Source organism: Triticum dicoccoides, chromosome 4A, assembly GCF_002162155.2.
Source record: "Triticum dicoccoides isolate Atlit2015 ecotype Zavitan chromosome 4A, WEW_v2.0, whole genome shotgun sequence".
NCBI lineage: Eukaryota > Viridiplantae > Streptophyta > Magnoliopsida > Poales > Poaceae > Triticum > Triticum dicoccoides.
Window position 1 is genome coordinate 107,315,979 of NC_041386.1, and position 71,877 is coordinate 107,387,855.

Consider the following 71,877-nt stretch of genomic DNA (forward strand, 5'->3'; position numbering starts at 1 on the left):
CTTGGGCAGGAGCACTTTTGCCCTCCAGCGGAGCGATTCCGCCGGGGGAACTTCCCTCCCTGAGGGGGAAAGCATCGTCATCATCATCACCAACAACTCTCCCATCTTGGGGAGGGTAATCTCCATCAACATCTTCAACAACACCATCTCATCTCAAACCCTAGTCCGTCTCTTGTGTTCAATCTTGTTACCGAAACTATAGATTGGTGCTTGTGGGTGACTAGTAGTGTTGATTACATCTTGTAGTTGATTACTATATGATTTATTTGGTGGAAGATTATATGTTCAGATCCAATATGCTATTTAATACCCCTATGATCTTGAGCATGTTTTATCATTTGTGAGTAGTTACTTTTATTCTTGAGGTCACGGGAGAAATCATGTTGCAAGTAATCATGCGAACTTGATATGTGTTCGATATTTTGATAGTATGTATGTTGTTATTCCCTTAGTGGTGTCATGTGAACGTCGACTACATGAAACTTCACCATATTTGGGCCTAAGGTAATGCATTGTGGAGTAGCAATTAGATGATGGGTTGCAAGAGTGACAGAAGCTTCAACCCCAGTTTATGCGCTATTCCGTAAGGGGCCGATTGGATCCAAAAGTTTAATGCTATGGTTAGAATTTATTCTTAATACTTTTCTCATAGTTGTGGATGCTTGCGGGAGGGTTAATCATAAGTAGGAGGTTTGTTCAAGTAAGAACAACACCTAAGCACCGGTCCACCCACATATCAAATTATCAAAGTAGTGAACACAAATCGAACCAACATGATGAAAGTGACTAGATAAAATTCCCGTGTACCCTCAAGAACGCTTTGCTTATCATAAGAGACCATTTTGGCCTGTCATTTGCCACAAAACGATTGGGCTACCTTGCTACACTTTTGTTACTACTACCGTTACTTGCTCGCTACAAATTATTTTGCTATCAAACTACTCCGCTACTTACAATCTCAGCACTTGCAGACATTACCTTGCTGAAAACCACTTGTCATTTCCTTCTGCTCCTCATTGGGTTAGCCACTCTTACTTATTGAAAAGAGCTACAAGTGATCCCCTATACTTGTGGGTCATCAGCCCCCAAGTAGGATTCCTCCTACTTGGGGCGCCCCCCTGGCTGTTCCCTCTCCCTCGCACCTATATATATGAGGGGGAGGTGCCTAGAGGACACACCAACGGCTATTAGCCGTGTGCGGAGCCTCCCTCCATAGATTACACCCATGGTCATATTCTCGTAGTGCTTAGGCGAAGCCCTGCGCGGATCACAACACCATCACTGTCACCACGCCGTCCTGCTGACGGAACTCATCTACTTCCTCGACATTTTGCCGAATCAAGGTTCGAGGGACATCATCGAGCTGAACGTGTACAGAACTCGGAGGTGTCATACGTTCGTTGCTTGATTGGTCGGAACAATAAGAAGTTCGACTACATCAACCGCATTGTCAAACGCTTCCGCTTTCGGTCCATGAGGGTACGTAAACACGCTCTCCCCCTCTCGTTGCTATGCATCTCCTAGATAGATCTTGTGTGAGCGTAGGAATTTTTTTGAAGTTTCATGCTACGTTCCCCAACATGAAGGACATCTTCTTCTCCTTCAATGAGCAAATTAACTTCCTCCAAAGCGAGATCTACGACCTTCAAAACCAAGTCTATGAATATGAGGCAAGGTTTAAAAGTATGAGTTTGGCTGCCAGTTGCAGGACCCACGAGACTCACTCCTATTCTTATGATGGTGAGCCTCTACCATGGAAACCCGAGGACAAGATCGCTACCACTTCATCACCACCACCTCCTTCTTCATCACCAAAAGAAAATTGAGTATCGGGTATGGGCACTCCCCTTGGCTTGCGCCAAGCTTGGGGGAGGTGCCTCGGTATTGTATCACCTCCACTATCTTTTGCCTTTATTTACCTTAGTTTGATCCATAGTTATCTTTTGCTTTAGATGAATAAAAGTTTAGTTCGATCCTTTCTTTTCGAGAGTTTGCTTAGTGATCTATCTTTGTAATTGTATGAGATATATATAATAAAGTTTAGTTTGAAGTTTTGTTCTCTTTACTTTCATGTTCAATAAAAAAGGAAAGGAAATAAATGAGAAAAGATCATATGCTAATCTTATGGTAAGTAATGATACCACATAAGGAAAAGTATTAGTAGAAAATTTTATTGGAGATTGACAAACATAGCATTGTTCAATGATGCAATTCATGAAGGAATTAATAAGGGAAGAGAAGATTCACATGCAAATACACTATCTTGGAAATCTTTTGTGATTGTGAGCCCCCATAAAAATATTATATGCCAAAATTGTTGACGTTGGACAAGGAAGACAACATAAGGATTTATGTTTGTTCATAGTTACATAGAATTTATATTGTCATAGATCCTTCAACATGTGGTGCTTGCCCCCCATATTTGCTAGCCAAAAAATTCCGCACCAAGTAGAGATACTACTTGTGCATCCAAAAACCCTTAAACCCAAATCTTATTTTCAAGAGTCCACCATACCTACATAAGGATTGAGTAAGATCCTTCAAGTAAGTTGTCATCGGTACAATAAGGCAATAAAAATTGCTTCTAAAAGTGTTAGATCATTTAGTGTATGAGAAAATTGAGCGTTGTATGAACTTGTGATGGCAAAGAATAAAAGTGACAGACTGCATAATAAAGGTTGCTATCATAAGGGGCAATATAACGTGACGTTCTTTTGCACTAAGGGATTGAGCATACAAACAAAAAGCGCATGGCAACCTCTGCTTCCCTCTGTGAAGGGCCTATCTTTTACTTTTATGTATTCACTTTCATGCAAAGAGTCAAAGTTTTTCTCTATATTCCTTTTAATTTTTCTCTTTTGGCAAGCATCATGTGGTGAGGAAAGATCTAGGCACATATATCTAGTTGGATATGGGTAGCATGAGTTATTATTGTTGGCATCACCCTTGAGGTGAATACGTTGGGAGGCGAAATTATATGCCCCTATCTTTCTATGTGTCCGGTTGAAACGTTTTGCTCATGTGTATGCGATGAGTGTTAGAAATCATAGAAGACTATATGATGGTTGAGTATGTGGACTTGCCTAAAGGCTCCAATACGTGACCCTTCTCGAAAACATGATGAATTGTAGTTGCAAAGTTGACTGAGAACATAGTTTGTTGGTTTCCAATAGAGTTTATGCTTTATACTTCAATGTTGTGATGAATTGTTACTTATTCATGAGAAGTCTATGATAAAAGTTCTATGATAAAAAATTTATGTTAAAGTTTGTTTATGTTATAATAATTTACATGATGCTTCTATGTTCGTATTTCATTTTTATCAACACCTCTCTCTCTCTCTCTCTAAGCATGTGGACATGTTTTCGATTTCGGTTTTCGCTTGAGGACAAGTGAGGTCTAAGCTTGGGGGAGTTGATACGTCCATTTTGCATCATGTTTACCTACTATTATTTATAATGTTTTTATGCATAATAATGCTTTTTGGAGTACTTCTAATTCCTTTTCTCTCATAATATGCAAGGTTCACACACAGAGGGAGAATTCCGGCAGCTGGAAATCTAGACCTGAAAAAGCTACGTCAGGCTACCTATTATAAACAACTCCAAATGAGTTGAAATTTCATGAGGATTTTTTATGGAATATATGAAAAATACTGGAGTAAATAACAACCGGAGGGGGGCCACCTGGTGAGCACAAGACACCAGGGCGTGCCAGGCCTCCCAGGCGCGCCTTGGTGGGTTGTGCTCAGCCCGGCCCACCTCCAGTGCCCATCTTCTGGTATATAAGTCATTTTGACCTAGAAAAAATAAGAGAGGACTTTCGGGACGAAGCGTCTCCGTCTTGACGCAGAACTTGGGTAGGAGCACTTTTGCCCTCCGGCGGAGCGATTCTGTCGGGGGAACTTCCCTCCCGGAGTGGGAAATCATCGTCATCATCATCACCAACAACTCTTCCATCTTGGGGAGGGTAATCTCCATCAACATCTTCAACAACACCATCTCCTCTCAAACCCTAGTTCATCTCTTGTGTTCAATCTTTGTACCGGAACAATAGATTGGTACTTGTGGGTGACTAGTAGTGTTGATTACATCTTATAGTTGATTACTATATGGTTTATTTGGTGGAATATTATATGTTCAGATCCAATATGCTATTTAATACTCCTCTAATCTTGAGCATGATTATCATTTGTGAGTAGTTACTTTTGTTCATGAGGTTATGGGAGAAATCATGTTCCAAGTAATCATGCGAACAAAAATCAAACCAACATGATGAAAGTGACTAGATGAAATTCCTGTGTACCCTCAAGAACGCTTTTCTTATCATAAGAGACCGTTTTGGTCTGTCCTTTGCCTGAAAAGGATTGGGCTACCTTGTTGCACCTTTGTTACTACTATCGTTACTTGCTCGTTACAAATTATCTTGCTATCAAACTACTTGCTACTTATAATTTCAGTGCTTGCAGACAATACCTTCCTAAAAACCACTTATCATTTCCTTCTGCTCCTCATTGGGTTTGACACTCTTACTTATCGAAAGGACTACGATTGATACCCTATACTTGTGGGTCATCATACAACAACTCGCAACCAAGATCAACATCAACAAGCAACCCGTGATATTCAACATTGGAGATCTTGTTGGGTTACACCTTCGCAAGGAACGCTTCCCCAACGAGCACGAGTCCAAGCTACTACCCCGCACCGAGGGACCCTTCAAGGTGCTTGCATGCTACAACAACAACACCTACAAGATCTACATTCCACGCGACAAGGACAACATGAATGATCTATCCCCCTTCCATGGTGATGAGGTTTTCGATCCGAGGTCAGATCTTTCCCAAGGGGGGAGATGACACGGAGCATCCTATGGTCATTCCCATGGACCCACCTACGTCCCCCCAGGTGCCAAGTGGACCAATGACTCTCCTTAGTGATATTCCGTATGACCCACATCAGACATGGTTACTACCTAAAGCCAGAATGCTATGTGTTCTTAGGTACCAATAACACCCTCCCGGAGATGCTCGTGATGATGGACAAGTCCTCAAGTACACGGACAAAGGAGCACGACAAGAGGAACCGGAGAAAGGCTATAGGACCCGGACATCCGGCCCCTAGCCTAGACATACGGCCCCTGGAGATGTCAAACCCATCAACCAGCCAGACGCCAAGCACCTACAGGCACCGGACACCCGTCCCAGCCCGGACATCCGGCCAGACCCCCGGAAATCCGGCTACACCCTATCTAGAGAGCAACTGAAATCGGCTGAAACCGGCCCGGACATCCAGCCTGATGCGAAGGCCCAGACATACGGCCCTTGTCTGCACACTGTGAATGGGCCACCGACCCATGTACCCCTCCAACTCGTCCCAACTTGTACCAACACTTATATAGACCTCTCCCCTCTCCATCTAGGGTTAGCAAAGGATTAGCTCATTGAGATAGAGCTTTGCTCATCCACTTACCCCTACTCCCATGGAAATCAAGGCCCCCATGTGAGAAGATCCCCCAAGTGGATTCAAGACCCCTTCAAGGGAAGATTCTCCTAGGATTCAAGACCCGTTCATGGGATGAACTAGCTACCATTTGTATCTTCCCTTGTTGACTTTGGATCGTGTATCTCTCCGTGTGTATGTGGATTTAGCACATGTGTGATTGTGTCTTATCCATTTGAGTGATTTCCCTCTTGTGTTCTTCGTGTTTTCCCCGTTTCCCCTCGAAATCATGAAAGATTGACACCATTAGGGTTCCACCCTACATCAACAATGCTAACGAACGCGAAAAGCTGGCCGGGGACGAAGATGTCACCACAGTCGGTGTCGCAGTTGATCTGTAGAGGAGCCATCGATCCTTCTTCGATCACACAACAGAACTCTGAATGAAAGCACGGTACTAAAACCGGAAGACCTCAAGGAGGGGGTCCCGAGCTGTGGATCTCGGATCTATGGGTAACAGGAGACGAAGGGGACAATATTTACCCACGTCTGGGCCCTCTCAAAGAGGTAATACCCTACGTACTGCTTTGATTGTATTGATGATGATGTATTGAGTACAAGCTTGATCTACCTCGCTATCATAAGTTGTGTTCTAACCCTAAGGCTATATATGGTTGTAATTGTGCACATGTTCTCTATGGACTAAACCCCTAAGTTTATATAGACACTGGGGTACCTAGGGTTACACATGTTGGTTGCCAATCTAGGGATTCACATGCCCGTGGCCGATGCAGTCTTGGGAGTACACGTCAAGTCTTCGTCAGAGTCCACCTTGATCACGCTGAAGTGCGAGGCTTTCGGAGTCCTTCCTTGTGAAGTACGATGGGCCGTAAGCTCTGCCCATGGACTATGGACCAACTAGGTTGGTACCCCCTAGTCCAGGACACCGTTGATAACCCACAAGTATATGGGATCAGTTTTAGCCTCTATCAATAAGTAAGAGTGTCGAACCCAACGAGGAGCTAAAGGTAGAACAAATATTCCCTCAAGTTCTATCGACCACCGATACAACTCTATGCACGCTTAACGTTCGCTTTACCTAGAAAAGGTATGAAAGTAGAAGTACTTTGTAGGTGCGATAGGATAGGTTTGCAAGATAATAAAGAGTGCGTAAATAAAATATAGGGGCTGTTTAGATAAAGACACAACTAAGTTAGTTTTAGTAGAGAGCTTTTTGTCACAAGAAAGTTATTTGTCCCCAGGCAATCGATAACTAGATCGCTAATCATTATTGCAATTTTATATGAGGGAGAGGCATAAGCTAACATACTTTCTCTCCTTGGATCGTATGCACTTATGATTGGAACTCTAGCAAACATTCGTAACTACTAAAGATCATTAAGGTAAAAGCCAACCATAGCATTGAAGTATCAAGTCCTCTTTATTCCCATACTCAAACAACCTACTTACTCAGGTCTGTGCTTCTGTCACTCACGCCACCCTCCATAAGCAAATCATGAACATATTGCAAACCCTACAGCGGGGATCCCTCATGCTTGTGCGACACGGAGAGCACCATAGGACAGCACCGATAATAAAACATGCAACTCAAACCAATCACGATCATCAATCAACCCATATGACAAAACGGATCTACTCAAACGTCGTAGGATAGCCATACATCATTGGGAAATAATATATAGTGTTGAGCACCATGTTTAAGTAGAGATTGCAGCAGGGAGAAGAGGTGTTACATCTCTACATAAAGGGGGAGAGAGTTGGTGATGACGACGGTGAAGTTGTTGGTGTAGATCACCGGCACGATGGTGGCCCTGGCGGTGTTCTGGCGCCACCAGGAGAGAGCCACACTCCTTCTTCTTCTTCCTTGGCCTCCCCCTAGATGGGAGGAGGGTTTCCCCTATGGTCCTTGGCATCCATGGCCACGGAGGGGCGGGAGCCCCTCCGATATTTGATCTCTCTCTTTGTTTTCTTTTGTTTTTGCGCTCCCTGTTTCTGGCCTTTCACCGTTTCTTAAATTCCCGGAAATCTATAACTCCGATTGGGCTGAAATTTTAACACCATTTTTATCCAGATATTAGATTTCTTGCACCAGAAGAAGGGCACCAACCATCTTACGGGGTGGCCACAAGGACCCAGGGCGCGCCCCTCACCCTTGTGGGCCCCTCGGGCATTGTCTCGCGTTGATTCCACTTCCCAAAATTCACATATATTCCAAAAAATCTCCGTAAGTTTTTATCCCGTTTAGACTCTGTTTGATATGGATTTTCTGCGAAACAAAAAATATGCAACAAACAGGAACTGGCACTGGGAACTGGATCAATATGTTAGTCCAATAAAATCATATAAATTGTTGCCCAAAGTATGTAAAGTTGTAAAATATTGGCATGGAACAATAAAAAATTATAGATACAACAGAGACGTATCAGCATTCCCAAGCTTAAATCTTGCTCATCCTCGAGTAGGTAAATGATAAAAAGGATAATTTTTGATGTGGAATGTTGCCTAGCATAATCTTGATCTTATAATCTAATCATGGCATGAATATTAAGACACAAGTGATTCAAAGCAATAGTCTATCATTTGACATAAAGACAACAATACTTCAAGCATACTAATAAAGCAATCATGTCTTTCTCAAAATAACATGGCCAAATAAAGTTATCCCTACAAAATCGTGTAGTCTGGCTATGCTCCATCTTCATCACACAAAGTATTTCATCATGCACAACCCCGGTGACAAGCCAAGCAATTGTTTCATACTTTTAATGTTCTCAAGCCTTTTCAACTTTCACCAAATACATGAGCGTGAGCCATGGATATAGCACTATAGGTAGAATATAATATGATGGTGGAGGTTGTGTGGAGAAGACAAAAAGGAAGAAAGTCTCACATTGACGCGGTTAATCAACAAGCTATGGAGATGCCCATCAATTGATGTCAATGTGAGGAGTAGGGATTGCCATGCAACGGATGCACTAGAACTATAAGTGTATGAAAGCTAACAAATGAAACTAAGTGGGTGTGCATCCAACTTGCTTGCTCATGAAGACCTTGGGCATTTGAGGAATCCCATCATCAGAATATACAAGCCAAGTTCTATAATGAAGATTCCCACTAGTATATGAAAGTGGTAACTCAAGAGACTCTCTATATGAAGAACATGGTGCTACTCTGAAGCACAAGTGTTGTAAAAGGATAGTAGCATTGCCCCTTCTCTCTTTTCTCTCATTTTTTGGTAGGCTTCTTTGGCCTTTTTTGTGGGCTTCTTTGGCCTCTTTTAGTTTTTTTAAAGTCCGGAGACTCATCCCAACTTGTGAGGGAATCATAGCTTCCATCATCCTTTCTCACATGGAACAATGCTCTAATAATGATGATCATCACACTCTTATTTACTTACAAATCAATATTACAACTCGATATCTAGAACAACATGACTCTACATGAATGCCTCTGGCAGTGTACAAGGATGTGCAATGATCTAGCATAGCAAATATATCAAAAAAATGGGCAAGCCATGAAAATACCATGCTAGCTATCTTATGATCATACAAAGCAATATGACAATGAATGCTCAAGTCATGTATATGATGATGATGGAAGTTGCATGGCAATATAACTCGGAATGGCTATGGAAATGCCATGATAGGTAGGTATGGTGGTTGTTCTGAAGAAGATATAAGGATGCTTATGTGTGATAGAGCGTATCATATCATGGGGTTTGGATGCACCGGCGAACTTTGCACCGACTCTCGAGGTGAGAAAGGGCAATGCATAGTACTGAAGAGGCTAGCAATGGTGGAAGGGTGAGAGTGCGTATAATCCATGGACTCAACATTATTCATAAAGAACTCACATACTTATTGCAAAAATTTATTAGCTATCAAAACAAAGTACTACACGCATGCCCCTATGGGGATAGATTGGTAGGAAAAGACCATCACTCATCCCCGACCGCCACTCATAAGGAAGACAATCAAAAACAAATCATGCTCCGACTTCGTCACATAACGGTTCGCCATACGTGCATGCTTCGGGAATCACAAACCTTAACACAAGTATTTCTACCAGTCCACAATTACTCACAAGCATGACTCTAATATCACCATCTTTATATCGCAAAACTATTGCAAGGAATCAAACATATCATATCCAGTGATCTACAAGTTTTATGTAGGACTTTATGACTAACCATGTGAATGATCAATTCCTGATGACTCTCTAAATAGATATAAGTGAAGCAAGAGATTTTAATTCTTTCTACAAAAGATATGCCCACGCTCTAACAAATATAAGGGAAGCAAAAGAGCATTCTACAAATGGTGGTTTCCTATGCATAGAGAAACAGACAATCCAAACTTCAAATGATATAAGCAAAGCACATGAAGCATTCTATAAAGCTATATTCAAACGATATAAGTGAAGTGCATGAAGCACTCTATAAATCAACCAAGGACTATCTCATACCAGCATGGTGCATTATTAAAAATAAAAATAAAAAGTACACGATGCTCCAAGATTTACGCATGTCATGTGATGAATAAAAATATAGCTCCAAGTAAAATTACCGATGATCGTTGGAAGAAAGAGGGGATGCCTTCCAGACAAGTTTCTGTTTTTTCCACTGCACATACCAAACAAGCAATCTAATCATCTTAAAGGCAAATATTGGCACATTATTTTTATAATACAATGGATTTCTACAAGGGGATAAATATTTGTGTTGAAAAGTTTCTATAATCAAGGTTCACAAAGTTTCCATGGGCATGAACAAAGTTCAAGGACGTCCCCCACTTCAATGATGTTCGTCTTTCTCACTTTCACTTTTCTTTTTGAAAAGTTTTAGGTTCCCCTCTATATATATTTTTTAAACTTTATAAAAGCACACAACAGAAATAAATGAATCTCTAAAACTTCTGGGTTGTCTCCTTGGCAGCGCTTTCTTTAAAGCCATTAAGCTAGGCATATAGTGCTCAAGTAATGGATCCACCCGGATCCCAAGGTATATCAAAGCCAATTTTAATTAACAACAATTTGTAATTTAGTAGTGAGCACAAAGTAATATATACCATGCAACAATGAAGTCTAACTCTCTTCCTATGCATCGACATGTCATAAAAGAACAATTCTTGCACATGAAGTAAAGGCCAATGCATAGTATAAACAATTTCTTGCAATTTTATCGTATTGGAAACATAGAGTGGCGGAGATGTAGTTCCTCTCTCATAATAATTGCAAGTAGGAGAAGCAAGCACATGCATATTATATTTATCAAATCGTCATGTGCAATAGTAGAACGCAACCCATCAATATAGTCCTTAATAAGTGCAAACTTCTCCGATATAGTGTAGTTGGGAGAATTCAAAAAGATAATAGGACTATCATGTGTAGGTGCAATAGAAACAATTTCATTCTTAACATAAGGAACTATAGAAAGTTCATCTCCATAAGCATAATTCAAATTGGCATCATGGCCACTAGCATAGCAAGCATCAAGTTCATCAAAAAGGGATATTTCAAACGAATCAAAGGGATCATAGCAATCATCGTTCGGTAAGCATGAAGGGAAATTAAACAATGTATGAGTCCAAGAGTTACTCTCATTAGAAGGTGGGCATGGGTAGCTAATCCGCTCTTCCTCCTTTTGTTCTTCTCTCTCCTCGTCATCTTTTTCATCTCATGAGCTCACAATGTCATCAATTTCTTCTTCCATAGATTCCTGCAAAATATTAGTATCTTTTTGGACATCGGAGACTTTCTCAATAAACACATCAATATCGGAATTATATTCATAATCCTCATACCAATATTTAAGTATAGCAAAATTTCCAGGCCTATAAACATCATCATCAAAAGCTTCATACTTTTAAAACAAAGATTCAATTTCATAAGCACCCTTAAAAGCAACAAATTCTTCTATTCGTTCCACATCATAGTAATCGTATATACCATTAGCATAAGAAGCCAAGGTTTTATTCTAATTAAATTTACATGAAAAGGGAAGGTGTGGAACCTTCAACTTAGAGCAACAAGTATAATCATATATCAAGCATAAATTCTGAGCATACCAATGCAATATATGAGTTTGATCCCATAATAGTAACCCTTTTTGAGTCAAGCGATAATCCCTAAAGTATTCACATTGATCCAACGTGTCTCCCATTATATAATTGAGTGGGGTTTTCTCAGGATTATTAAAGTAGTGCACAATATCTTTCACATAATGAGCATCAAGGGTTTTAGGAGGTTCCCCATCTCCATGGGTAGCCAGTAAACCTATTTTTTGGTATTTTGTGGTTCCATATCCATAAAATATAGAGAACAACTTAGAACATCAAATAAATTCTACTTAGTGATAAAGCAAAGAAGCACAGACGAGAATATTCACCCCACACTATTGCTCCCCGGCAACGGCACTAGAAAAAGGTCTTGATAACCCAAAAGTATAGGGGATCAGTTGTAGCCTCTTTCGATAAGTAAGAGTGTCAAACCCAACGAGGAGATAAAGGTAGAACAAATATTCCCTCAAGTTCTATCGACCACCGATACAACTCTACGCACGCTTAACGTTCGCTTTACCTAGAACAAGTATGAAACTAGAAGTACTTTGTAGGTGTGATAGGATAGGTTTGCAAGATAATAAAGAGCGCGTAAATAAAATCTAGGGGATGTTTAGATAAAGACACAACTAAGTTAGTTTTAATATAGAGCTTTTTGTCACAATAAAATTATTTGTCCCTAGGCAATCGATAACTAGAGTGGTAATCATTATTGCAATTTTATATGAGGGAGAGGCATAAGCTAACATACTTTCTCTCCTTGGATCATATGCACTTATGATTGGAACTCTAGCAAACATCCGTAACTACTAAAGATCATTAAGGTAAAACCAAACCATAGCATTAAAGTATCAAGTCCTCTTTATTCCCATACGCAAACAACCAACTTACTCGGGTTTGTGCTTCTGTCACTCACGCCACCCACCATAAGCAAATCATGAACATATTGCAAAACCTACAGTGGGGATCCCTCACGCTTGGGCGACACGGAGAGCACCATAGGGAAGCACCAATAATAAAACATGCAACTAAAACCAATCACGATCATCAATCAACCCATAGGACAAAATAGATCTACTCAAATGTCATAGGATAGCCATACATCATTGGGAAATAATATATAGCGTTGAGCACCATGTTTAAGTAGAGATCACAGCAGGGAGAAGAGGTGAGGGAGTCCTGGATTAGGGGATGTTCGGGTAGCCGGACTATACCTTCAGCCGGACTCCTGGACTATGAAGATACAAGATTGAAGACTTCGTCCCGTGTCCGGATGGGACTTTCCTTGGCGTGGAAGTCAAGCTTGGTGATGCGGATATTCAAGATCTCCTACCATTGTAACCGACTCTATGTAACCCTAACCCTATCCGGTGTCTATATAAACCGGAGGGTTGTAGTCCGTAGGCAATCAACTCCATACACAACAATCATACCATAGGCTAGCTTCTAGGGTTTAGCCTCCTTGATCTTGTGGTAGATCTACTCTTGTACTACCCATATCATCAATATTAATCAAGCAGGATGTAGGGTTTTACCTCCATCAAGAGGGCCCGAACCTGGGTAAAACATCGTGTTCCCTGCCTCCTGTTACCATCCGGCCTAGACGCACAGTTCGGGACCCACTACCCGAGATCCGCCGGTTTTGACACCGACATTGGTGCTTTCATTGAGAGTTCCTCTGTGTCGTCGCCTTTAGGCCCGATGGCTCCTTTGATCATCAACAACGATGCAGTCCAGGGTGAGACTTTGCTACCCGGAAGATCTTCGTCTTCGGCGGCTTCGCTCTGCGGGCCAATTCGCTCGGCCACCTGGAGCAGATCGAAAGCTACGCCCCTGGCCACCAGGTCAGGTTTGGAAGCCTAAACTACACGGCTGACATCCACGGGGACTTGATCTTCGACGGATTCGAGCCACAGCCAAGCGCGCCGCACTGTCTCGATGGGCATGATATAGCTCTGCCGCCGAACAGCGCCTTGGAGGCCGCATACGCATCGGTTTCGACCATTGATTCGAAGCCTACTGCTCCAATCGAGGATCAGTGGTTGGACGCTGCCTCAGGGGCTGCGATCTCAGAGGCGATCGAGCCGAACGCTAGCCCTGCACTCTGCACTACCCGTGACTCCGAGGATCCGGACTCTTCCCCGGACTCTGAACCCCCCGCGCCCCTGCCAATCGAATCCGATTGGGCGCCGATAATGGAGTTCACCGCCGCAGACATCTTTCAGCATTCGCCATTTGGTGACATCCTGAATTCTCTTAAGTCTCTCTCTTTATCAGGAGAGCCCTGGCCGGACTACGGTCAGCGAGGGTGGAATACGGACGATGAGGAAATTCAAAGCCCACCCACCACCCACTTTGTAGCCACTGTCGACGATCTAACCGACATGCTTGACTTCAGCTCCGAAGGCATCGACGGCATGGACGACGATGTAGGAGACGAACAGGAACCAGCACCTGTAGGGCGCTGGAAGGCCACCTCGTCGTATGACATATATATGGTGGACACTCCAAAAGATGGAGATGGCGATGGAATAGTGGGGGATGACGCCCCCAAGAAACAGCCAAAGCGTCGGCGTCAGCGGCGCCGCTCTAAATCCCACCAAAACAAAAACGGTGATTCCGGCACGGGAGATAATACTACCCCGGATAGTGCCGAAGAACACCCACCTCAGCAAGATTCGGCACAGGAAGATGGAGAAGCCAGCCCTCATGAGAGAGCGGCAGACCGAGAGGCAAGCCTCCCTCCAAAGACGAGGCAAGCCTCGATGACGACGAATTCGTCATACCATCAGACCCCACCGAACAAGAGCGTTTTAAACGCAGGCTTTTAGCCACGGCAAGCAGCCTCAAGAAAAAGCAGCAACAACTTAGAGCTGCCCAAGATTTGCTAGCTGATAGATGGACTGAAGTCCTTGCGGCCGAAGAGTATAAACTCGAACGCCCCTCCAAGAGTTACCCGAAGCGCAGGCCGCTACCCCGATCAGAGGAGGAAGCACCTACATCACCAGTGCATGACATGGCAGACCGGCCACCTCGCGGCCGCGACAGAGAGGCCTCTCGGCCCTCCACCCAAGCCATGCCCCGAAGCCGCTCAACTAAGGCACGGGAAAATGCGCCCGACCTGCGAGACATACTGGAGGATAAGGCAAGACAAACAAGATCGATCTACGGATCGTGCAGGCGCCCTAGGCATGTGACAATGATCTTCACTCCGGATACAACAAATCCGGCCGGGCCGAACACAACAGACATAGCTCTTCCGAGCTGCATCGTGATATAGCCCAGTACAGAGGCGCCGCACAGCTGCTATGCTTCACGAATGAAGTAATGGATCATAAAATCCCAGAGGGTTTCAAACCCGTAAACATCGAATCATACGATGGCACAACAGACCCGGCGGTATGGATCGAGGATTATCTCCTTCACATCCACATGGCACGCGGCGATGATCTACACGCCATCAAATACCTCCCGCTCAAACTTAAAGGACGGGCCCGGCATTGGCTTAACAGCTTGCCAGCAGACTCAATCGGTTCTTGGGAGGACCTGGAAGCCGCATTCCTCGACAACTTCCAGGGCACTTACGTGCGACCGCCAGATGCCGACGACTTAAGCCACATAATTCAGCAGCCAGGGGAATCGGCCAGACAATTCTGGACACGGTTCCTAACAAAGAAAAACCAGATAGTCGACTGTCCGGACGCAGAGGCCCTAGCAGCCTTCAAGCATAACATCCGCGACGAGTGGCTTGCCCGGCACCTGGGACAGGAAAAGCCGAAATCCATGGCAGCCCTCACGACACTCATGACCTGCTTTTGCACGGGAGAAGACAGCTGGCTAGCTCGCAGTAACAACTTATCAAAGAACCCTGGTAATTCGGATACCAAGGACAAAAGTGGCAGGACACGTCGGAATAAGCAAAAATGCCACATTAACAACGACAGCAATGAAGACACGGCAGTCAATGCCGGATTCAAAGGCTATAAATCCGGTCAGCGGAAAAATCCATTCAAAAAGAATACTCAGGGCCCGTCCAGTTTGGACCGAATACTCGATCGCTTGTGCCAGATACATGGCACCCCCGAAAGGCCAGCCAATCACACTAACAGGGATTGTTGGGTGTTCAAGCAGGCAGGCAAGTTAAGGGCCGAAAACAGAGACAAGGGGCTGCACAGCGACGACGAGGAGCCCAAGCCGCCGAACAACAATGGACAGAAGGGCTTTCCCCCACAAGTGCGGACGGTGAACATGATATACGCAACCCACATTCCCAAGCGGGAGCGGAAGCGTGCTCTACGGGACGTATACGCGATGGAGCCAGTCGCCCCAAAGTTCAACCCATGGTCCTCCTGCCCGATCACTTTTGATCGAAGGGACCATCCCACTAGCATCCGTCATGGCGGCTTCGCCGCATTGGTTCTCGACCCAATCATCGACGGATTTCATCTCACAAGAGTCCTCATGGACGGCGGCAGTAGCCTGAACCTACTTTATCAGGATACAGTGCGGAAAATGGGCATACATCCCTCAAGGATTAAGCCCACAAGAACGACCTTTAAAGGCGTTATACCAGGTGTAGAAGCCAACTGTACAGGCTCAGTAACACTTGACGTGGTCTTCGGATCCCCGGACAATTTCCGAAGCAAAGAGTTAATCTTCGATATAGTCCCGTTTCGCAGTGGCCATCACGCCCTGCTCGGACGAACCGCATTTGCAAAATTCAATGCGGTGCCGCACTACGCATATCTCAAGCTCAAGATGTCAGGCCCTCGAGGAGTAATTACGGTCAACGGAAACACCGAATGCTCCCTCCGTACGGAGGAGCATACGGCGGCTCTCGCAGCGGAGGTACAAAGTAGCCTTCTCGGGCAATTCTCCAGTCTAGCCATTAAAAAGCCAGACACTGCCAAGCGCGCCCGGAGTAACCCACAGCAGGACCGCCTGGCACACTCTGAGCAAGCGTAGCAATGCGGCCCCAACCCCAGCTTTCGCGACATAGCGAAACCAGTACCTCGCGTACATAACTACGCCCTTGAAATACCATGGGCACAGGGGAAGGGGCACAATAACGGCACGCCCAAAATACGGCTTAAAACGTACTAGGGGCTGCCGGATTCTTTTTTTAATTTTTTCTTACTTTCAGGACTCCATACTTCGGACGACCTGTTCGGCAATTCGACTGCCGCACAAACGATGCAAGATCCAGGGAGGCAGACAAGCCATGCCGCATTATGGAACTCCCAGGTGGTCTCTATTACGAGTGGTATACCTGTTTTAAATACAATTCCGCAGCCTGCCCCTGGTCAGGACATACTGAATAGTCCAATATCTTTTGTTTACCGCACTATTTGTATCGTTCGGCTCTGATAAATAGCCTCTCTATAAACAATGCATAGCTTTTGTCTATTTTCTGCATTACTCTCTTTTATATATGTTCATTAATGACATGTTGCACCCGTACACCGTGGTACGGCAAGTACTCCAGGGGCTTCAGTACCCTTTAAATATGGTGTGAGAAGTCCGTACACTTTCACAAGTGCGGCACCCCAAACTTATAGCACTATATGCATTGGCTCCGAATCATGATTTGGGTCAATAGTTGGGTTTGCCCGGCTCCTATGTTTTGGTGCCTTACGTTCCGCTATATCGACTAAGGTAGCACTAGGAGAACCACTGCGATTGTGCCCCGGTTGAGTTGGGTTAAGCACCTTAGTGGAGAAAGCTAAAACTGACTGTCATGATGAGGCGAGAGACCGGTCGTTGTTCGAGAGGTTTTTCGAGTCCCTAAAGACTTATGCCGCTTCGAGCGAGGAGCCAGATTTGTCCGGCCAAGGCGTGGATAGCGCCCCGAACTCGGTCTTCCGAACTAGGGGCTTCGCCGAAATTTAAAATTATAAAGTTCTATGGCTAAGTGAGAGTGTTCAAGCATTATAGTTCGATTGCCTGGTTCGTTGTGCTGAGCGCCTCCCTCGAAGGACCCAACTATGGGAAAAAGAGCGCTCAGGTTTATCACGAACACCCCAGCACTAGTGGCATGGGGGCAGAAGCCGACGACTGGCCATCTCTCAATTTTTTGATAAACAGTCGCACAGAAAATAATATTTTAAATTCAACAAGCATTGCTTAAGCGCACATGAACAAGTTTTCAGTGCACAGGATAAAAACGAGCGAGTTTATTCAAAAATTACATCCTTGGTACATTCATCCGCCACAAGGCGGGCACCCGCAAGAACATCCTTGTAATAGTTCTCGGGCTTGCGATGCTCCTTCCCCGGCGGTGGCCCGTCCTTCACAAGCTTCTCACCGTCCAGCTTACCCCAGTGCACCTTTGCACGGGCAAGGGCCCGACGGGCACCTTCGATACAGACGGAGCACTTGATGACCTCGAGCCTCAGACAAGCCTCCACCAGCTGCCGCACCAGCCCGAAGTAGCTCCCAGGCAGGGCCTCTCCAGGCCACAGCCGAACTATGAAGCCCTTCATGGCCTGTTCGGCTGCCTTGTGGAGCTCGACCAGCTGTTTTAGCTGGTCGCTCAAGGGCACAGGGTGTCCGGCCTCAGCATACTGAGACCAGAACACCTTCTCCGTCGAGCTGCCCTCTTCAGCTCGGTAGAATGCAGCAGCGGCGAATACGCTGTGGGGAAGATCTGCGAATGCCCCTGGAGAACTCCGTATTCGGGTAAGTAACAAATAGTTTACTTTTATATTTCTGCTTTGCATAAAGAATGCCTTACCCGCTGCTATCTTCTTCATCTCCTCCAACTCTTGGAGGGCCTTTTGGGCTTCGGCCTTGGCAGACTTGGCAGTCTCAAGGGCCGTCGCGAGCTCGGACGCTTGGGTCTTTGACTCAAGCTCCAAACTCTTATGTTTTTTCATGAGAGCCTGAAGCTCTTGCTACACCTTGCTGACCTGAGCCCCAAGTTTCTCTCGCTCGGTGCGCTCCACGGCCATTTTCTTTTCGGCCTCGGACAGCGCTTGCTTGAGGGTCGCCACCTCAGTCGTGGCCCCTATAATAAGCAGTGCAATCCTGTTATTTTTTGCAATCACGCCTCTCTATAGGCACTTTTTCTGTAAGGTATTTCCTACCTTCTTTTTCCTCGAGCTGCCGCTTGGCAAGGCCGAGCTCTTGCTCGGTCCGCTTGAGGTCCTGTTTCAGGACACCCACCTCCACAGTCAGTGTGGCAGTGGATAGCAGTGAAGCCTGCACACGCATATTGACTCTTTATTGTTAGACTCCTGCGAAATTTACTAGATCCTCTATTCGGCTTTTATTTCCGAACGCCAAACAGAGCATCAGGGGCTACTGCCTATGCGGTACTATTTTTATATATTTTTACTTACCTCGAAGCCTGTTAGAAGGCTAGCGCAAGCTTCAGTCAGTCCGCTCTTGGCAGACTGAACCTTCTGGATCACCGTACTCATAATAGTACGGTGCTCCTCGTCGATGGAGGCGCCGTCAAGCACCTCAAGCAGATTGTCCGGCACCTCCGGTTGGACGGAGGCCGCCGGCTCAGAAGGCTTGCTCCTCTTGGAAGGAGTTCGCCTACCGCGGTCCGGAACTGTTGAAGATTCCGGCGCGGTGTCCGGCACAAAGCCGGACTTGGAGCCCTGGGGGGTCTTGTCCCCTTTACTCCTGGGGTCCGGGAGGTCGCCTTGCGGCTCCTCCAAGACCACCTCCTCCTGCCCCGGAGCTCGTTGCGACGCCACTTCGGCGTCGTCCGCAGTGCGGGGGGAGACAGCGGGCGGAACTGAGTTCACGTCCGATGAAGCCAGGGAGCCGCTCGACGACTTGTTGAGTTCGGCCCGGGGCGAGCTGCATAATTATGTTCGACATTAGGGAAAGCTGTGCGACAAAGGAACGTCATGAGTTACTCTGATATCCGAATACTTACGATTTCGCCGGACGCTTGGCCCTATCTGGCCACTCCTCTTCGTCCTCTTCGGCGTCGGGGGAGTAGTTCGGCGGAGGGGTCTTCCTCTTCCTGGACCCTTCGGCCTCCCCCGTTGGGGCGGCCTTCCTTTTCTTTCCTCCCCCTGCTGGAGGGGGAGAGTTTTCTTCTTCCTCCTCCTCGTTCTCATGGGAGGAGAGCGTCTCGGGCTCGTCGGATGACGAGTCCGACACCACCACATTACGGGCACTCTTTCGAGTCCCCGTGGCCTTCTTCTTCTTGGCCTTCTTCTCCGGCACCACATAAGGCGCCCGAACCAGCAGCTTCACTAGGAGAGCAGGGGATGGGTCTTCGGGCAAGGGAGCCAGACAGGTAATCGATCCGGACTGCGCCTGCCAAGCCTGTCAAAGGTGAGGGAGTTTAGATCCCGCATAAAGTCAGACTATGAAAAAACTTAACATCCTGTAAAAGGTGAAAATAGCTTACCTCGCTAGCGTGACGCCGCGAGCTGTATCCGCGGTCCTCGGAAGCGGATGTGGGAGCCTCGGCGCCTTTGGTTAGCACCTTCTAGACGTCTTCATACGTCGTGTCGAAGAGCCTGTTAAGGGTTTGGTGCTGCGCCGGGTCAAACTCCCACAGATTAAAGTCCCGTTGTTGACACGGGAGGATCCGGCGGACGAGCATAACCTGGACTACATTGACGAGCTTGATCGGCTTGCTCACCAGGGACTGGATGCATGTCTGCAGTCCGGTCACCTCTTTTTCGTCGCCCCATGACAGGCCCGTCTCTTTCCAGGACATAAGCCGCGTGGGGGGTCCGGATCGGAACTCGGGGGCTGCGATCCATTTCGGATCGCGCGGCTCGGTGATGTAAAACCACCACGATTGCCACCCCTTCAGGGTCTCCACGAAGGAGCCCTCGAGCCATAGGACATTGGCCATCTTGCCCGCCATGGCGCCTCCGCACTCCGCCTGGCTGCCGCGCACCACCTTGGGCTTGACGTTGAAGGTCTTGAGCCAGAGGCCGAAATGGGGGCGGATGCGGAGGAAAGCCTCGCACACGACGATAAACGCCGAGATGTTGAGGATGAAGTTCGGGGCCAGATCGTGGAAATCCAGGCCATAGTAAAACATGAGCCCCTGGACAAATGGGTGGAGTGGAAAACCCAGTCCACGGAGGAAGTGGGGAAGGAATACTACCCTCTCATGGGGCCTTGGGGTGGGGAGAAGCTGCCCCTCCTCGGGAAGTCGGTGCGCGATGTCTTTGGACAAGTATCCAGCCTTCCTTAGATTTTTGACATGGCCCTCCGTGACGGAGGAGACCATCCACTTGCCTCCCGCTCCGGACATTGCTGGAGAAGGTTGAGGTGGGAAGTGCGGGCTTGGGCGCTGGAGCTCGAGTGCGCAGGAGATGGATAGGCAAAGGAGGAAGAAGGCATAGGTAAAAAGGTGGATCCTTATCCCCTTATATGGGCGGATGCGGTTGTGCGTCCCCACCTGCCTGGTAAAACTCGCTTGCCTCCCAAGCGCCGTGATAAGTGGCACGATTGGATTACCCACATCCGTATTGATGAGAATCCCATAAAGGGGGTACACGATCTCTGCTTTGACAAGGCGTGCCAAGGAAACCGCCTTGCAAAACATGCTGAGGTGGAAAAGTAAAAACAATTCGAGTAAAGGACTTGGCTGTAGTGTGACGACGCACTGCGGAATACGTCAGCAGATTTGATTTGTGTTAATATTATTCTCTCTATGGCAATATGTGGAAGCTTATTTTGCAAAGCCGGACACTACTCTTGGTGTTTACAATCTTCTATGAAGGACTTGGAGGAGGAACCCGCCTTGCAATGCCGAAGACAATTTGCGCGCCGGACTCGTCGTCATTGAAGCTTGGTTCAGGGGCTACTGAGGGAGTCCTGGATTAGGGGGTGTTCGGGTAGCCGGACTATACCTTCAGCCGGACTCCTGGACTATGAAGATACAAGATTGAAGACTTCGTCCCGTGTCCGGATGGGACTTTCCTTGGCGTGGAAGGCAAGCTTGGCGATGCGGATATTCAAGATCTCCTACCATTGTAACCGACTCTATGTAACCCTAACCATATCCAGTGTCTATATAAACCGGAGGGTTGTAGTCCGTAGGCAATCAACTCCATACACAACAATCATACCATAGGCTAGCTTCTAGGGTTTAGCCTCCTTGATCTCGTGGTAGATCTACTCTTGTACTACCCATATCATCAATATTAATCAAGCAGGACGTAGGGTTTTACCTCCATCAAGAGGGCCCGAACCTGGGTAAAACATCGTGTTCCCTGCCTCCTGTTACCATCCGGCCTAGACGCACAGTTCGGGACCCACTACCCAAGATCCGCCGGTTTTGACACCGACAAGAGGTGTTACACCACTGCATAGATTGGGAGAGAGTTGGTGATGATGGCAGTGAAGTTGTTGGTGTAGATCACCGGCACGATGATGGCCCCGTCGGCGTTCCAGCGCCATCGGGAGAGAGGGGGAGAGAGCCTCCCTCCTTCTTCTTCTTCTTCCTTGGCCTCCCCCTAGATGGGAGGAGGGTTTCCCCTCGGGTCCTTGTGTTGGGGAACGTAGTAATTTCAAAAATTTCCTACGCACACGCAAGATCATGGTGATGCATAGCAATGAGAGGGGAGAGTGTTGTCAATGTACCCTCGTAGACCGAAAGCGGAAGCGTTATGACAACGCGGTTGATGTAGTTGTACGTCTTCACGATCCAACTGGTCCAAGTACCGAACATACGGCACCTCAGAGTTCTGCACACGTTCAGCCTGATGACGTCCCTCGAACTCCGATCCAGCCGAGTGTTGAGGGAGAGTTTCGTCAGCACGACGGCGTGGTGACGATGATGATGTTCTATCGATGCAGGGCTTCGCCTAAGCACCGCTACGATATTATCGAGGTGGATTATGGTGGAGGGGGACACCGCACATGGCTAAGAGATCCAAGGGATCAATTGTTGTGTCTTTGGGGTGCCCCCTGCCCCCGTATATAAAGGAGTGGAGGAGGGGGAGGGCCGGCCCTCTCTATGGCGCGCCCTAGGGGAGTCCTCCCACCGGGAGTAGGATTCCCCCTTTCCTAGTAGAACTAGGAGCCCTTCCAAGTAGTAGGTGTTGGGGAACGTAGCAATTTCAAAAAATTCCTACGCACATGCAAGATCATGGTGATGCATAGCAATGAGAGGGGAGAGTGTTGTCCACGTACCCTCGTAGACCGAAAGCGGAAGCGTTAGCACAACGCGGTTGATGTAGTCATACGTCTTCACGATCCGACCGATCAAGTACCGAACGCACGGCACCTCCGAGTTCAGCACACGTTCAGCCCGATGACGTCCCTCTAACTCTGATCTAGCCGAGTGTTGAGGGAGAGTTTTGTCAGCACGACGGCGTGGTGACGATGTTGATGTTCTACCGATGCAGGGCTTCGCCTAAGCACCGCTACAGTATTATCGAGGTGGACTATGGTGGAGGGGGGCACCGCACACGGCTAAGAGACGATCAACTTGATCAACTTGTGTGTCTAGAGGTGCCCCCTGCCCCTGTATATAAAGGAGCAAGGGGGGAGGCGGCCGGCCTTGGAGGAGGGCGCGCCAAGGGGGGAGTCCTACTCCCACCGGGAGTAGGACTCCTCCTTTCCTTGTTGGAGTAGGAGTGAAGGAAAGAGGAGAGAGGGAGAAGGAAAAGGGGGCTGCACCCCTTGTCCAATTTGGACCAGAGGGGGGGGGGCCCAGGCCTCCTTCCTTTTGGCCTATCTCCTCTATTCTCGTATGGCCCAATAAGGCCCATATACTCCCCGGCGAATTCCTGTAACTCTCCGGTACTCCGAAAAATACACGAATCACTCGGAACCTTTCCGAAGTCCGAATATAGTCGTGCAATATATCGATCTTTACGTCTCGACCATTTCGAGACTCCTCGTCATGTCCCAGATCTCATCCGGGACTCCGAACTCCTTCGGTACATCAAAACATATGAACTCATAATATAACTGTCATCGTAGCGTTAAGCGTGCGGACCCTACGGGTTCGAGAACTATGTAGACATGACCGAGACACGTCTCCGGTCAATAACGAATAGCGGAACCTGGATGCTCATATTGGCTCCTACATATTCTACGAAGATCTTTATCGGTCAGACCGCATAACAATATACGTTGTTCCCTTTGTCATCGGTATGTTACTTGCCCGAGATTCGATCGCCGGCATCTCAATACCTAGTTCAATCTCATTAGCGGCAAGTCTCTTTACTCGTTTTGTAATACATCGTCTCGTAACTAACTCATTAGTTGCAATGCTTGCAAGGCTTAGGTGATGTGCATTACCGAGAGGGCCCAAAGATACCTCTCCGACAATCGGAGTGATAAATCATAATCTCAAAATACGCCAACCCAACAAGTACCTTCGGAGACACCCGTAGAGCACCTTTATAATCACCCAGTTATGTTGTGACGTTTGGTAGCACACAAAGTGTTCCTTCGGTAAACGGGAGTTGCATAATCTCATAGTCATAGGAACATGTATAAGTCATGAAGAAAGCAATAGCAACAAACTAAATGATCAAGTGCTAAGCTAACGGAATGGGTCAAGTTAATCACATCATTCTCCTAATGATGTGATCCCGTTAATCAAATGACAACTCATGTCTATGCTTAGGAAACATAACCATCTTTGATCAACAAGCTAGTCAAGTAGAGGCATACTAGTGACACTCTGTTTGTCTATGTATTCACACATGTATTATGTTTCCGGTTAATACAATTCTAGCATGAATAATAAACATTTATCATGATATAAGGAAGTAAATAATAACTTTATTATTGCCTCTAGGGCATATTTCCTTCAGTAGGAGTAGGAGGGAAGGAAAGGGAAGGGAAAAGGAGAAGGAAGGAAGGGGGTGCCCCCCTCCCTAGTCCAATTCGGACCAGCCCATGGGGAGGGGTGCGGCCACCCTTTAAGGCCTTTCTCTCCTTTCTCGTATGGGCCATTAAGGCCCAATACGAATTCCCGTAACTCCCCGGTACTCCCGAGAATACCCGAATCACTCAGAACCTTTCCGATGTCCGAATATAGTCGTCCAATATATCGATCTTTACGTCTCGGCCATTTCTAGACTCCTCGTCATGTCCCCGGTCTCATCCGGGACTCCGCTCTCCTTCGGTACATCAAAACACATAAACTCATAATATAACCGTCATCAAACTTTAAGCGTGCGGACCCTACGGGTTCGAGAACTATGTAGACATGACCGAGACACGTCTCCGGTCAATAACCAATACCGGAACCTGGATGCTCATATTGGCTCCTACATATTCTACGAATATCTTTATTGGTCAAACCGCATAACAACATACGTTGTTCCCTTTGTCATTGGTATGTTACTTGCCCGAGATTCGATCGTCGGTATCTCAATACCTAGTTCAATCTCGTTATCGGCAAGTCTCTTTAATCATTCCGTAATACATCATCCCGCAACTAACTCATTAGTTGCAATGCTTGCAAGGCTTATAGTGATGTGCATTACCGAGTGGGCCCAGAGATACCTCTCCGACAATCGGAGTGACAGATCCTAATCTCGAAATACGCCAACCCAACAAGTACCTTTGGAGACACCTGTAGAGCACCTTTATAATCACCCAGTTACATTGTGACATTTGGTGGCACACAAAGTGTTCCTCCGGTAAACGGGAGTTGCATAATCTTATAGTCATAGGAACATGTATAAGTCATGAAGAAAGCAATAGCAACAAACTAAACGATCGTGTGCTAAGCTAACGGAATGGGTCAAGTCAATCACATCATTCTCCTAATGATGTGATCCCGTTAATCAAATGACAACTCATGTCTATGCTTAGGAAACATAACCATCTTTGATCAACGAGCTAATCAAGTAGAGGTATACTAGTGACACTCTGTTTGTCTATGTATTCACACATGTATTATGTTTCCGGTTAATACAATTCTAGCATGAATAATAAACATTTATCATGATATAAGGAAATAAATAATAACTTTATTATTGCCTCTAGGGCATATTTCCTTCACCTTGGCCTCCATGATGGCGGAGGGGCGGGAGACGTATCAAGAAAATATGTAAAAGTTGTAAAATATTGGCATGGAACAATAGAAAATTATAGATACGACGGAGATGTGTCAACCGTCACCGTGCATCTCGCGGAAGCAAACCCGTGCCTCTCATAGAAGGAAAAAAATAAAACATGTTTTTTCCTTTCCAAGAGGCATGGTCGTGCCTCTCGTGGAAGCAAATATGTGTTTCTCGTGAAAGCAATCCCGTGCCTCTCGTGGAAGGAAAAAAACGCATTTTTTCTATTTTCTGAGAGGCACGACCGTGCCACTCACGAAAGCAAATCCGTGTCTCTCGTGGAAGTAACACAACGTCTTTTTTCCGTTTCCAAGAGGCACGGTCGTGCCTCTCACGGGAGCAAATCCGTGCCTCTCGAGAAAGCAAATCCATGGCTCTCGCGGAAGCAAAAAAAAGGAAAAATGTTCTAATTCAACCAAATGATTAATCGTTTCTGCAAGTCACCTCGAGAGATCAACACACATCCGGTGGGACTGATGCACCGCCCTGCAACCTTATCCTTTTCCTGGACCAAGTTGTCCTCTTCCTCTGGATCGCGGCATCGATCCCCTCTCTCTCCCCATTCCCCATGCAGCCTTGCTCTCTTCTCTCCCTGAGCACCCCCACTGTCCCTGACCTCTCCCACCCCTGGTTGGCGAGCTACTGCTGCTACAAGGGGCGTCGTTGCGCTATGATGGCTGCCACTCAACGAGGAGCCATAGCTGTGAGGGAAGCGATGGTGCGTATGGTGTGGGCGGCAGTGCGAGATCTTGCGGGTCTGCGTGGTAGTGGCCACCAAAGCTGCAGATGATGACGATGTCGGAGGTGGGTCGCCACTAGCCACACATGCTGCAATTGGGAGGCTGGGGAGAGGAGCAACATATCATCGGGCTGTCGGCGTCGTCGCGACAAAGGGACACTGGCACTCTGCTGCGTGTCAAGCGTGTGGTGGGGTGTCGTGGTCGGTGGCTCGTCGGTCTTTCAATGAGGCATTGCGAAGCCACCGGAGTTGCAACGTAGCATCACAAGGGAGCGCCGAGTTGCAATGTAGCATCACAGGGGACCGCCGTGCTGTATTTAACATCGCCAGGACTGGGCGGAGTTGCAATGAAGCATCGTCAGACCGCCGGTGTTGTGATGCAATATCGCCGGGGGCCGTCGGAGTTGCAATGAAGCCTCGTCGAGGTTGTAATGGAGCTTCGCCGAACATGTCTGTGCTGCGTTGAAGCCCCGCTGGAGTTGCAATGGAGCTTCGCCGGAGCCATCAGTGCTGCGTTGGAGCTCCGGCGGGGCTGCAATGGAGCTCGCCCGGGGTTACAATGGAGTTTCGCCGGAGCGTCAGCGTCAGTGCTGCGTTGGAGCTTTGCTGGGGCTGCAATGGAGCTCGCTGGACGCATCAATGCTGCATTGGAGCACCGCACGGGGCTGCAGTGGCACTATGTTGAAAGCTGTCATGCTACGCTGCTGGCGTAGCGTTGCTGTCATCAAACGGCACCAGGATGCAGATCAGATGGCTGAACGGGTGGATGACAGCTAATTTGTAGCAGCGGCAAAAAGAAAACCACATCTTTTCACGTAATTATTTTTGAATTTTTCCCCAAGAGCTAAGAAAGACCGTGGAAAAGCAAAAAAGCCAAAAAAACCGGAAACCCATCTAAAAAGCCGAAAACACGTGCGAAAAAATAAAAATAAAATCGGAAGGGAGCGCCCAGAGCATGACACATGACGGCGGCTAAGAGTACCCAAAGTTGATCCCAAAGTTGCAAAATATTACCCACCAATGCTACCTATAATTTCTTTTTGAGAAAATGCAGGGAGCCACTAGTTAACGAGTGCTCCTTTGGGAGCCTCGTAATGATCAGCGCCACTTGGCGCGCTCTCAGCCATTTGCCACGTGTCGTGTTCTGGTGCTCCCTTCGGATTTTTTATTTTTTGCACGTGTTTTCGGCTATTTAAACGGTTTTTTGGTTTTTTTCGATGTTTTGGTTTTCCACGGGTCTTCCTTAGCTTTTCGATAAAAAATCATTTTTTTTGCACGAAAAAACGTGTTTTTTTCCTTTCGCGAGAGTCACTGTTTTGCTTCCGCGAGAGGCATGGTTTTTCTTTCGCGAGAGTCACGGCCGTGCCTCTCGGAAACAAAAAAAAACGTGTTTTCTGTTTTTTCCCTTTCACGAGAGTCACGGTTTTGCTTCCATGAGAGGCACGGTTGTGCTTTCGCGTGAGTCACGGCCGTGTCTCTAGAAAACAGAAAAAAGCATTTTCTATTTTTTCCTTTTGCGAGAGACACGGTTTTGCTTCTGCGAGAGGCATGGTTGTGCTTTTGCGAGAGTCACGGCCGTCCCTCTCAGAAAAAAATATGTTTTCTGTTTTTTTTCCTTTCGTGAGTCATGGTTTTGCTTCCGCGAGAGATACAGGTGTGTTTTCGCGGGAGTCACAGTCGTGCCTCCCGGGGAACGAAAAAGTCACGGTTTTGCTTCCGTGAGAGGCACGGTTGTGATTTTGTGAGAGGCACGGGCATGCCTCTTTCGGGAAGGAAAAAAAATCCGTGCTCCCGGTTTGGTTTTTTTGTCTATTTTTTTCGTGAATTTTTTTTATTAAAACCTATCAACATGGGATCTAGTTTTAAAGATCTCGACACGAGGAATCCAATGATGAAAGCGGTTCGAGATTTGGATGCATAGTTTGAGAGATAAAACATTTTTAATAAACGGATCTTTGAAAAAAAAGAAAACTCTCAGGTTGCAACAAGTGGCGCACTGTGCACCACTTGTCGCAACCTGAGGAGTTGGAGTGATCTTTGTAACGAGTACTCCTCAACTAGTGATTTCGGAAAATGCCACCTATAAATGATAAAGAACGTTTCACAAAGGGGGAATCCCCCACCTGGGCCAGCCCATGCAGTAGGGACTTCCCCTACTGCTGCGCTCTGTGCGCTGGGAGAAGATGCAACGCCTCTGTTTGGGTCAGCCCATGTCAGGGCGGCCTTATTTCTAAATTTCGTTTTTTCTTTTTTTTGGTTTCTGTTTTCTACTTTAAATAATTGGGGACTTCAAAAAAGTTTTGAAAAAATAAAAAAAATGAGAATTTTAATTTTTTTAATAAATCATAAAATGTTTGTGAGTTTAAAAAATGTTCGCAATTTTATAAAAAATATTTGCTTATTCAAAAAATGTTTGGAAATACAAAAAATCATAATTGTTTCTAAAAATTTCGTGTATTAAATTTTTTAATGAAATTGAACAATATTTCGCCAATTCTAAAAATGTTTTTGAACGGAAAAATAACCTGAAAATTCAAAAACTATTTGTGACAAAATAGTTTATTCATTCATAAAATGCTCGCTGATTCCAAAAATGATCACGCATTTCAAAAATTGTTTGTTAAATAAAAAACAATATTATTAAATTTTAAAAATTGTTACACCAATTTTCAAAACAATGTTCGTCCATTCTAGAAATGTTCGCCGATTCAAAAAAATCGTTAAAAAATGTCCACAGTTTTTAAAAAATATTTGCAGATAGTGTAAAATGTTCATGAATTCAGAAACTGTTATTTTTTGGAAATGTTTGAAAATTTGTAAACGTGTTCATAAATTTGAAAAATGTTCATGATTTCAAATGTTCATGAGTTTAAAAAAACTGCTCATGATTTCAGAAAATTGAGAGTGGTACTGAGTATCGGTGATGCAGCAAAATGTGAACATGGCCATATTTGTTTTGAGACAATGAACATAGCCACTAAAGATTATGATTTTTTTTTTCTTCTGTTATAACGCACGGGCCCTTTTGCTAGCGTTATATTACAGGTTCACACTTCACAGGCTACGGCCTAGACATATTGAGGATTGGGCCGCCGCAGCGTGCGCTTGCCTGGCTCCCGGCTCGGCTCCCAGTCCCTCCCCACCGTCCCCCACCCCACCCACTATCTTCCACGCCGCCGTGAGCGCCACCGCCACCGCCTTCGTGGCTTCCTCTATCGCCGCTGCCGCTGCCGAGGTAAGCCGCAAGGCGGGCTCTTGGTTATGCCGGCTTTCTTAGGTCTCCTTTCTCTTTCTTTTTATCCGCCTACCCTAGCAGACGGGGGAAATCAGGCGACCTGCGGTGCTGCGCCTGCGCGTGTATCTGATCGCTGCGAAATTAGGGTTTCTCGACCTAGCGTGGCTGCTAACATGAATTTCTTTTCTTCCCGCAAAAAAAAAACATGAATTTCTTTTCGGTGGCGCGGGACTGAGACTGGACCGTTTGTAATCATGTCCCCGTTCTCAACTGCTAGCAGCGGTCTGTTGCTTCGGTGCTCTCGAGTGAAAGCTGGGGACAGCGCCGAGATCTGTGGCACCGAGAAGCTTTTTACACTCGAAATTTGCGCCCTGTGTTGCCGGTTTGATGGTGTTTGTTCATGACGACAATGTTAATATAGGTTTAAGCCTTATTGTGGTAGTATTTGCTGATTTTGTTGGCGTTATAAAGTTGCATACCTATGTGTAAACGTTGTTACGGAATCATAATATGGTAGTTTGGCATGGTAAAACCTTACCTGATGATGCATTCATTTTGCCTAGATTGATAATTTGGCTGTTCAATCTTAGAATAATTTTCACAATTTGTTACCAACGTTGTTGCTTTTGTATCTTGCACATTCAGGTTAGAATGAGGCGGCAGGGACAGGGACAGGGACAGGGACAGGGGCAATACGGGGATCCTAACATCAATTCCATGGTGTCTTCCCAGTTGCATCACTACCAGGCTCAGCAAAGGGTTCAACAACTACCTGATAATAGTTACCCTGGAAGAGATCCTGGGCAAGCTGCTGGGGAGAACCAGTATACCACCCAGAAGGTGAGACAGAGCCAATGGGACAGAGGTGGGCCGAACATCCAGAATCAGATTTCACCATATGCATATAATGATGGTATGTAGTATGTACCCACACGCCTGTTTCAATTTGTTGAAAAATCTAAGATGTCAACTTTTTTGGTGGCATAACTAGTTTATATGTGCACCCTACACTTTGGACAGATTAGCATTTTTCCAAGAAATTTTGGACATATTAGTGGTTGTGTAGCTAGCATGGTAAACTGGTAGTATGTGTGAGAATGTGCTAGAAAATGTTATGTTTTGCATCTTGGTTACACTTCTGTGCTTTTGCACTGACGGATCCTGATGTAGGTCAAAGTGCTGAGGGTAAACGATCCTTTTATGATGGACAACAATCTGATCTGAAGGTTGGTCTAGAAAAGCAACCAAGAAAGGAATTGAGGGACCAGCCTCGTACCGATAAGATTGAAGCAAGGCGCGATGACTATAATCTTCCTCGTACATTTGAAAGTCTAGAGCAGAGTTTTCGTGAAGACATCGTGGTCCTATCCAAGGAACTAAATGATGCAGAGGATGCTGAAAATACTAGGCACAGGGAGGTATGTTCAAATATATTGCATGATTCTGCCTTGTCCTTCCTACCTGCCAAAAGTAGATTAACTGGACTTGCAGATCGTTTTTTACCTTCCTGATATCAGTCATTGATATGTCCTACTATTGACAGGAAGTACTTATCCATTTTATGTCATTGATATGTCCTATTATTGACAGGAAGTACTTATCCATTTTATGAAAGGATTTAATATCATATGCCTTTTGCTTATTGAGTTTCTGTTTGGTCCTGTTAGTCAATTGTGGTATGATTAGCCTTTTGAGTAACAATCCCACAGGTAGATGTTGGGAAACATCTAGTTTTGTGTTGCTACTTAAAAACTATAGATGTCTTCTCCCCTTGTTCTCAGTTATGTGCATAGACTTGTCAATTTCTATGTACATTCTCATTTTGCATGCCAATACCAGTAGTCTAGTACACACCCACATTAATCCATATTAGTCATCGGACGTGAACAACCCACATCTTGCAATGTAACTGCAGAGAACATGCAAGCTCGAGCAACCAATATAGGATTTAATACCAAGAAAAACTTGCAATACTTAGATATTGAAATGGGGTTCTCCCCCCTTGCGCATCTATAGCTTATCATGTTTCCATTGGTTTACTCTATTAGGGCATCTCCAACGCTCTGCCCTTAAACGCCCGCAAACGTCCGGGAAGCCTACTCTGGCCGCTGCGCTGCATTGAAGCGGCGTCGCTCTGCCTGCCCAGCCTATTTAAGTAGTGTTCCAGCGCCTCCTCGCCGCAAACCCTCTCCGCAAACCCTCTCCACTCCTCCACAGCAGCAGCGACGGAGCGGACGACGACGGCTGCCCAGCCGGCTAGGACGGCCATGCGTATGAGGTCACCTTCCGGTACCTCCCGTAGGTTAGTTTAGGTTTAAAAAAAAATAGTTAAACGGACAAAATATCGTCCGGTTTATGTAAATCATATTCAACTTTTATCCGGTTCCATGAAATTTGTCCGTTTGGTTCAATTTTCGTTTAAAATGCGTGCGGACGTTTAGGGCACATGGTTGGATGTCTGCTTCCGTGTCTGCGGACGGATAGCGAGGCCGATTTGGGGGACGGCGTTGGAGATGCCCTTAGTAAGCTTAGATTTATCTTAGTGCTTGGTGTTGATTAAGGAATTGAGTCACTCTGAAGATTTTTGTGCCTGTGTTAAAATTGCACACCCCACAGCATATGGTGGATCCTTGTATATATGCCTTTCCTATGACAACTTTTAAATCATCTTTTATATGCCTTTTCTATGGCAACTTTTAAAGATCTAAACAATGGAACTTGTTGCAGTAATGTTGCCTCAACTACAATCATACTTGTCAATGTTGCCCCAATTACAGCATGACATCATACTGTTGATAATGTTGCAGCACTGTCTCTGAATCATAGAGTTTTCTTTTTAAACTAGCATCATACACTATTAATATCTATCAAAGACAACTGCTGTTTTACATGGTTCTCATGTCTGTGTGCAGAGATTGAACGAAATAAATGCACAGTATCATGAGAAACTATTGGCACTTCGAGCTCGGCAGACAGCCTATCGAGAAGAATTCCTGCGCAAAGAGTCTCTGGAACGCCAACAGCAATACCAAAAGGCCAGCATAAGCAATTATGCAAATAATGTTGTGCCTAGGGAACCACGTGGCTATCCTCCAACAGCTGCAGCCACGCCTCCTCCTGCTGCTGCTCCCTCTGGAAGTTCTTATGGAGAGGCTCATCGTTATGCATCTGGTCAGTATGAATCCTTTGGGGAGCGGCCAGATTACCCAGAGTTCCATGGTGGGGGCCAAGGTCGCGATCATGGTTTTGAGCACCGTGGTCATCAATACCCTGGCGGTTGTGCTTATAACTCTGGCGGGCGCAGATTCTAAAGATGGCTTGGTTGAACAGTCAGCCATTTTGGCCTCACTTCACCTGGTCTTATCTTTCCGTGGAAAGCTTAAAGTAAATTTCTGTAGAAGCTTAGTTCCAGCCTCCTCTGAATGTAAACACTTGTAAAACCTGTTTTTCGATTCTGTGCCGCTATTTATTCAAGCGATGATCATTTTCTTCAGTAGCCTGCCTAAAATTCTCCAATTCTCAACTCTTGCACATGTAGCTGTTTGTGCTTTGCAACCTCACCAGTGTTGCTTTGGATTCGTAATTTTATAGAGGAGAAAGGGAACACTATATGGGTGTTGTTTGGCTAGGCTTTGGGTTTCTATTGCTTATATCATATGGCTTATCTGCTGTTAACTCATGTCTTGCAATGAAATATTATCATCAAAGCAATGTGAATACTCCTTTTTTATATATAAAGGACTCTTTTTATTCACTCATAATGATCTTTGTTTCTGGTTCTGGTATTCTTTATGGTTTCGAATGACAGAAACTGGAGGTGCGTCTACGCACTAAGGCGACAAACTAACAACTTAATTTGTTTCATTTCTCGTGCAGAGTAAGAGTTTCTCTGACATGGCTCTCAGCATAAACACGCACTGAGTGAGAATGCTTCAAGACCAAGACACAACTGTTTCCCAACTTGTTTTACAAAGCCGGTGTACTGCAAATATATAAAACAGGCGTCAGGCTGACAGCAAAGTAACAACAGTCTAACAGCTAGCTGTACACATGACGATATATATTCTACATTCTCTTGACAGATTCAAAGGCTAGTCTTCCCCTCAAGTCCGGCTTCTCTTCACTGTTTCTACTCCCTGAAGTGTTGCTTACAAGGAGTAGGCGATGCTCCAGAGAGGTAAAGGAGTACACATGGAACCCAGCAACCCTCCCTACTTGTATGTTTTCTTCACCTCCGGAAGCTTTTCCAGCGCGGTCACGACCTGATCCATGTCCGGCCTGCACCGGGCGTCCATTGACAGGCACTGCATCGCAAGCGCCGCTGCCTTCTGCGCCGCAGGGAGCGAATATTGCGACCCCAATCGTGGGTCCAGGACATGGATGACCCTCCTCTTGCTGTTGATGTAAGGTCTTGCCCACTCCACCAGGTTATGCTGTCCAGGCGGGCGGTTCTTGTCCAGAGCTCGTTGCCCGGTCAGCAACTCTAGAAGAACAACACCATAGGTGTAGACATCGCTCTTCGTGGTCAAGTGGCCTGCATATAATATGGAGAAAAATCATGTAAGTTTGTACCAGTCAGGTGCATGCAAACCATCATTGACTTTCACCATTACAACATGTGCACAAATTTAGAGTAAAGAACATGATGAAGCAATTTAATTATAGCGACCAGAAGAATTTGTGTGCTTACATGAGTGCATCGAAGCTGTAACTATTAACTAGCCAAAATCAGTCATACACATGCAAATCATCATTGAGAACTACTCCCTCCGTTCCTAAATATTTGTCTTTTTAGAGGTTTTAAATGATGACTACATACGGAGCGAAATGAGTGAATCTATACTTCAAAATATGTCTATATACATCCGTATGTGGTGACCATTTGAAATCTCTAGAAAGACAAATATTTAGGAACGGAGGGAGTATTAACTAGCCACAATCAGTCATACAAATCGTCATTGACTTTTTACTATTACAGCATGTGCATATCGGATTAGAGAACAAGATGGTGCAATTTATAGTGATCAGAGGAATTTGTGTGCTAACTTGAATGTGGAACCAAGACGTAGTGTTAAGTGTTTAACTAAGACGAGGCAATTTAATTATAGGAACAAGAAAGAATTCGTGTGCTGACATTAGTGCATTGAAGATGTAACTATTAACTACCCAAGATGAGTCATACACATGCAAATCATCATTGATACTATCTCTGTCCCGAATCATCATTGATACTCCTCTTAGCGACAAGTAATTACGGACGGAGGGAGTATTAACTAGCCACAGTCAGTTGTACGCGAGTAAATCATCATTGACTTTTTACCATCACAGCATGTGCATATTGGATTAGAGAACAAGATGGGGCAATTTATAGTGATCAGAGGAATTAGTGTGCTAACTTGAACGTGGAACCAAGACGTAGTGTTAAGTGTTTAACTAACCAGCTGAGTATCTAGTCATCCTTCTTCCACTAACCAAAGGTGTGGAAAGCATAAAGTACCGGTTCAAGTTTTCAACTAGCATGATGGCTTGCCTCAATGGTTTGCCTTTTACAGGGTGTCATACATCATCCCCCACAAATCTTTTAAGATTTAAAAAAATTGGTAATCATAGGCATCACATGACTGGAACAACAATCGTCAATCTAAAATGGATTGTTCAGACATGCTCTGCTTCCTGGCTCTTGCCTGGTGAGTCACTTTGCTGCTAAATGATTATCTTATGCACCCTCACTGATGTAGGAGAATCACACCCCTTTAAATAAAAGGCGCATCTAAGCACAACGAAGAACCATGACATATAAAACCAAGTGAATCCGACAGATACACTAGTGTTAGTTGGTTATGTCTCTTAAAAAGGATATGGCATGCACGCCATGAAGCATCAATGTCTTGCTACAAAGATTATTTTCCTTCAATCCTGTTAGGAGTGCATTGCATCAATAGAAACTACGGTAACTGCAACTTGCCAGCAATGCTGTCTTGAACATTGAACCACAACCATCTTAAGAAGATATAATGCTAGAAAAGAATAGAACTTCATTTGCCCTTTTCATGAACAGTCAATGAAGGTCCCCTTTGATCCATGTCACTAAGATGCATGAAAATAGTAGAGGAACAATATGGTTGTAACAGATAGCTGGTAAGGCATGTTAGAAAGATTACCTGTTGCGAGATATTCAGGGGCAGCATATCCTTGAGTCCCCATGACCCTAGTAGAAACATGACTTTTATCGCCACTCGGGCCATCTTTTGCCAAGCCAAAATCAGAGAGTTTTGCATTATATTCCTGTATGCAGTCAAAGAAGGACAAGAAAAGCAAATCTTTAGACCAGAGCTCATTGTACTTTCACTTAGTGTATACATAAGAGACTGAATTTGCATGCGCCCACCGAGTCAAGAAGAACATTGGAGGTCTTGAAATCACGGTATATAACTTTAGCTTCATCGCTATGCAGGAAAGCAAGTCCCCTGGCAGCCTCAAGAGCAACCTTCATCCGTAAACTCCATGAGAGGGGCTGGAAATGTGGAGCTCCTGCAGTACCATTGCACTGTCACTCACCCATTTGGCCATTTCCAACAGCACGAATGGAACATTTCTTGCACAATGAGTATAGCACACAAGATAATATTTGAGAAACTCACTCCTGAAAAGATGGTGCTCCAAGCTACCCTTCGGCATGAATTCGTAGACGAGAAGCCGCTGCTCGTCCTCCAAGCAATACCCGATGAGCTTCACAAGATTGGGGTGTGATAGCTGCCCCAGGTAATTGACCTCAGCCTGCAAGGTATTTTTTTGCAGAAACAGATTCAAACCACAAAACCTTCAGCTCAAACAGGCACAAGAAGAAGTGCGACAAGGCCAGGGACCAACCAGCCATTCTTTGTGCCCCTGGAAACTGTCCAGCTTGAGCTTCTTCACGGCGACGATCATCCCGGTGCCGGGCTTGACCGGCGTAAACGTGCGCTCGTCGATCCACCCCTTGAAGACGGAGCCAAAGCCCCCCTCCCCGAGCAGGCTGTCAGTCCGGAAGTTCCTTGTGGAGCTTCTCAGTTCACTGAAGGTGAACTTGCGGAGGTTGGACGACTGCAAGATCTCCTTCTCGGTCCGAGGAGTCGGCGGCACCGACGACGAAGAACTCTTGCCAAAAGTGCTTGTATCAGTCGCATTGCTGCTGTTGCTGCTCTTGGAATTGTTACCTGGATTGCAAAGCAAGCGGCCGCGGTTACTCACGCTATCTTGAAGATATCAATCCCGCTGCCATTCTGGGAGCAAAATTCGCCCTACTTGTTTTGTTTGGGCAAAACCATATGCGCCTCACGCTTGGTAAAATCGTGCAATTTTGCCCACTGCTGGCCCTGGCCATCTATGAAGCCCAAAGCGGAAAACTAGACCGTGCAAAATCAACCAGCCCAAGTTGGACTCTTGTTCCAAACAGTGCAGCAGAAGAAGAATCAAGAAAGGCTCATTCCTACTCCGAATAACTAACAGGACCAAATCACTAGAGAAGAAGTCGAGAAGCAGAGCACACAAAGCTATCTACTCGCTCAGACCGGAACGCGGCCTGGAAAGCTGATGCAACCAGCCAAAAGCGAGGCGAGGCGAGGCGGAGTAGAGTGGTGGCGCACCTGAGGTGTTGGGAGCACTGAAGGTCGGGTTGATCTCGGCGTTCCCCTGCACGCCGGCGCAGTTCCCCATCAGGAGCGTCCGGCAACGGTACTGGCCAGTCCAACCGGAGCCACGAGGCTGGCTGGGTCTGAGTTCGTTCGTTGTGGCTAGTGGCTAGGACTGGGGTTGGCTTTGGCTTGGCTGGCTGCTTTGGGTAGCGGTGTCATTCTTTCCCTTCTTCTCTGCCTGCCTGCCTGGTTGGAGGATCTATCATTGCTGCCTCCGGGCGAGGGTGGTGGGAGCAGCCGTGGCGTGGGGCCAGGCCAGGCCAGTCGCCTCATTAATGAACGACAAGGCTTTTCTCCTCCCCTCCGCTCCGCCTGCGCCCATGTGATTCATTTGGTTTCTTGGAAAAATTTAGACCGGACCAGACTTCCATGTCACAGAGAAGGAGAATGATACTCAAGTTCGTTCGACCTTGCAAGTCCACTCACTCATAGTGATTGCACCGGTGTGGCCTATTCAGCACAGCATTTTTTTGTTGCGGGAAATAGAAATTCTCATTACTCAAGGTGGCAATTCAGCCATCACCAAGTTTACAACGGCATTCGTTCCTGAATGAAACCATATAGCAGTACGGAGGGTGCGACGACCATAAGACGCAAGTTCATGACTCACTTTATTCTGAAAACGACTACAATGAGAAAAATGGACCTTCCGTCCCTTCGTCGTCGCCAGTCTTTTGATATCCTGCACGAGGTTGTGATGGACAGAGCGATCAATTGAAACGGCCGTGCACATGGCCACCGCCTCCAAAGAGTCCATCTCGACGACAATCGGCCGATCGGTCCTGTGCAGCGCCAAGTCCAGCCCCTCCTTACACGCCTCAAGTTCAGCTACAAGGGCGTTATCACATGCTCGGAGCTCCCTGCATGTCATGAAGATGATCTGCCCAAGATCATCACGGAGGATCATCCCTCCACCTGCTGCGCCTGTCGCCGGGACATAGCTCCCGTCGGTGTTCAGTTTGGTGCTCGCCCTCCCAGGTGGTATCTGTTGAATATATGATTTATGCATGTATATTGTATAGTCCGGCCCACCTCCTAGTCATTGTATAGTTGAGGTTGTGGCCCACCTTGTACTCCATATATACGTGCGCTATGCACCGATCAATACATCGAGTTGCATTGTCAAAATATTCGTTTCCAACATGGTATCATACCTACTATCCTAACCCTAACTCCTGCCGCCGCCGCGATCCGATCGCCGCTGCCGCCGCCGCCGCCGCGTCGCCGCGCCGCCGCCCCCCTATGTGCCGCCGCCTCGCGCTTCCGCCTGCACCCGCAGCGCCGCCACTCGCGCCGCGCCGCCATCCCTCCCGCCGCGCCGCCGCCCTTCCCTCTCGGCCATGGCCTCCCCCGGTTCCACCGGTACCACCCGCAGCCGCCGCACCAACCCCTTCGACGGCCCCGATCCCGTCATCATCCGTGATCTCAATATCCTCGCTCGGGTTCCCGTCGTCCTCGATCAACTCACCTCCACCTACTATGCCTGGAAGACGTACTTCTCCCTTGTGTTCCGTGAGTACAATCTCCGGGATCACATCGATGGCTCCGTGGACTCCCGCTTCATGGAGAACGATGAGGAGTGGACGTCCATCGACGCCACTCTGATCCGCTGGTTCTACACCACCATCTCGAAGGACCTCTTCCACACGGTGGTCTCCGCCGATGATGACGCTCACGCCATTTGGACTAAGCTCAACGGCCTCTTCACCGACAACGCGCTCCAACGCAAGGTTTTCTTGCACGGTGAGTTTTTTGGGTGCCAGCAGCTTGACTCGTCGGTCGACGATTATTGCATGCGCCTCAAGAAGCTTGTCGACGAGCTCCGTGACCTCGGCGAGAAGGTCTCCGACGAGCTCCTCCTCAGCACTCTCATCGCCGGCCTGAACGAAGACTTTGGGAACGCCGCCTCCAACATCCCTCTCATCACCAACCCGACATTCCCCAAGATCGTCGCGTACCTGAAGCTGGAGGAGAAGAGGATGCGGATGTTGCACGCCCGGGCCACCCATACGGCTCTCATCGCCGGAACCCGCGGCGGTGCGCCGCCCACCGCTCCGGCTCCCCCCCGCGGCCCGCCCAGGGGCCCCTCCACGTGCAGTCGCCGCCCGGGTTCCCATATCTCGCGCCGCCGCAGGCCCCTCCGCCGCCCCCCGCCGAGCAGCAGCAGCGCCGGGGCGGGCGTCGCGGCCGAGGTGGCCGCAAGCAGCAGCAGCAGCCGCCAGCTGCCCATGGCGGGGCGCCGCGCCAGCCGCAGCACCCGCTCCTGCCGACGCCCTGGCAGGCCGGCCAAAACCACTGGATGGGGGTTGTTCACGCATACTCCATGCCCATACCGCGTGCCCCCATCCCCGGTGTTTTTGGCGCCCGCCCGGCCCCTCATCAGGCTTTGTACGCGGCCCCTCGGGCGTATCCACCGGCGCCGCTCTACGGCCCCTCGGCGGCCTATGGGCTGCCTCCGGCCGGTGGGCTCGTGGCGCCGCCGCCACAGCCTCTGCCGTCGGCCCCGGCCCTCCCGCCGGCACCATGGGACCCCGCTCTACTAGCGGCCCTCCACACCGCCCCCACGCCACAGCAATACACCGGCGGTGGCGACTGGTACATGGACAACGGAGCCACGACTCACATGGCCGCCAACCCCGGTAACCTTCTTACCGCTCACCATGTTCACACTGCTGCTCGCATTACCGCGGGCGACGGTTCCTCCATGCCCATCACTCATGTCGGCCATGCTACTTTTCCTTCTAACTCCGTTCCATTACATCTTTCTAACATACTTGTTTCACCTGACATCATTAAAAATCTTGTTTCTGTTCATTCTCTTACACGTGAAAATCCTGTCACCGTTGAATTTGACATCTTTGGCTTTTCTGTTAAGGATGCCCGTACCCGGATGGTGCTCCACCGATGTGACAGCCCCGACGATCTCTACCCGGTCCACTCCTCCACATCCTCCGTCACTGCACCCATGGCGCTTTCCGCTGGAGTGGACCTTTGGCATGCTCGTCTCGGTCATCCCAACCCTGCCACCCTTCGTCATATTCTTCGCCGTTTTTCATTCACGTGTAATAAGATCGACGATCACACTTGTCATGCTTGTCGTCTCGGCAAACATACTCGTTTACCCTTTAGCACTTCCTCGCATGTTGCTTCATACCCCTTTGAGTTAATTCATAGTGATGTTTGGACCTCTCCTGTTGCAAGTAACACTGGCTATCTCTATTATCTTGTTATCCTTGATGATTTTTCGCACTATGTGTGGACCTTCCCGTTGCGGCGAAAGTCAGATTCTGTTGCCACTCTCACCGCATTCTACTCCTATGTCTCCACGCAGTTTGGTCTTCATGCGTTGCAAACAGACAACGGGAAGGAGTTCGATAATCTTGTAATCTGCAACCTTCTCGCCACACACGGCATGATTTTTCGTCTCACTTGCCCGTACACTTCGCAACAAAATGGCCGCGCTGAGCGCATGCTTCGCACTCTTAATGACTGCGTTCGCACCCTCCTCTTTCACGCCAACGTGCCACCACGTTTCTGGCCTGACGCGCTCGCCACCGCATCACTACTCCTCAACATCCGTCCCTGTCGCACTCGCGGGAATTTTGCTCCTCACCATCTTCTGTTCGGCACGCCACCTTCCTACACCGAGCTTCGCATTTTCGGTTGCTTGTGCTACCCTCGCATTGCTTCCACTACTTCTCATAAGCTCGCACCACGGTCCGTGGCCTGTATTTTTCTTGGCTATCCCCCCAACACCAAAGGCTACCGCTGCTATGATCCTATCTCACATCGGGTCATCACTTCCCGACATGTTTACTTTGATGAGATGGTTTTTCCATTTCAGCAGGTACCTTCGGATGTTGCGGCCTTGCCCGCTCCTGGTGACGGCCGCTCGGGCGCTTCTCGCGGGCCGCCTCCTGGCTTTGAGGGTGCCTCCCGTGCCCCGGGTCGAGTTCCTCCCTGTCCGGTTTCCTTCGGGGTTGCACCCCTCCGGGCGCCTACGACGCCCCCTGCGCCACCATCAGCGCAGGCCTTCTCGGCGCCCCCCGCGCCCTCGCCCGCGGTGGCCTCGGCCGCGGTGGCCTTCCCCGCGCCCTCGCCGGCGGCCTCGCCCGCGGCCTCACCCGCGGCCTCACCCGCGGTCTCACCTGCGGCATCAGTGGCGGTGGGCTCTTCTTCGTCCTCGCCCGTCGCCCCGGACTCGCTGCCCCGCCCGATGACTCGCTCTCGGGCCGGTACCTTCCGCCCGAGTACGCAGTACACCAGCGATGAGTATCTTCTCGCTGCTTCCGTCTCCGAGTCGTCCCCTCTCCCATCGTCAGCTCGAGCCGCCCTTCGGGACCCTCATTGGCTTGCTGCGATGCAGGAAGAGTTCGATGCGCTCCAACGGAACCGCACCTGGCAGCTTGTCCCTCGGCCACCTCGTGCCAACATCATCACGGGCAAGTGGGTCTTTCGGCATAAGACTCGTCCCGACAGGACTCTCGAGCGCTACAAAGCTCGCTGGGTGATTCGAGGCTTTCGGCAACGTGCGGGCGTGGACTTCACCGACACTTTTGCTCCGGTTGTTAAACCGGGCACGATCCGCACCGTGCTTCAGCTGGCCGTCTCCCGAGCTTGGCCCGTGCATCAGTTGGATGTCTCCAACGCCTTCTTGCACGACCACCTCGCCGAGCAGGTGTTCTGTGAGCAGCCCACCGGCTTCGTCGACGCCACACATCCTGACCATGTGTGCTTGCTCTCCCGTTCTCTTTACGGGTTGAAGCAGGCGCCTCGGGCCTGGTACCAGCGCATCGCTGCCTTCCTGCAGACGCTCGGATTTACATCGATCCGCTCTGATGCATCCTTCTTCGTGTACCATCACGGGGTTGACATGGCCTACTTGTTGCTCTACGTCGACGACATCATCCTGACGGCTTCCACTGTCGCGCTTCTCCAGCGGCTTACTGCTTGTCTTCGCGATGAGTTTGCCCTGAAGGACTTGGGGCCCCTCCACTACTTCCTCGACATTGAGGTGGTTCGACGGCCAGATGGGTTCTTTCTGCACCAGCAGCGTTACGCCCATGAGCTTCTCGATCATGCCGGCATGCTTAACTGCAAGCCTTCTCCCACGCCTGTTGACACCAAGGCCAAGGTTTCAGCTCTGGAGGGCTCTCTCGCATCCGACGCGGCCTTCTATCGCTCCATTGTGGGTGCCTTGCAGTACCTCACTCTGACGCGCCCCGACTTGCAGTATGTCGTTCAGCAGGTCTGTCTTCACATGCATGCTCCGCGTGACTCTCACTGGACCTTGGTGAAGCGTATCCTCCGTTACATACGCGGCACTACGTCGACTTACACTGACGGCCTCCGCCTCTACCGACCTCGTCGCCTACTTTGATGCGGACTGGGCTGGCTGCCTGGACACACGGTGCTCCACTTCGGGGTACTGTGTCTACCTTGGGCCGTCTCTGGTCTCTTGGTTTCCAAGCGACAGCCCACAGTCTCTCGCTCGAGTGCCGAGGCAGAGTATCGGGCAGTGGCTAACGCCGTTGCCGAATGCTCTTGGCTTCGTCAGCTGCTCCAGGAGTTGCTTTGTGATGTTCACAAGGCCACACTCGTCTACTGCGACAACGTCTCCGCCGTGTACCTCTTTGCCAACCCGGTCCATCATCGATGAACGAAGCACATTGAGCTCGACATACACTTTGTTCGTGAGCAAGTGGCCCTTGGGCGCATCCGGGTCCTCCATGTCCCGACGGTGCAACAGTTTGCCGATGTTATGACAAAAGGACTGCCTACTTCTGTTTTCGAGGAGTTCAGGTCCAGTCTTTGCATCTCCGGCGACGCTTCGACTGCGGGAGGGGGGTGTTGAATATATGGTTTGTGCATATATATTGTATAGTCCGGCCCACCTCCTAGTCATTGTATAGTTGAGGTTGTGGCCCACCTTGTACTCCATATATACGTGCGCTATGCACCGATCAATACATCGAGTTGCATTGCCAAAATATTCGTTTCCAACAGTATCCATCTCCTGTCCTCCTTCGGAGCCGCACGAGCAGCGGAGCGCTGCTGAGGCCCTAGGACGACCATCTTCCCCTTCTCCATGTCAGCTTTAGGGTGTTGCTTGATGCACAGCAAGGAGTTGATGTAGCCTTGGAGGAATCGCCTGGATGCTTCGGTTGGTGGAGGCTTCTTCTCGTGGGTGATCTCGTTGCGGACGTGCCATACACGCCACAACGTCATCAGGACAATCATGCATGTGTCCTCATCAAGCGGCTCCAGGAGTGAGAAGAGCCACTCCGGCCCCGTGTTCACCACCTCCTCCACTCTTGGGATATTCCAGTCCCTAGCCATGGCATGCCACAACTCCTTCGCCAGGGTGCACCTACACAGAGCATGGAAGCAATCCTCTCGTTCCATACGACATAGGGGACAAATATCAGTCACCTCAAGTCATCTAGAGCACTTGTTGGCCCAAGTGACAAGGGAGTTGGTAACAATTCTCCATGCAAACACACGTACCTTCGGGGGAGCAGGGCACCCCCATATGGTCTTCCAGATGGCGCGACGACCATCCGGTGCCCTGCTCATGGCGGTCGCCGATGGGCGCTCGCACTCGTCCATGGCGAACCGGTAGGCGGATCGAACAGTAAAGATGTCGTTCTTCTCCGGAGCCCAGGCAATGACATCTTCAGTCTCCCGGGCCATCGTGCGGATGGTGGTGATGGCCTGTACGTCCGCCGGAAGGAAGTATCTCCGCAGAAGATCCATGCGCCAGGAACCATCCTCAACGATGAGGTCCGCCACTCTCCGGAGACGGCATGTCCCCTGTTGGGTGATCGGCTGGCAAGAAGGTGGCCGGGGTATCCACCTGTCCCGCCAGATGCGAATTTGGCTACCATCTCCCACACGCTAGATGATACCCTTCTTTAGGAGCTCCAGACCATGTTGAATGGCCTGCCATGTTGGGGACGCATTTCCGTGAACACCGTATCCTCCAATCTGCCATCATGATAGTACCGAGCTTTCAACACCTGCGCACATAAACTATCCGGTTTCGTTAGGAGTCGCCAAGCCTGCCTCGCGAGGAGAGCTTGGTTGAAGGTGCAAAACTCTCTAAAGCCCAGCCCGCCCTTGGATTTCTGCGCTAAAATCTTGGGCCACGCCAACCAGTGAGTCTTCCTCTTCCCCTTCGCGGATCCTCACCAAAAGTTTCGGACCATTCGGTTCAGATCATCACAAACAGACATGGGGAGCTTGAACACCCCCATAATGTATGTGGGAATGGCCTGTGTAATCGCTTTTATCATCGTTTCCTTGCCAGCAAGAGATAGAGTGTCTCCCCATGCTATGATGCGCTTCAATAACCTGGACTGTAGATTTTGAAACTTGCCTCGTCCCATCCTTCCCTCCGGCGCGGGGAGGCCGAGGTACTTGTCCTCAAAGATGTCCGTGACCACCTGCAGGACCGCTCAGATCCTTTCTTGCTCGACCTCGGGGCAAGAGGGGCCGAACATAATACTGCACTTGGCCGGGTAACACTCTGCCCCGTGGCCCTCTCATAAGTATGCAGAATGTGTTGGACCCTTCTCGCTTGCTCCTCCTCCGCTTTGAAAAACAATAGCGTGTCATCCGCAAAGAGGAGGTGAGATATGACTGGCGCTCGACGGCATACTTTTAGAGGTGTGAAATCTCCCCTTGCTTCACCATCTTTAAACAAAGCAGAGAGACCGTCAGCGATTAAGAGAAACAAAAACGAGGAGAGCGGGTCACCTTGCCGAAGCCCACGCGACGGTGCAAACGAATCCAAGAGGGTTCCACTAAATTTCACTATATATCTCACCGAGGTGACACAAGCCATAATCCAGTCCACCCACCGGCGAGCAAAACCCATCTTTTGCATCATTCGCTCCAAGAAGATCCAATCAACCCTATCATAAGCTTTAGACAAATCCAATTTATAGGCGCAAAAACTCCGCTCCGGGTCCTTCTCCTACTGAATAGAGTGGAAGCACTCGAATGCTATAAGAGCATTGTCTGTAATCATCCGACCAGGCACAAATGCACTCTGCTCAGGCGAGATAATCTCATCTATTAGAGGACGTAGCCGGTTTACCAAGCACTTCGGAACCACCTTATATATGACATTGCAGAGGCTAATGGGACGAAACTCAGTCATCCTTTCCGGTTTGTCCACCTTTGGATGAGAACAATGGTGGTATCATTCACCCCCTCCGGCATTACTCCAGTCCGAAAGAATTCCTTCACGCCTGCAATCACCTGGTCCCTCATAACCGCCCAATTGCATTGGAAAAACCTTGTGGGGAACCCATCTGGTCCCGGTGCCTTCAGCGGCCCGATCTGAAACAGTGCATCTGCAATTTCCTTGTTAGAAAATTCTGCACACAAACCATCATTCATGTGGTCAGTAACACGAGGATTTATTAGATTAAGCACGGGTCCTGGCATAATGATGTATCCGCCTTGAATAGCTCCGCGAAGTAGTCTGTGACCAAGGTCGCCATCGCTGAGTGATCCGTATGCACCACTCCTTTGATATCCGCCAATTCCTTGATACGATTCTTCCTTGTGCGCCACACCGCTTTCCTGTGAAAAAATTGCGTGTTCCGATCCCCCTCTTTCAGCCAAGCAACACGGGATCGCTGCATCCACATCATCTCCTCCCGGTATAGGAGTTCGTTAAGCCGGTCTGTCTCCTGGTGTATCTCCCTTCTATCTGCATTCATAGACATGAGTTCCTCCAAGCAGGACCGGGATTTGTTAATATCTTTCAGAACATTACCAAACTTCTTCCGGCTCCAACTTTGCAATTGTTTCATAACAGTGCTGAGACCAACAGAAAACTCACCAAGATTAAGCATAGCTCCCAAATCTTTCCAAGCATTCAGGATTACCTCCAGAAGCGTGGGATCCCTCTCCCACCTGACCTCATATTGGCGACATCTTCTGCCCACGTCTCTTCCCCGATCCTCCATTGCACATCGGAGCAAGATGGGAAGGTGGTCCGAGCTTGGGGCGACTAGATGGTCCACCTTCGCGTGCTCAAAATTATCCCGCCATGAATTGTTGGCGACCGCCCTGTCGAGGCGGACTTTGACATTAGCCCGACCACTTCGCTTGTTATCGTATGTATATGGCAGTCCTTCAAAACCAAGGTCACCCAATCCACAGACCTCTAACACATCACGGAAATCAATCATCTGACCTGCCGACCGAGGAGTTGCCGAGAAATGTTCGAAGCTCCACATAGCCTCGTTAAAGTCGCCGATCACCACCCAAGGCATGTCAGCTTGTTGGTGGAGGTTCCAAAGGATGGACCACATGTTATGTCGATCCTCAGTCCGCGGTTCTCCATAGACACAAGTGAGCCTCCAAGGCGCCTCACCCTCCTTACTCGTCACGCACGCATCAATGTATCTTTCATTGATATTCTTTACAACCAACTGCACGGACTCATGCCAAAACAACGCGAGACCTCCACTGAGACCGACACTATCAAAACCATCAAAACCCTTGAGCCCTAACCGAGCACGGTACTTACTCATTTTATTCTTGGATTGCCTCGTTTCACAAAGAAAAACGATACTAGGGGAGTGAGTCTGCACTAGACTCACAAGATCACGAACTGTCCGAGGACTCCCCCCTCCTCGGCAGTTCCAGCTTAGGATATTCATTGCTCCTGACGGGGCACCGCCGGCCCCGTCAGTTCGTCGGCGGCCCCTAGGCCGACTGCCTCCAATACATCATCCTCGTCCGACATATCCTGGTCATGGACCCCTCCTAGCAAGTGCGACGGTTGCCCCTCCAGCGTCGCCATGGCTCTGCGTTTCTTTGGAGTACCTGAGATCTCAGAAGTAGCTAGCGCCACCTGAATACTTCGCTGAGGCCCGATGGCCAGATCCTGCGCACTAGGAGTAGCGGCCGAGGTATCCACATCATCCCTAGCAGAGGGCTTCGGGCGGGTAGCATCCACAGAGGGAACCCCCACCGACTGCTAGGTACTCCGTAGGCATCGGCTTAGATCCGTTTCCCGGTGCGCTTGAGCCCGTCCTCTTCTCCAGTACTGACGGCGGCGCCGACAACAGCGCGTCCAGTGGCGGCGGCAGCGAAGCAACTAGCAGCGGCCGATCTGGTGGTTCTCCGTGTTTGATTTCCAGCGTCTTCCCCTCCTTTAGATTTAAAGAGAGGAGGCCGAGCCTTTCCTTGCGTGAGGGATCAGGAAACCTTAAGCATTCCGGACGTGCAGTCTCCGGAGACCTGATGGCCGAGTCCACTTGGGGGACGACGAGATCGACGAGCGATCGCTGTGCGGACAAGGCCGCAGCGCGTCCAGCCGCCTGCGCCTGCAGGGGACCAGAGGTGTTGTCGCACACGGCCGGCGCGGAGGCCGGCGGTGGCGGCGGCGTGGGGGTCGCCCCCGAGTCGCCCGCCCTGGGAAACCCTAGACGAGACATTCTGCCCGGTGCACTTGTCCAACACAGCATTTTTGAACCTGTACGTGCACATCACGCCTGATACCTTATCGTTATCGCTGGCCTCCTTTGGGGATTATGTGGACGTTTCCCGTTTAACGTTTCAACGGGACGTGACTGTCAGTCCAAGCACATGGAGTACTACGTTTTTTCCTTTCGTGTTTTGTAATGTATATAAACTAAAGCACGCGATAGAGATTGCATGGCCGACCTGACCTGCCTTCCGCTGTGCAACAGGCCAAGGTGCGTAACTGCATGTCGGCATCAACGGGACGGGACGGTGGCTGGCAGCGGTTCTTCTCCTGTCATAAATTTGCAGCGGCCCTGAGTACGTTTGTACCCCATGTCTTCGTACGTTCTATGCATGCTTAATCTTCACTTACTACTAATGCTTAGTACTCAAAGCCGAATGTACCTACAAACTCTTCTTTTCTTGATGAGGCAAATCTTTTGCCTGTATTTTTTTTAAAGCCGAATGTACAAAAAAATAAGATTTTAGTAATTTCATTGGGCTTATCTGAGTACTCCTAGCTACTAGTCGTCATAACGAAAAGCACGTGGGGATGCACCGAATCATACGCAACCGCGAACTGGAGTGCAGCTCGATCAGCGGCTAAGTGAGAATTTCCGGGCTACTAGCAAGATGCTAATGCACGAATCATTAAGGTGCATTTTTTTTACAAAACACCTATTGTGATTGACCTATGCAGGAGTAATTTCATGTGTAAAAACTAATGATATCTCAACAATTTTATCGAAAAAATGGTATCTCGGAAATTTTATCGAAAAAATGATATCTCGAGAAAGATGAAAAATAAAGTGAGGAGGAATAGGGCGTGGTGGTGACTGGTGGTCGGACTGGGCGGAGGCATGGGGATGGACGGCGCTGGCAGGGGCCACCATGCCAAATTGTTTCAGAGACTTTCTTTTTTAATTGCTCAGCAATGAGGTTGTGGGAGATAAAGATGAACGAGGCAAGGCCTTATCTGTAAATGTGGAGAGAGGTGCGGGTTTTTTTTTTTTGTAAAATTGTCATAGTTTGCTTTCTATCAATCATATATAGATCGGACGGTCTATATTACAAGATGGCAGGCACACCATCATCACCAACTCAGTTTTTTTATAAGAGTAGAGATAAGAGCAACTCCAATGGGCGACCTGTTTCGTCCGCTGGCGTTCATTTGGGTCGGCACGGACATAAAAGTTGGCTCAACGCGCCGACCCAAACGGACGCGTGTCCGTTTTTTGTCCGCGGGCGACCCATTCCCGGTTCATTTTTTAGCCGGATTTGCGTCGACGCGGACACAGAGACGGGCGCGCGCGCTTACTCCTCCCCCCGGACCCGCTGGTCGGTGGCAGCCTCCACCATTTCCCTTCATTTTCCGCAAAACCCTCCCGCCCGCGCGCGCTCCCGCCCCACACCCTCCATAGACGACAACCTCGACCTTGGCGCCACCGCCAGCCTCGCCTCGTCCGGCATGGCGACCGCCCCCTCCGGCAAAGGCAAGCCTCGTGCCCCGCGCAAGACCGCCGCCATGCCCAAGCCAAAGAAGACGCTGACTCCCGAACAACAGGCAAGGGAGTCGGCCAAGAGGAAGGGCCGGAGGCATGCCGCCGACGCGAGGGATGATTCCGCCGCGGCTGCCGCCGTCGCCGCCGCCGCGCAGCAGGAGGTCACCAACGCCCGCGTCGCGGCGGCAACGAGGGAGGCGCTCTATATGCTAGGGTTAAACCCTAGCCAGTACGGCCTTGTCAACGCCGTCGTGGCCGCCGCAGCCAGCACCGGCTCATCCGCGTTCCCTCGGGTGGTGCTTCCCAACTCGCCCCGCGCGTCGGTTTGCACCCCGATGCCCGGCTTCCACGTGTACCCGCAGGCTTCCTGCCTCTCCGGGGAGTGCTCGCCCGACGTGAGCATGGTGGCGCCTTCCACGCCCGCGCCCGCGCCCATCGACCTCAACGCCACACCGGTGGCCGGTGGCTCGTCATCCGGAGGCGCGAGGAAACGCGCGCGGCAGATGCCGGCCGACGTGTTGTCGGACGCCCGCAACCTGTTCGACGGAATGCCGGCCGCCGGCGACGAGGACTACATGCAAAACCTCATCTTCGAGGGCGGTGCACCGGGCGTTGGCTACGATCCCGACGAGAGTCAAAGCCAGGATGGCCACGGGGCGTTCACGCCGGGCGCTGGCTATGATCCCGATCAGGCGGTCTTCATGCGTGATCAGGTCGGCATGGACCTGGACGGCTTCCCACTTGACCACGAGTTTCCGGATGACTATGGGCAAGAGGAAGAGGACGAGTACGCTATCGAAGTGGAGCCTTTGTTCGAGGACGAGCTCGCCAACCAAGCCGCCGGGCCGAAGCCGAAGCGCAAGAGCAAGCGGACGAAGTCATACGCGGCAGCCGAGGACAAGCTTCTTTGTGAGTGTTGGCGAGACATTGGACAAGACCCCAAGACGGGCGCCGAACAAAAGCATTCAACTTTTTGGATTCGTGTCCACCGGGAGTTTCATGAGCACAAGAAGTTTCCGCCTTACCAAATAGTGAGCACACGTCAGCGGATGTCCATTTCAAAGCGATGAAGGGTGATCCAACAAGAGTGCAACAAGTTTTGTGCCACTCTTGAGAGCATCAAGGCCCGCCCCGTGAGCGGCATCGGTGTGCAAGACATGGTATGCTAGCGAGGACCGTACCCAAGAAAATAGAGGCCCAGTGGGGAATCCAAATATGGGCCCTTAACAGTTTACTTTTCCCTACTTTTTCATATATTGCCCTAGTCATACTTGCTAGTTGTAGAAGACATCATAGAAACTAAAAGTAAGAGACAAATATCAAGAATTTAAAACTGAACATGGAGATAAAAAGGAATGATGCAAGCTTCAATTATATGGATAGAAAGGAATGAAGCAACCTTTGACTGATTTGAGAAGCAAGATCATGTGGCAGCGCTGGTTTTGGTGACCAAGAACTCAAAAACATCCAAATGTAGTTTCTTTGTTTGTTTGCTGTTGTTGATGAACCATCGTTTGGCGACCAAGAGCTCAAAAACATCCAAATGCAATCCAGTCTCGTATTTTTTCGGGGACGGGGAGTTTCCAATTGATGCTGATGGGTCACAGAGCAAGCGAAAGAGGTCAAGAGAAACCCTAACTTGCATGCTTGGCGATTGAAGATTTGAGAAGAACACCAGATAAATAGATGGGGACTGGGAGTATTACATATTCCAGCAGACTTTTTTGGGGAAATCGCGAAGAGTTAATAGATGAAGAGTAATATAGAGTAGTGAAGATCATTGATGATTTAAGATTTTATTTGATGTTTGAGGAAGACGACGAGTAAGAAAGAGCACCGTGCATCAGGAAAGGTAGTTTGAGAGAATACTAGTTGGCTGAGTTAATTAATTGCATGGAGAGTAGTATACTTCCTGCTAATTAGCAATACTCTGGCTGATTTGGGGCCCCGGCCGGTTTGGGGTCCTGTGCAGGCGCACACCCTGCATAGGTGCCCGGTACGGGCCTGATGCTAGCAAGCCGTCCTCTTTTGTGTCTTTAAGTTTGTACTTGCGTGTTCATTTGCATACCGTTTGCCAATATGCTTGGATGAAATATATTTGTAGGTGTTTCAAGCTTTGGAGTCATTCAAGGTCCAACACGACGGCAAGTGTTTCAACCTCTTTCATTGCTTTAGGGTCATCAAAGACGAGGAGAAGTTCAAGGTGCAATATGCCGCCCTCAAGTCGCGTGGGGAGAAGCAAGCCGTGGAGGAGGTTGGGGACGGCGAGCCGGCACGGCCGTGGGAGAAGACCAACTCCAGGAAGGAGAACAAGCGGGATGCGGCATCAAACGCCTTGATCGCAAGCGTGGAGGGCATGATGAACAAGAAGGACTCAAGGGAGAAGGAGCGCTGACGTTTCAAAGAAGAGCAAATGAACGCCTTCATGAGGATCCAAAGGAGGAGGCTTGAGATGGACGGGGAGAAGCAAGCCAAGATGCTAGACCCCCCCCCCCCGGCGTCGCTCTCCCGAGGGCGACTCGAGGGCGACCTAGGGTTCCCTCGCGCCGCCACCTCCCCCTTCCCCTCCTCCTCGCCGCTGCCGGAGGCGGTTGCCGGGGCCCCCGCGCGGCTGCTTGTGAGGGCGGCGGCGAGGCCTCTGGCCGCTCCCTTTCGGTGATGAGGGCCCGGATCTGAGGCGGCGGCCTCGCTGGTGCCGACGGTGCTCCTCCAGCAACGGGGATTGCTCGTCGGTGAGGTTGTCCGGGTCCCCTCGGCTGCGCGGGCATCGAGGTCCCGGTGGGCGCTGGTCGTGGCGCGGGGAGGCCCCGGGCTCCCTCGTTAGATCTGAGGCGTTCTGGTCCGCTCGTGACGCATGACCTCCGGCCGACCTGGATCTCCGGCGTGCACGCGCCTGCTGATGCTGTGGCTGGTTCGGAGGTGGCGGCAGGGTGCTTGGCCGGGGGAAACCCTTGGCCGCCGGTGGCGGTCACGGCGTCGATGGCGTACCGGACGCCATTCCCTCCTTGGTGGCGGCGCCGAGGCTCAACTTCCCCTGCCTCCCCCTTCCCTTGCGCCCGGGTGAAAACCCTAGCCCCGGTGGCTAAGCGGCGGCGGTGCTACATCGTCGTCACCTTCTTGAAGGCGCCGACTTGGGCATGGGGATGTTGGGCGTGTATGGCGAGCTTGTCTGGTTTCTGGTGGCGGCCCGTCCGGCCGTGTCTCCGATGGGGATCTCGCCCTTCCTTACCTTGTACCTGCCGTGGTGGAGCGGTACTTCATCTCACACATTGATGGCGGCGGAGATTGGCGGCATGGCGCTGTGGAGGCTCGGCGTCCGATGCGCGGAGATGGACTCGCGCAGGAGGAGGTAGCTATCTGGCGTCATGGTGACGTCGATGGCAGAGTGGCCAGACAAGGTGGATGCCTCAATGTAATCTGAAGACGGACCTGTGGAAGATGGCTGCGATGACATACGAGTGCGTCTGACCAGATTGTGCCCCATACCCGGTATGTAGCTCGGCTGGGGCTTCCGGTTTTTTATGTTAGGTTTAGGTGAGTGGTTTGGGTAGTGGCCCAGTTAGCATCCCTTCATCATATGGATAGGAGTAGCGGCATATGTTGCCAAGATGGTGGATTCATATATATTGTTTGCAATACTTTGTAAGGTTCTCGAGAATAATCAATAAAGTGGTCGTATGCATCTCCCAGATGCAGAGGCCGGGGATCATCCTCCTTTTCTAAAAAAAAGATGCTAGAGATCGAGGCCGTCAACACCAAGACCAAGACGAAAGAAGTCGCTCCGGCAAGCATGATGACCGGGATGAAGATCATGAAGGTGGATCTCTAACACCGTGTCAGCAAGGAATGAGCCGTGGTTCAAGAAGATGCAGGCCGACATGCTCAAGTTCACCGACGAGTGATCTCGTAGCCGCGAGCACCTTTCTTTTTTGTATGTCGGCTTGTGTGCTGGCATGACCCCCGGAACCGCGATGGCATGGTCGAACTCAAGTCTCACTCCTTTTTATGTGTTGACATGTGTGCCGGCCGCTGGCGAGTGCGCCAATATGAGCTGTGAGATGATATTTTTTGAAGCCGGCAATGGTATGCCGGCACTGGTATGGTGCCGCCATGAGACATGTCTATGGCCGTAGGCCTTTTTTAAAAATTGAGTGCAAACATGAAATGGGTCGGTGCTTTGGACGCACTGCCGATTCAAATGCAAAATAAAATGGACGTCTGACCGGTGGCCTACCCAAATAGATAAAAAGCGGACAAATGCGCCGTTCATTTGGGTAGCCCGTTGAAGTTGCTCTAAGCACCATCTACTGTTAGTTTAATCAGTACTAAACCTGGAAACAGAAGAATTGGTTGGGAATTTAGCGCGTCCCTTTCAGCGGCGCTGGAGAAAGGAGTCGTCCATTGCTGGTCCAACAGCCTAGCTCTCACTACAGCCCACAGGATTGACTCCCTTGAGCTTTGCTGCCTATTTTATGGCGAATGAAACGTGCCTATTTCTGTACCCTGTACGTTTTTATTCTGAGAGAGAAGTACGTACTCTGTACGTTGTGTATGTGTCAGCTGCTAGCTTGAGCTACGCACGCGACTATGTTGCCAGAGATTTCCTTCTGGATTCCAGCTCGGAAAGACAGGCTAGTGGCTCCTCATTTGAAGACGGGCATGGTTTGCTTGGCCACGACAAACACGGAAAAACGTTGAATGTTTCTGTCCCAAAGGGTTGCTATAAAACACATCTTGTGCTGTTGGAGTCAAGAAAAGTATTTCCTCCGACAGCGGCGGTTGCTGTTTTGTTGCGGTGGTTCTATAGGGCTTAGCATGAAAACTTCGCGACTGTCTACTACAGTAAATTTTATCCGGCTCCAGCGAGAGAAGGGCGATGACGGCGGTACATCTTCGGCTCGCTTCAATGCTTGTCATCATCGCTAGATGGTCCATGAATCTGAATGTAATTTTTATTATTTTTGATGTTCGTTGCACTGTCATGTCTGAAGATTGAAAGTTTTCTTGCAATAAAAGAAAGTATTTCTCCAAAGGCTTTCTGACCGAGCAAAATGTTCCAGCACAAGATTCAGACAACGAAGAAAATCCAGTGCAGTAACTCCCGTAGTCATGCCCGAAAGCGAAAGATTTCGATGACAGCCGTAACTTGGCAGTAGTAAGACTCGCCGAGCCACAAATGCAGCGCCACTTGCCACGGCAACACATCAGCTATCGACACGCTCGCGGCATTAGATCGGCCGACGACCATCGACCGAGCGCGACTTAACCACGGTGCCCCACCTTGGCGTGCGTATCGCACGGGTAACGACGACCACCGGACGGGCAGAGGGAGCGGCAGGCTGGCATCGCCACCACGGCCGCGCTGTCCGGTGAGAACATCTCCAGCCGCGTTCCAACAAGACCCCTCAAATAACATTTCGGTCGTCGGCGTTAAAAAATCGGCTCAGTCGCATTCCAAGGGTTCAATTTTCACTGGCTCGGACCGAAATTGGCGCCGGCGGACTCAACCCGAAGCCGGCGCGCTGGGGCGCTCGGGGACCCCGGGCGAATCGTTTTTGGCGTGAAAGAGCCGCGGGCCCTCTTGCCAGCGACTCGTCTCGCTTCTCGCCTCTTCGTCGTCCTCATCGTCTCGTTTCCCGCGGCGAATCAATACCAAAGTTGTCGCGCGCTGCCGCGCCGGTCAGCCTCCGTCATTGATGCCTCACGGGCGGCGCAGTGAAGGCGTGACGACGCGCGTCCCCGCGCATGCGTGCTCGCGCCGCCTCCGCCTATATAAGCCGACCCCAGCGCGTCGGTGGCACGCACAGAGTCTCCATCGCCGACGCGCCCTATCTCCCCTTCCTCCCTCTCCCCTCGCCGTCCCAATTCGTAAAAATGGCCGAACGATTCTCAGGCGACGGCGCGGTGGCGAGCGGCTTCGTCTGCCGCCACCTTCACGAAAACGAAGCTCGGCTCCTCTACGAGGCCGAGTACCCGGTCCCGCCGGACATGCGGATGCCCGGGGCGTGAAGAATCAGCGCCGCGGGGTCCCGGTGCCACCACCGCCCACCGAGGCGGCGCGTCATGCGGAGATCGCGCGTATTCGTGCCTCTCTGCCGCGGGCGGCGAGGGAGCGGCCGCGCTACGTCCCCGACAGCCCGCTCTGGGAGCCCTACTTCCGCCGCCGTCACGCTGAGCAGCTTGAGGCCACCAACGGCGTCGTGCCCTCCGGCAGGCTCAACTCTGAGGGGCGGCGTCGATGGTGGGGCGTGCCCGGCCGCACGTCGGAGGCCGTCCTCGAGTACATCGAGGGCGGCAACACGCCGAGGCTGGAGTACCCCTCCCCGCCGTCCTTCTATCGCCGCCATGGGAGCTTGTGGACGCCGATGCGCATGGACCTCGGGGCGTCCTCCTCCTCGTCCGGTCGGTGGACCGGCTCTCCCTGCCTCCGCCCCGTCAAGCCGGAGCCCCAGGAGCCCCAGGATACGCCTGTCAACCGGCGCACCCGCAGCTCTGGTGTCCGCATCGCCGACTGCACCTCCGCTTCCGGGCGCCTCGTCCTCGTCGCGCCCAAGCCGGAGCCCAGTCTCCCCCCGGAGTACGAGGAGATAGCCCGGCGCGGCTTCTCCGACGCGGACGCCCTGCGGTGGGCGCGCGATGACTACCTCCGGACGGAGATGACCCGGCAGACACGGGCCCTAGAGGAGATCGCCACCCGCAAGCGTGGGCGCGAGGACGAGCACGACGTCGTGATCCTCGACAGCGACGACGACGAGGACGCCGCCGGACCGTCCAACCCGCCGCATCAACCGGGGGAGGGTTGCAGCGGGGACGGCGACCACGATGGAGGCGGCGATGACGACGACGATGATGATGACGGCGACTACACGCGGTTCTACAACCTCCTCGGCATGTAGAACTGCAAGGGCAGCGGCCGACGAGGAGCAGCGAGGCGAGCGAGACATCGGGCGGGCCTAGTAGTGTGTTTTTTTTGTAAAATACTTTAAATATGTATGAGCGGGCGTGTTTGTGGTGTGTTTGGTCGAATTTGATTTGAAGTCGCCGACATATGCATGAACTCGCCGTGTTTGCGCCATTTAAAAAAATCCCGTGGGCGTCGCGACTGGGTGGCATCATGTCCCCAGTGCGCGTTTTGCGCCGTTGCACCCTCAGAGCATCTCCAGCCGCGCCCCCAACAAGGCCCCCCAGGCGACTTTTCGGCTGCCGGCGCCAAAAAATCGGCCCAGTCGCGCCCCCAAGGGTCCAATTTTCGCCGGGTCGGGTCGAAATTGGCGCCGACGGACCCAACCCGAACCCGGCGCGCTGGGGGGCGCTCGGGGGCGCCGGGCGAATCGTTTTTGGCGCGAAAGAGCCGCGGGCCCTCCTTGCCAGTGACTCATCTCGCTTCTCGCCTCTTCATCGTCCTTATCGCCTCGTTTTCCACGGCGAATCAATGCCAAAGCTGCCGCGCGCTGCCGCGCCGGTCAGCCTCCACCATTGATGCCTCACGGGCGGCGCAATGAAGGCGTGACGACGCACGTCCCCGCGCATGCCACGCGTAGACGAGGCCGCCACGCGTGCTCGCGCCGCCTCCGCCTATATAAGCCGACCCCAGCACGCCGGTGGCACGCACAAAGTCTCCACCGCCACGCGCCCTATCTCCCCTTCCTCCCTCTCCCCTCGCCGTCACAGTTCGTAGAAATGGCCGAACGATTCCCAGGCGACGGCGCGGCGGTGAACGGCTTCGGTCGCTGCCACCTTCACGAAAACGAACCTCGGCTCCTCTACGAGGCCGAGTACCCGGTCCGGACATGCGGGTGCCCGAGGCATGGAGAATCAGTGTCGGCGGGGTCCCGGGGCCACCGCCGCCCACCGGGGCGGCGCGTCGTGCGGAGATCGCGCGTATTCACGCCTCTCTGCCGCGGGCAGCGAGGGAGGGTCCGCGCTACGTCCCTGACAGCCTGTTCTGGGAGCCCTACTTCCGCCGCCGTCACGCCGAGCAGCTCGAGGCCACCAACGGCGCCGTGCCCTGTGGCAGGCTCAACTCCAAGGGGCGGCGCCGATGGTGGGGCGTGCCCGGCCGCATGCTGAAGGCCGTCCTCGAGTACATCGAGGGCGGCAACACGCCAAGGCTGGAGTACCCCTCCCCGCCGTCCTTCTCTCGCCGCCGTGGGAGCTCGTGGACGCCGAGGCGCATGGACCCCGGGAAGTCCTCCTCCTCGTCCGGTTAGTCGACCGGCTCTCCCTGCCTCCGCCCCGTCAAGCCGGAGCCCCAGGACACGCCTGTCAGCCGGCGCACCCGCAGCTCTGGTGTCCGCATCGCCGACTCCACCCTCGCTTCCGGGCGCCTCGTCCTCGTCGCGCCCAAGCCGGAGCCCAGTCTCCCCCCGGAGTACGAGGAGATAGCCCGGCGCGGCTTCTCCGACACGGACGCCCTGCGGTGGGCGTGCGACGACTACCTCCGGACGGAGATGACCCGGCAGACCCGGGTCTGGAGGAGATCGCCGCCCGCAAGCGTGGGCGCGAGGACGAGCACGGCGTCGTGATCCTCGACAGCGACGATGACGAGGACGGCGCCGGACCGTCCAACCCGCCACGCCAACCGGGGGAGGGTTGCAGCAGGGACAGCGGCCACGACGGAGGCAGCGGCCACGACGACGACGACGACGGCGACTACACGCGGTTCTACAGCCTCTTCGGCATGTAGAACTGTAAGGGCGGCGGCCGGCGAGGAGCAGCGAGGAGAGCGAGACGGCGGGCGGGCCTAGTAGTGTTTTTTTTGTAAAATACTTTAAATATGTATGAGCGGACGTGTTTGTGCCGTGTTTGGTCGAATTTGGTTTGAAGTCGCCGAAATATGCATGAACTCGTCGTGTTTGCGTCATTCAAAAAATTACGTGGACGCTGCGACTGAGTGATATCACACCTCCAACGCGCGTTTTGCGCCGTTGCACCCCAAGAGGCGATTTTTAGCACTTCGAGGAGGGCCAACGGGTGGAGATACTCTGAGTCTCTGTCATCGTCACGGCGTGCGTGCGCATGCATATGCAACTATGCATGCATCTGCCTCTTGTCTCTGCTCCGGGTAACTGGCCGGGTCAAGCTGGGCCTAGGATCCTACTATTTTTTTTTTTTTTGAGGATCCTACTATTGCTTTCAGGCACGAGGATGGGCACGTCATGTGTAACACTCATCAATTAGATACACTGACTCAGACCCCCCCTAAAAAAAGAACTAGATACACTCAGATTCACGAAATCAACCCAGCGCCACGCTGAGAGGGTAGAACTCCGGCTGAATTTGTGTTCACAGGAGAGGAGAAGAGAGGTATAAGCCTCTCCGAGGGTTCACATAAACAAAGTTCGCGCGAGAGCTATGGTCTCGCTCTCTCGCTCAAGAAAATCTGCGCCTCGCATAGAACTGGGCCCGTTTGTCTTCTTTTTTCGATCGCTGGCACGCGACTGTTGCTCGCGAGCGATCGCTTCGCTGGTTTCACTTTTTTTTTTCTCTTTCAATTTTTTTTGTCTCTTCTCCATTTTTCTCTGGTTTTCCCTTTGTTTTTGGGACTGCTACGTGTCGGCCAGCGGATCTTTTTAAAAGATTCGCCGCCTCGCGGGTCGTTGGTGTGGCATAATCCTGTGCCTCAACCTTTCTCTTTACTTCGCAACAAAGGTCTTATTGCGAAAACATTTACAATAAAGATTATGTTGCAGAATATTCTTTTTGTAACATAGGTTGTATTGCGGGATTATTTTTGCAACAGAGTTTTATTTTGTAGATTTATTTTTAGCAACAGAGGATTTGTTGCAGTTTTTTTTGCAACAGAGCTGATGTTACAAAAGATTGTCTAAGTTGTAGTGGTCTTTCGCCGTTATGGTTTGGAACACGACCGTTGTTGCAGGATAACGTAGAGGACACGTGCTACACAGGAGAAATAACGAAGTGTGTAATAACAAAGTGTGTGTGCGAGCGTGCGTGACGACGCATGGATCAAGGCGATCCAACCACTGTTATGCGTAGGGCGGCGAATCTTTTAAAAAGGTACGTCGGCTCACGAGCCATCGGATCAGGTGGATTGAGCGACCGAACGTCACTTTTTATCATTGCAATACAAGTCGTGTTGTAGGAAATTCCTGCATCACGGATCATGTTACAGAATTTTTTGCAACATATGTCAAGTTACAGATTTTTTTACAGCACATGTCTTTTCACAAGTTTTGTAACAGAGCTCTTGTTGCAATTTAGTTTTTTAACATTATTTTTCTGCAACACAAGTCTTGTTACATTTTCTTGCAACGTATAGCTTGCCGCAGAAACTATTGTAGTGGGCAGTGAATAGCGCTCAGCGGTCACGTTGACCGAAAGAAAGAAAAAAAAAACAAAACCGTTCAGACAGGACACACGTCACATGAACGAACCGGCCGATCGCACGCGAGCGTCCGCCGGTTAAAGCCAAGCTTTTTCCTTTGTTTTTTCATTGGTTTTCCTTGTTTTATTCATGGATTTCGTTGGTTTTCTTTGCTTTTTCATTGGGTTTCTTCCTTTCTCACTGTTTCATCAATTTTTTTTGTTTTTTCTTCTTTTTATTTGTTTCTTCCCGTTTTCATACTTTTTTTGCTTTTCTTTCTTTCCTTCTTCATTTACATTGGTTTTCTTTTTTTTCTTTATTCCTTTCTTGGTTTCTTCAGTTTTTGTTTTCTTTGTTTTTTCATTGATTTTCTTCATTTTTCTTTATATTTTTTCTTGAATTTTATGTTTTTTTCTTCAACACGTGTTAACTTTTTCAGTACACATTCAACATTGTTCTTATACATTATTAACATATTTTATATAGATTATTAACGTTTTGCAAATACATGATTAACATTTTTTGAAACTTGTTTCTTCTATGCCTACTTTTTAAAAACACATTGTATATTTTTGGTATATATCTAATACATTTTTTTAATACACATTTAACATTTTTTCAAATGCTTGATTGACATTTTTTAAATATATGTTCAACATTTTTTATACACATTTAACATTTTAAATGCTTGGCTGACATTTTTCAGATACAAGGTTTATATTTTTTGAATACATGGTCAATATTTTTTCTATACACATTTAGCATTTTTCAAATGTTTGACTGACATTTTTCAATACTTTTAAAAAATGCTTGATTAGCATTTTTCTAAATACAATTTTCAAATACTTCTTTTTTCAAGTGCTTGATTAGCATTCCTGGGCTATCCTCGCCACCTGTCGCGCCGGTTACTGCGACGTAGAGCCGGCGGTCATCGTTCGATCGACAGATCGACGATTGTGACCCGTCCCTGCAGAACTACCTATGGTTATAAATAGGATAAGGGAGGGGTAAATCGAGAAATCATCGTTTCCTCTGTCGCTATGCCTTCGAAATCGCCGCCACCTTCTTCCCCACTCTCCCTAGTCTTCGACACAATTGCCTACCATGGTCCAGGTAAAGACCTTGGCGTTGGAGAAGAAGGACAAGAAGAGATGGGTGTGAAAGGGTTCATCCGCTTCCTACGCCCCGCTGTCCGGCTGGATCCAGGGTGACTGTTTGCCGTCGAGGGTGACGGAGGAGGTGCGAGACTCAGTCGCCGCCGGCCTTGCAACTTGTGATAGTTGTTGGATTTCCCTGAAGTGGAATGGTGATGTAGTATAGTAGCAGACAATATTTCTCTTAGTAAAGAACCAAGGTTTATCGAACCAGAAGGAGACGACACAAATACAATGTGAACAATACCTACACACAAAAAAAGCAAATGCTTGCACCCAACAAAGGCAAGGGGGTCATCACTCCCCTTGTTCTTTCCAGTTCCAAGTATCAAATCTGGTAGTGATAGGCAAACTAATAAAATAAAAATGAAGGTAAAGTAAAACAACAAATAATTGTAGGATCGCTTGATAATTAATGAGAATGGACCCAGTGGCCATAGTTTCACTAGAGGTATCTCTCTCATAAATAGCATCGGTGGGTAAACAAATTATTGTTTGGCAATTGACAAAATTGTGCATAGTTATGATGACCGTCTAAGGCATAATCAATACATAGGCATTACGTCTGTGACAAATAGACCGTTAATGTAACTACATCTACTACTATTACTCCACCCCTAGGACGATGTCCAGCATGCATCTCAAAGTTTTAAGTTCATAAAAACAGAGTAACGCATTAAGCAAGATGGCATAATATAGACAGAATAAGATCAACTAATATGACCAAACCCCGTTATTTAATCCTTACAACAATAATACAATACATGCTTTTATTGAAGGAAATATGCCCTATAGGCAATAATAAAGTTGTTATTTATATTTCCTTACATCATGATAAATGTTTATTATTCATGCTAGAATTGTATTAACCGGGAACTTAGTACATGTGTGGATACATAGACAAACAGAGTGTCCCTAGTATGCCTCTGCTTAACTAGCTCATTAATCAAAGATGGTTAAGTTTTCTAGCCATAGACATGTGTTGTCATTTGATGAACGGGATCATATCATTAGAGAATGATGTGATGGACAAGACCCATCCGTTAGCTTAGCATAATGATCGTTTAGTTTTTCCTGCTATTGCTTTCTTCATGACTTATACATGTTCCCCAGACTATGAGATTATGCAACTCCCGAATACCGGAGAAACACCTTGTGTGCTATCAAACGTCACAATGTAACTGGGTGATTATAAAGATGCTCTATAGGTGTATCCAATGATGTCTGTTGAGTTGGCATAGATCGAGATTAGGATTTGTCACTCCATGTATCGGAGAGGTATCTCTGGTCCCTCTCGGTAATGCACATCACTATGAGCCTTGCAAGCAATGTGACTAATGAGTTAGTCATAGGATGATGCATTACGGAACGAGTAAAGAGACTTGCCGGTGACGATATTGAACTAGGTATGGTGATACCGACGATCGAATCTCGGGCAAGTAACATACCGATGATAAAGGGAACAACGTATGTTGTTATGCGGTTTGACCGATAAAGATCTTCATAGAATATGTAGGAGCCAATATGAGCATCCATGTTCCGCTATTGGTTATTGACCGGAGATATGTCTCGGTCATGTCTACATAGTTCTCAAACCCGTAGGGTCCACACGCTTAACGTTCGATGATGATTTGTATTATGAGTTATGTGATTTGATGTACCGAAGTTTGTTTGGAGTCCCGGATGAGATCACAGACATGACAAGGAGTCTCGAAATGGTCGAGGCATAAAGATTGATATATTGGAAGGTTATGTTTGGACACCGGAATGGTTTCGGATAGCTTCGGGCATTTTCCGGAGTACCGGGGGTTTATCGGAACCCCCCGGGGGGTTAATGGGCCTTCATGGGCCCTAGTGGAAGAGAGGAGGCGGCGGCCAGGTGGAGGCGCCCCCCCCCAAGCCCAATCCGAATTGGACTAGGGTTGGGGGGGGGGGCTTTCCTTCTTCTTCTCCCTCTCTTTCCCCCTTCTCCTTCTTCGAATAGGAAGGGGGGGGGGGCGAATCCTACTTGGACCGGGAGCCCAAGTAGGACTCCCCCCTTGGCGCGCCACACCTTGGCCGGCCTCCTCCTCCCCCTCCTCTATATACGTGGGAGGGGGGCACCCCAAAGGCACACCAAAGTTTCTCTTAGCCGTGTGTGGTGCCCCTCCACAGTTACACACCTCGGTCACATCCTCGTAGTGCTTAGGTGAAGCCCTGCGCCGGTAAACTTCATCATCACTGTCGCCACACCGTCGTGCTGACGGAACTCTCCCTTGGCCTCAATTGGATCAAGAGTTCGAGGGACGTCACTGAGCTGAACGTGTGCTGATCGCGGAGGTGTCGTACGTTTGGTACTTGGATCGGTTGGATCGCAAAGATGTTCGACTACATCAACCGCGTGATACGTCTCCAACGTATCTATAATTTATGAAGTATTCATGCTGTTATTTTATCATTCTTGGAAGTTTTACAATCATTTTATAGCAACTTTATATCATTTTTTGGGACTAACCTATTGACCTAGTGCCCAGTGCCAGTTGCTGTTTTTTTTTGCTTGTTTTTACATTGCAGGAAATCAATATCAAACGGAGTCCAAACACCGCAAAACTTTACGAAGATTTTTTTTGGACAAGAAGGAACCCAATGGGCCAGAGCTGCACCTGGGGAGTGCCCCGAGGGGGGCACAACCCACCAGGGCGCGCCAGGGCCCCCTGGCACGCCCAGGTGGGTTGTGCCCACCTCGGTGGCCTCCTGCACCCCTTCTTTGCACTATAAATTCCCAAATATTCTGAAACCCCTCGAGGTTAACCTAGATCAGAAGTTACGTCGCCGCAGGGCTCCATAGCCACCGAAAACCAATCTAGACCCATTGGGGCACCCTGTCGGAGGGGTGAATCATCTCCGGTGGCCATCTTCATCATCCCGACGGCCACCACGATAAGGAGGGAGTAGTCCACCCTCGGGACTGAGGGTTTGTACCAGTAGCTATGTGTTTAATCTCTCTCTCTCTCTCGTGATCTATATCTTGGGCTTTGTTAATATAGTCGGATCATATGATGTTTCTCCCCTCTATACTCTTGTTGTGATGAATTGAATCTTTACCCTTTGAAGTTTTGTCTTGTTGGATTGAATATTCAGAGATGAGAACACATGATATATATCTTGTAGTATGAATACTTGAGGTGAAAATTGGGGTATCTTATTGATTCACTTGATATATGTTATGGCATTCAACTCGCGGATCCCCGCGGTGATATTGGGGGTAATCTATGCATAGGGGTTGATGCACGTTTTTATTATTCTTTCTCCGATATAAACTTTGGGGTCTCCTTGTAGTTCTTTGTGTGTATTGAGTATTATGAATATGAATTTGCTTGGTGTTATTCTAATATGAACTCTAGTATAGATCGAACAGAAAAAATAGCTTTGTGTTATTTTAGTACGAACTCTTGAATAGATCGAACAGAAAGAATAGCTTCGAGGTGGTTTCGTACCCTACAAACAATTCCTATCTTTTGTTCTCCGCTAATAGGAAATCAGGAGTGATTCTTCGTTACACTTTGAGGGATAATCATAAGATCCAACTATGTTAGCACTGTTGAGAGATTGCACTAGCGAAAGTACGGACCCTAGGCCTTGTTTTTAAGAATTGAAATACCGTTTTTGTGCCCGTTTACTATTTGCTATCTTGCTATTTTTTATTTATTGAGATTATAAAAATATATTTCTACCATTCATATTACACTTTTATCACCATCTCTTCGCCGAACTAGTGCACCTATACAATTTGCCATTGTATTGGGTGTGTTGGAGACACAAGAGATTTCTGGTATTTGGTTGCAGGGTCGTTTGAGAGAGACCATCTTCATCCTACACCTCTCACGGATTGATAAACCTTAGGTCATCCACTTGAGGGAAAATTGCTATTGTCCTACAAAACTCTGCGCTTGGAGGCCCAACATGTGTCTACAAGAATAAAGTTGCGTAGTAGACATCAAGCTCTTTTTTGATGCCGTTGCCGAGGAGGTGAGTGCTCGAAGGTATATCTTTAGATCTTGCAATTGAATCTTTTAGTTTCTTGTTTTATCACTAGTTTAGTTTATAAAAGAAAACTAAAAAATGGAATTGAGGTTGCATCATATTATTGATCATCTTTATAACATCTTTCTCGAAAATGATGGTTCAGAAAACTGTGCTCAATTAAAAGAAGAAGAATTCAATAGAATGTTTGTTATAAGTGATGAGCATGATTGCTGTTAGTATGAACTCTTTGAATATCCATGATGCTAATGATATGCAAAGCAATAAGCTTGGGGATGCTATGTTTGATGAAAATGATATTTTTAGTCCCCCAAGATTTGATGTGCAAATTTGTTATAATGATTTCATGCCTCCTATTTATGATGATTATAATGATGAAAGTGGATTTGGAGAGGTCATGAATTTATTTAATGATGAATCCACTATGTCGGAAGAGGTTTTAGTTGATTATGAGAACAAAGTTGCTATCTATGATGATTATGGTGATGACATGTATGCTATATTGAATAATGATAACCATGAAACTTGTCATCATGATTTTAATTTTCACTCTCATGATAGTTATTTTGTTGAGTTTGCTCCCACTACTATTGATGAGAATAAATTTGCTTATGTGGAGAGTAACAAAATTTCTATGCTTATGTATCATGAAAAGAATACTTTATGTGATGGTTATATTGTTGAATTCATTCATGATGACACTGAAAATTATTATGAGAGAGGAACATATGCTTGTAGGAATTGCAATAATATCAAGTTTCCTCTCTTTATGTTGAAAGTTTTGAAGTTATGCTTGTTTTTCCTTCCTATGCTAGTTGATTATTGCTCCCATAAATTGTTTGCTCACAAAATCCCTATGCATAGGAAGTGGGTTAGACTTAAATGTGCTAGTCATATGCTTCATGATGCTCTCTTTATGTTTCAGTTCTTATCTTTTATGCGAGCATCATTGAAATCATCATGCCTAGCTAAAAGGCATTAAAGAAAAACGCTTGTTGGGAGACAACACAACACTTTTACCTACTGTTTTTGCATGTTCACATAATTAAGCTACTGTAGTAATAATGTTTTATTGCTTTTGTTTCAGTAAAGTGCCAAGTAAGACCTTTGGGATGGCTTACGGTGATAGTTGATTTGATCTTGCTGAAAAACAGAAACTTTTGCGCTCAGGAAACAATTCTCATTTTTAACATAAGCGTGATAAGATGCAGATTCTTTTTGCAGAAGATTAATAGACAAATTTCTCAGGTGTTCCTAATTTTTCAGAATTTTTGGAGTAGCAGAAGTATGGTTTGAGTACAGATTACTACAGACTGTTTTATTTTTGACAGATTCTACTTTCAATGCATAGTTTGCTTGTTTTCTAGTTTCCATGGCTTATATTGCTTAATATAAATTGTGGAAATGATATGGTACAGTAGGAATTGTGTGGAAACAAGTATGAATCTTGTCTTTGACGGTACGAAAGTGAAATGGTTTGCTCTTTATCATACTAACCCATCTCACAAAGTTCCGTTAAGTTTTGTGTGATTAAAGTTTTCAAGTTTTGGGTGAAATGTCAATATGAGGAGAATAAGGAGTGACAATACCATAAGCTTGGGGATGTCCAAGGCACTCCAAGGTAATATTCAAGGAAGATCCAAGCAACTAAGCTTGGGGATGCCCCGGAAGGCATCCCTTCTTTCGTCTCCAACATTATCGGTAACCTCATTTGGAGCTATGTTTTCGTTCGTCACATGATATGAGTTTTACTTGGTGTGTAATTTTATTTTGTTAGGATTTGCTTGCTGTTATTTATAATAATGTTTTGCATCTTTTATTTCAATAAAAGTGGCAATGATAGCCTTTGCCATGCTTATTTTGCAAGTATACATGTTGCTGTTTGAAAACAGAAAGTTTACCGCTGTTGCAAAATTTCCCTAGAAAAGTAAGAATGTGATAAAATGATGAAACATTTTGCAAAATTAGATCTGATAAATTTTCTACAGTGTGGTAAATTTTCATAACTTTTGGAGTTAGGGAAGTATTGATACTCTTGCATTCTTTACAGACTGTACTGTTTTGGCAGATTGCTGTTATGTTTGCATATGTTTGCTTATTTAATGATTCTATTTGAGGATAGGAGTATTAAATATGCAGAGGCATTTAGTGTGCAATGTTGAATAATAATTTTAGTGATTTGCTACAGTAGAGAATGGTAAGGTTTTTGCATTAGTTTATACTAACTTATCTCACGAGTTCTTGTTGAGTTTTGTGTGGATGAAGCTTTTGAGATTTAGGAAAACCGTGATAGGAGAAGAATTAAGGAGACACAAAAGCTCAAGCTTGGGGATGACCAAGGCATCCCAAGGAAATATTTCAAGAAGTCTCAAGCATCTAAACTTGGGGATGCCCCGGTAGGCATCCCACCTCTCTTCTCCAACAATTATCGGTTAGTATCGGTTGAGCCTAAGTTTTTGCTTCTTTACATGAGTTGTGCTATTCTTAGAATGTCATTTTATTACATTTTGCTTGCTGTTTTAATAAAATATTTAGATCTGAAAGTTTTTAAATAAAATAGAGTCCTCAAATAGTTGCCAGGGAAGCTAAGTAAGTGGCATTCACTTCCCGTCAATGAAGCTCTTTTCTATGACATTTACTCTTGTGCTTCATTTATATCCTATGAGTAAATTATTCATACTAATAATCTCACAATCATTGAAAGTGAAATCTTTTGAGGCTTGATAATCACAATATTGGTCATACAAGCAATTCACGAATAATTAGTATAAGGAAGAGAACTTTCACATAAAAATACACTATCATGGAAATATTTTATGATTGTGAGCCCCCATCAAAATATTATATGCCAAAATTGTTGACGTTGGACAAGGAAGACAATGTAATGGTTTATGTTTGTTCATATTCACATAGAAGTGATATTGTCATAGATCCTTCAACATGTGGTGCTTGCCCGCCCCATCTTTGCTAGCCAAAAATTCCGCACCAAGTAGAGATACTACTTGTGCATCCAAAAACCCTTAAACCCAAATCTTATTTTCAAGAGTCCACCATACCTACCTAAGGATTGAGCAAGATCCTTCAAGTAAGTTGTCATCGGTGCAATAAGGCAATAAAAATTGCTTCTAAAAGTGCAAGATCATTTAGTGTAATAGAAAATTGAGCGTTGTACGAACTTGTGATGGTAAAGCAATAAAAGCGACAGACTGCATAATAAAGGTTGCTATCACAAGGGGCAATATAACGTGACGTTCTTTTTCACTAAGGGATTGAGCATACAAACAAATAAGCGCATGGAAACCTCTACTTCCCTCTGCGAAGGGCCTATCTTTTACTTTTATGTATTTACTTTTATGCAAAGAGTCAAATTTCTTCTCTCTACTCCTTTTTATTTTTCTCTTTTGGCAAGCATCATGTGGTGAGGAAAGATCTAGGCACATATGTCCAGTTGAATATGGGTAGCATGAGTTATTATTGTTGACATCACCCTTGAGCTGAATACGTTGGGAGGCAAAACAATAAGCCCCTATCTTTCTATGTGTCTGGTTGAAATGTTTTGCTCATGTGTATGCGGTGAGTGTCAGCAATCATAGAAGACTATATGATAGTTGTGTATGTGGAGCTCTTACTTAATCTCTGTTGAATAAGTTGAGTTGCAATTGCTTGGTGACTAAGAACATAGGTTGTTGAGTTTCCAGAGAATTCATTGTTTGAACCTTACATGTGAATTGGTTGCCACTATAACATGAGAAGTTTTATAAGAAAGAATTTTTGGGGAACACAGTAATTTCAAAAAAAATCCTACGCACACGCAAGATCCATCTAGGTAATATATAGCAATGAGAGGGGAAGAGTATGTCTACGTACCCTCGTAGATCGAAAGCGGAAGCATTATGAAACGCGGTTGATGTAGTCGAATGTCTTCACGATCCAACCGATTAAGTACCAAACGCACGGCACCTCCGCTATCTGAACACGTTCAGCTCGGTGACATCCCTCATACTCTTGATCCAGTTGAGGCCAAGGGAGAATTTCATCGGCATGAGGGGGTGATGACGGTGATGATGAAGTTACCGACGCAGGGCTTCGTCTAAGCACTACAACTATATGACTGAGGTGGAATTCTGTGGAGGGGGGCACCGCACACGGCTAAACAATCAACTTGTGTGTCTATGGGGTGCCCCCCGTATATAAAGGAGTGGAGGAGGGGAGGGCCGACCCTCATAGGGCGCGCCCAAGGGGGGGAGTCCTACTCCTAGTAGGAGTAGGTTCCCCCCTTCCTAGTAGGAGTAGGGGAAGAAGGAAGAGGGAGAGAGAGGGAAGGAAAGGGGGGCCCGGCCCCCACCCAATTCGGATTGGGCTTGAGGGGGGAACCCTCCACCTGGCCGCCTCCTCCTCTCTCCCAAGAAGGACCAATAAGGCCCATTGACTCCCCGGGGGGTTCTGGTAACCCTCCGGTACTCTGGTAAATGCCTGAACTCATCCAGAACCATTCCGATGTCCAAACATAGCCTTCCAATATATCAATCTTTATGTCTCGACCATTTCGAGACTCCTTGTCATGTCCGTGATCACATCCGGGACTCCGAACTACCTTCGGTACATCAAAACACATAAACTCATAATATCGATCATCATCGAACATTAAGCGTGTGGACCCTACGGGTTCGAGAACTATGTAGAAATGACCGAGACTCATCTCCGGTCAATAAACAATAGCAGAACCTGGATTCTCATATTGGTTCCTACATATTCTACGAAGATCTTTATCAGTCAAACTGCATAACAACATACATTGTTCCCTTTGTCATCGGTATGTTACTTGCCCGAGATTTGATCATCGGTATCTCAATACCTAGTTCAATCTTGTTATCAGTAAGTCTCTTCACTCGTTCCGTAATGCATCATCCCGTAACTAACTCTTTAGTCACATTGCTTGCAAGGCTTATAGTGATGAGCATTACCGAGAGGGCCCAAAGATACCTCTCCGACAATCGGAGTGACAAATCCTAATCTCGATCTATGACAACTCAACAAACACCATCGGAGACACCTGTAGATCATCATTATAATCACCTAGTTATGCCGTGACATTTGATAGCACACTAAGTGTTCCTCCGGTGTTAGGGAGTTGCATAATCTCATAGTCATAGGAACATGTATAAGTCATGAAGAAAGCAATAGCAACAAACTAAACGATCATAATGCTAAGCTAACGGATGGGTCTTGTCCATCACATCATTCTCTAATGATGTGACCCCGTTCATCAAATGACCACACATGTCTATGGCTAGGAAACTTAACCATCTTTGATTAACGAGCTAGTCAAGTAGAGGCATACTAGGGACACTCTGTTTGTATATGTATTCACACATGTATCAGGTTTTCGGTTAATACAATTCTAACATGAATAATAAACATTTATCATGATATAAGGAAATATAAATAACAACTTTATTATTGCCTCTAGGGCATATTTCCTTCAGTCTCCCACTTGCACTAGAGTCAATAATCTAGTTCACATCGTCATGTGAATAGTTCACATCTTCATGTGACTAGTACCCAAAGGGTTTACTAGAGTCAATAATCTAGTTCACATCGCTATGTGATTAACACCCAAAGAGTGATCATGTTTTGCTTGTGAGAGAAGTTTAGTCTACGGGCCTGCAACACTCAGATCCGTATGTATTTTGCAAATTTCTATGTCTACAATACTCTGCACGGAGCTACTCTAGCTAATTGCTCCCACTTTCAATATGTATCTAGATCGAGACTTAGAGTCATCTAGATCGGTGTCAAAAGCTTGAATCAACATAACTCTTTATGATGAACTCTTTTATCACCTCCATAGAAATAATTCCTTAGTCCTCTAAAGATAATTTTGACCACTGTCCAGTGACCTACTCCTAGATCACTATTACACTCCCTTGACAAAATCATGCTAAGGTATACAATAGGTCTCGTACACAGCATAGCATATTTTATAGAACCTATGACTGAGGCACAGGGAATGACTTTTCATTCTCTTCCTATTTTCTGCCATGGTCGGGTTTTGAGTCTTTACTCAACTTCACACCTTACAACACGGGCAAGAACTCCTTCTTTGCCTGTTCCATTTTGAACTACTTCAAAAACATGTCAAGGTATGTATCCTTGAAAAATTTATCAATCGTCTTGACCTATCTCTATAGATCTTGATGCCCAATATGTAAGCAGCTTCACCGAGGTCTTTCATTGAAAAATTCTTATTCAAGTATCCTTTTATGCTATCCAGAAATCCAGTATCATTTCTGATCAACAATATGTCATCCACATATAATATCAGAAATGCTACAGAGCTCCCACTCACTTTCTTGTAAATACAGGCTTCTCCAAAAGTCTATATAAAACTATATGCTTTGATCAACTCACCAAAGCATATATTCCAACTCCGAGATTCTTGCACTGGTCCATAGATGGATCACTGGAGCTTGCACACTTTGTTAGCACCTTTAGGATTGACAAAACTTTCTTGTTGTATCATATACAACTCTTCTTTAAGAAATCCATTAAGGAATGTAGTTTTGACATCCATTTGCCAGATTTCATAAAATGTGGCAATTGCTAACATGATTCGAACAGACTTTTAAGCATCGATACGAGTGAGAAAATCTCATCGTAGTCAACACCTTGAACTTGTCAAAAACCTTTTGCAACAATTCGAGCTTTGTAGATAGTAACACTACTATTAGCATCCGTCTTCCTTTTGAAGATCCATTTATTTTGAATGGCTCACCGATCATCGGGCAAGTCAATCAAAGTCCATACTTTCTTCTCATACATAGATCCATCTCATATTTCATGGCCTTAATCCATTTCGCAGAATCTGGGCTCATCATCGCTTCCTCATAGTTCATAGGTTCATCATGGTCTAGTAACATGACTTCTATAACAGGATTACCGTACCACTCTGGTGCGGAACGTACTCTGGTTGACCTATGAGGTTCGGTAGTAACTTGATCTGAAGTTTCATTATCATCATCATTAACTTCCTCACTAATTGGTGTAGGCATCACTGGAACCAATTTCTGTGATGAACTAGTTTCCAATTCGGGAGAAGGTAAAATTACCTCATCAAGTTCTACTTTCCTCCCACTCACTTCTTTCGAGAGAACCTCCTTCTCTAGAAAGGATCCACTCTTAGCAACAAAGATCTTGCCT

General features: G+C 48.0%; 3 protein-coding genes across 3 annotated transcripts; 2 read left to right on the forward strand and 1 right to left on the reverse strand.

The window, feature by feature from the left end:
• The first annotated feature begins 29,363 nt into the window (after positions 1 to 29,363).
• On the forward strand, positions 29,364 to 33,160 carry LOC119285274. The gene is made up of 4 exons (XM_037564515.1): positions 29,364 to 29,510; positions 30,156 to 30,423; positions 30,681 to 30,928; positions 32,423 to 33,160. Exons 2-4 carry the CDS (start codon positions 30,162 to 30,164, stop codon positions 32,819 to 32,821), a joined length of 909 nt encoding a protein of 302 aa, XP_037420412.1. The 5' UTR covers positions 29,364 to 29,510; positions 30,156 to 30,161; the 3' UTR covers positions 32,822 to 33,160.
• A 194-nt stretch (positions 33,161 to 33,354) lies between these two features.
• On the reverse strand, positions 33,355 to 37,364 carry LOC119285273 (receptor-like cytoplasmic kinase 176). Its single transcript, XM_037564514.1, has 6 exons — positions 37,136 to 37,364; positions 36,381 to 36,706; positions 36,152 to 36,287; positions 35,899 to 36,041; positions 35,672 to 35,795; positions 33,355 to 34,044 (listed from the first exon to the last, which is right to left on the reverse strand). Exons 1-6 carry the CDS (start codon positions 37,203 to 37,205, stop codon positions 33,722 to 33,724), a joined length of 1,122 nt encoding a protein of 373 aa, XP_037420411.1. The 5' UTR covers positions 37,206 to 37,364; the 3' UTR covers positions 33,355 to 33,721.
• A 12,144-nt stretch (positions 37,365 to 49,508) lies between these two features.
• LOC119283438 lies at positions 49,509 to 53,075 on the forward strand. The gene is made up of 2 exons (XM_037562991.1): positions 49,509 to 50,082; positions 53,014 to 53,075. Exons 1-2 carry the CDS (start codon positions 49,509 to 49,511, stop codon positions 53,073 to 53,075), a joined length of 636 nt encoding a protein of 211 aa, XP_037418888.1.
• Positions 53,076 to 71,877: the final 18,802 nt, after the last annotated feature.

Excerpts from the sequence above, each read along its gene's own strand:
- LOC119283438 (XM_037562991.1), top strand. The coding sequence starts at position 49,509 with ATGCCCGGCTTCCACGTGTACCCGCAGGCTTCCTGCCTCTCCGGGGAG. Across the intron at positions 50,083-53,013 it reads AGCCGAGGACAAGCTTCTTT|CAAGGAATGAGCCGTGGTTC; the intron begins GTGAGTGTTGGC and ends ACACCGTGTCAG.
- LOC119285274 (XM_037564515.1), top strand. The coding sequence starts at position 30,162 with ATGAGGCGGCAGGGACAGGGACAGGGACAGGGACAGGGGCAATACGGG. Across the intron at positions 30,424-30,680 it reads ACCATATGCATATAATGATG|GTCAAAGTGCTGAGGGTAAA; the intron begins GTATGTAGTATG and ends ATCCTGATGTAG. Across the intron at positions 30,929-32,422 it reads AAAATACTAGGCACAGGGAG|AGATTGAACGAAATAAATGC; the intron begins GTATGTTCAAAT and ends GTCTGTGTGCAG.
- LOC119285273 (XM_037564514.1), bottom strand. The coding sequence starts at position 37,205 with ATGGGGAACTGCGCCGGCGTGCAGGGGAACGCCGAGATCAACCCGACC. Across the intron at positions 36,288-36,380 it reads AGGGGCACAAAGAATGGCTG|GCTGAGGTCAATTACCTGGG; the intron begins GTTGGTCCCTGG and ends AATACCTTGCAG. Across the intron at positions 34,045-35,671 it reads CCCTGAATATCTCGCAACAG|GCCACTTGACCACGAAGAGC; the intron begins GTAATCTTTCTA and ends TATTATATGCAG.